This window comes from Diospyros lotus, chromosome 3, assembly GCF_014633365.1.
Source record: "Diospyros lotus cultivar Yz01 chromosome 3, ASM1463336v1, whole genome shotgun sequence".
In the NCBI taxonomy this organism is placed as follows: domain Eukaryota; kingdom Viridiplantae; phylum Streptophyta; class Magnoliopsida; order Ericales; family Ebenaceae; genus Diospyros; species Diospyros lotus.
In genome coordinates this window covers 6,563,624-6,623,824 of record NC_068340.1, presented here as the reverse complement: position 1 = coordinate 6,623,824, position 60,201 = coordinate 6,563,624, and the positions used below count along the sequence as shown (strand labels likewise).

The 60,201-nt window shown below is 36.2% G+C and overlaps 4 protein-coding genes across 4 annotated transcripts; 1 reads left to right on the top strand and 3 right to left on the bottom strand.

Annotated features, from left to right (window-relative positions):
- Window positions 1-22,851: 22,851 nt before the first annotated feature.
- Window positions 22,852-25,585, bottom strand: LOC127798501 (uncharacterized). The gene is made up of 2 exons (XM_052332108.1): window positions 25,138-25,585; window positions 22,852-24,231 (listed from the first exon to the last, which is right to left on the bottom strand). The coding sequence occupies exons 1-2, from the start codon at window positions 25,243-25,245 to the stop codon at window positions 23,131-23,133; spliced, it is 1,209 nt and encodes a 402-aa protein (XP_052188068.1). The 5' UTR covers window positions 25,246-25,585; the 3' UTR covers window positions 22,852-23,130.
- Window positions 25,586-41,077: 15,492 nt separating this feature from the next.
- On the top strand, window positions 41,078-45,090 carry LOC127797831 (BTB/POZ domain-containing protein At1g67900-like). Its single transcript, XM_052330990.1, has 4 exons — window positions 41,078-41,923; window positions 42,017-42,086; window positions 42,317-43,585; window positions 43,937-45,090. The coding sequence occupies exons 1-4, from the start codon at window positions 41,865-41,867 to the stop codon at window positions 44,432-44,434; spliced, it is 1,896 nt and encodes a 631-aa protein (XP_052186950.1). The 5' UTR covers window positions 41,078-41,864; the 3' UTR covers window positions 44,435-45,090.
- A 504-nt stretch (window positions 45,091-45,594) lies between these two features.
- On the bottom strand, window positions 45,595-46,109 carry LOC127797833 (uncharacterized). The gene has a single exon (XM_052330992.1). It carries the CDS (start codon window positions 46,068-46,070, stop codon window positions 45,750-45,752), a length of 321 nt encoding a protein of 106 aa, XP_052186952.1. The 5' UTR covers window positions 46,071-46,109; the 3' UTR covers window positions 45,595-45,749.
- Window positions 46,110-49,188: 3,079 nt separating this feature from the next.
- LOC127797832 (ethylene-responsive transcription factor ESR2-like) lies at window positions 49,189-50,642 on the bottom strand. The gene has a single exon (XM_052330991.1). It carries the CDS (start codon window positions 50,520-50,522, stop codon window positions 49,374-49,376), a length of 1,149 nt encoding a protein of 382 aa, XP_052186951.1. The 5' UTR covers window positions 50,523-50,642; the 3' UTR covers window positions 49,189-49,373.
- Between the last annotated feature and the right edge of the window lie 9,559 nt (window positions 50,643-60,201).

The following is a 60,201-nucleotide window of genomic DNA, read 5'->3' as shown; positions in this document are numbered from 1 at the left end:
TGTACTGGTAAGTATTCTGGGATAGCCGCCTTGGTTTTCGTGCCGGTCATTTGGTTAGGGAAGTTGCACTAGGATGACTAGATGGTCCATGTGAAATTGTGTGGTGGTTCATGGATGCTTAGAGTGGGAACGTAATCTCCGACGTAAATGTGGTGAGCCAGATTCCTGCGTTGATGTGACCCTCCTAGACCGGGAGTTAGTAACGATTGTTCCCGAGATATTGGAGAGATGCGTTGACTTGCCCCTCTTAAGCTAGAACCGCGTCGTGTTAGTGTGTTGGAATGGTGGGATGGCCTTTAGAGAGTTAGTAACGATTGCTCCCGAGATGTTGGAGAGATGCGTTGACTTGACCCTCTTAAACTAGAACCACGTCGTGTCGGTGTGTCGGAATGGTGGCATGGCTTTTAGAAAGATTGCTCTTTTTCCGTGGTAGGGTTAAGCGCTTTGGGATTCTCTTAGGCTAGAGCTTACCGGATTGTGTTGGTTTATTTCATGTCTTGCATTCATTTATGAAAATGTGTTTTGAACTCTCACTTAGATGATTCATTATCTAATATGGACTTTATCCTTGGAATATTCAAACGTTCCAGGTGAAGGCAACAGCGTGAAAGGGAAAGGAATTGTCGAGGAGTGACGGCGATTAGTGGTTAACTTATAATGTTGCTTTCAATTATGTTTTTTATTTTGAGGACATCATGTAAGCGTTGGTTTGACTTTATGTTATAAATAAAGTGGGTTCGGTTATGATTTATTGAGATTTTGATTTGGCTTCCGCATTTGAGATGATGTACCTGTCTTAGTTTATTAATGTTTCTAAGTTAATATACTGAGAATGTGTAATGGGATCTTCGGGGATCGGTTTATGTGTCGGGTTTCTATTTGGAAAAAAAATATATCACCAGAATCTTATGTTACCTAACACCCGGGGAAGGTAGGGTGTTACAACTATGTTATGAAGCAGCGACAACTTATGAAAGTAGAAAAAGATTTGCTGATGTATAGTTCATTGATTGGAGCCACATTTCACATGACCTCTCGAAGAGAATGGTTCCATCATTATGTACATGTCTTTGAAGGATCTATGTACAACTGTGATGATTATGCCTTAAAAGATTGTCGGTATTGGAACCATCAAGTTGAAGTTCCATGATGGTACAGTTCGCATCATTCGAGAAGTGCAACATGTGGAAGGCTTGAGGAAGAACTTGTTGTCTTTAGGACAATTGGATGAACTCGACTGCAAAATTGTGGTTGAGAAAGGGATCATGAAAGTGATTCGAGGAGTGATTGTACTAATAAAGGTAGAAAATGTGACTGCAAGGTTATATATGTTGAAGGGAGAAACTTTGTTGGAAGGAAAAACACATTAGTTGCTTCAAGTAATCCAAGTGAAAGCTACAACAGTGTGGCATCAGAAACTTGGACATATGTCTGAACAAGGAATGAAAATTCTTGTGGAACATAATCTATTTCCGGGTCTTATAAAGGTATCTTTACCCTTTTGTGAGCATTGTGTTACAACTTACAAGTAAGCAACACAGGTTGAAGTTCAACACATCGAATTCTAAAAGCAAAGAAATTCTCGAATTAGTTCACTTTGATGTATGGCAAACACCAATTCAGTCCCTAGGAGGAGTAAAGTATTTTGTGTCATCCATAGATGATTATTCTAGGAGATGTTGGGTGTATCCTATCAAGAGGAAGACAAATCTGTTTCTAGTCTTCAAAGTATACAAAGAGTGGGTATAACTTGAATCTAGAAAGAAGATCAAGTGTTTAAGGTCAGATAAGGAAGACATTAAAAGACAGTTCACTACAACATATACTCCTTAACAAAATGGAATAGTAGAGCGGATGAGCAGAACTTTGTTAGAAATAACATGAGCAATGTTGGAAGCTGCAGGTTTAGAAAAGTTTTTTTGGGTATAAGTAGTTAATACAGCTTGTTATGTGATAAATCAAGTCCCGTCAACTATAATTGAGTTGAAGACATCGATGGAGATGTAGACTGGGAAGAAAGTTGATTATTCAAATCTCCATATATTTGGAAGTCTAATGTACGTGATGTACAATGCCCAAGAAACTACAAAGTTGGATCCAAAATCCAAAAAATGCTTTTTTGGGGGTATGCTAACAGAGTGGAGGGGTATCACTTGTGGGATCCCACTGTCTACAAGGTTATAGTCAGTAGGGATGCTATCTTTGTAAAAGATAAACCACAGAGAAAAAAGACGATGATAGCATGGTGAAAGAAAATCTAGAGACTATAGTGGTATAGGTAGAAAATGAGTTTGAACAAAAGGATTCTTCTAAAGTAGCACCAGAGCATGATGAACAAGAACCAGTTGTATCCGAGCCACTGAAAATTCGTCGATCAGGTCGCTTGACAAAACGGCCAGGTTGGCACTTGGATTATATTATGGAGAGCAATGTTGCATACTATCTTCTAACAAAGGATGTGGAGCCATCAATTCTTCAAGAAGCAATGAACAGTTTAAATGCATCTCAGTGGATGACAGTGATGCAAGAAGAAATTGAAGCTTTTCATAAGAACAAGACTTGAGAACTTGTGTCGTTACCATAAAGAAGAAATCCTATTGGTAACAAATGAGTGTATAAGATCAAGCATAATAGCGATGATCAAGTGGAGCGGTATCATGGAAGATTGGCAGTAAAAGAATATGCTCAGAGAGAAGAGATTGATTTTAATGAGATATTTTTTTCCTGTTGTTTGAATTACTACAATTCGAGTAGTCCTGGCAATGTGTGCTGCATTTGATCTACATCTAGAACAACTAGATGTGAAGAGTACTTTTTTTTTTTATGGAGATCTTGAAGAAGAAATATATATGTTCAAACTAGAGGGTTTTGAAGAAAAAGAAAAACAGAATTTGGTTTGTAGGTTGAACAAATCTCTATACGGTCTCAAATAGGCGCCGAGATATTGATATAAGAGATTTGATTTCTATATCACGAGTCTTGAATACAACAAACTTAATGCAGACTCTTGTGCATATATTAAGAGGTTTGGTGAAAATGATTACACTATTTTGTTATTGTATGTAGACATGTTGGTAGCAGGCCCAAACAAAGATCATAGTAAAGAATTGAAAGCATAATTGACTAGGGAGTTTGTAATGAAGGACTTGGGACCGAGAAACAAGATTTTAGAGATGCAAATTCACCGAGATAGAAATAATTGGAAGATATGACTTTCACAGAAAAATTATTTAAAGAAGGTCTTGCGGTGCTTCAACATGCAAGACTATAAGCTAATTTCTACCCCACTTCTTGTTAATTTCAAGTTATCCTCTAGTAAGAGTTATAGTAGTGAAGCAAAGAGGATGAAGATGTTAAGAGTATCGTATGCATCAGCAATGAGAATTTTAATCTTTGCTATGATTTGTACAAGACTAGACATTGCACATGCAGTGGGAGTGGTTAGTCGGTATATGCCGAATCCTGGTAAAGAGCATTGAAATGTTGTGAAAAGGGTCCTAAGATACATTAAGGGGACCATAGATGTTGCATTGTGTTATGGGGGATAAGACTTTATTGTCCGATAATATGTTGACTCAGATTATGCAAGTGATCTTAATAAAAACAAATCCACCACAGGACATGTGTTTGCACTTGCTAGTGGAGTTGTAAGTTGGGTTTCAAAACTATAGTCAATTGTGGCCTTGTCAACAATAAAAGCAGAATATGTAGCAGCTACACAAGCTAATAAAGAAACAGTATGGTTGAAGATGGTATTGGAGGAACTTACACACGGACAATAGAAGATTTTTCTATTCTGTGACAGTCAGAGTGCCTTGCATCTTGCAAGGAATCCAACCTTTCATTCAAAGAAGTACATTCGAGTTCAGTACCATTTCGTTCGTGAGAAAGTGGAAGAAGGAACCGTGGATATTGAAAAAATTCATACAAAAGATAACCTAACAAATTTCATGACAAAAGCAGTCAATACTGACAAGTTTATTTGATGTCGATCCTTTAGTTGCCTAGCAAAAACATAACCAACAAGGAATGGCTAGGAAAAAAGAATGGTGTGAAAATTGATTAATCCTCAATCAAATCTTTAAGTGGGAGATTGTTGAGTCAAAAGTTGCTGGAAAGCAGCCACAACATTAAAGGAAGAAAGACGGCTAGCCACAAAATAAACAAAGAAAATAAAGGAAAAAAGAAAGAATAAGCTAGAACCTAGAATAAGAGGGTGCTGAAATGCGGTGCCACCCCTGACAATTAATGCATTTTAAATGCATTCCCAAGCTCAATTGTTTCAATCCCAAGTATTCCATTTTGATAGAGAAAATAGAGAGTTAGAAATATCAAGAGTGTTTTCTCCTATTTTCAAGAGAGATTATTGTTGTTATCTCCTAGTAATTTAGATAAAATATTGTAATTCTTATTATTTTTTATAGTGAATTCTTCTATTCTTACTTGTGATTTTTACCCTGATTTGTTTGGGGGTTTTCAACGTAAAATCTGTGTCTAATTTTCTTCGTTATTATTATTTTTTTAAATTATTAGTTGCAATCCTGCTCTAATCTGGTGTTATTTTTACAACAATATCTATAATAGTATTCTTATTTAACCACACTTATATTTTGTAAAAATTAACATTTAACTACCCATTATTGGTGGTCATGTAGCATAACTCTCCTTTTTCTCTTTTCTTCCTTTTTCTTTTTTATACAAGATATCTATAATCTTTTATTTGTCTAATATGAGTTTTACTTTTACATTATTAACTACATAATATAATCTTCACTTTTTCTCTTTTTGACTTTAGAGTAATTTCGTCGTCATTGTCGTCGTAGTCACTGCCATTGTCGTCACCAGTTGCTTCTAGATCTAGTTTGCGTTTGGGTGCTATCATTAACTATGTCTGTTTTGCCACCTACGTCGTCGCCTGCTTCATCATCACGATTTGCATATTCCCTTGTTGTCAGGGGGTCTTTCTTGTGCTCGATCTCTCTTCTTCACTACCCTCTCAAGTAGTAAGATCCAGGTTCATTTCTAAGCGCTAGCCAAACAGTAAAAATGGTTTTCTAACAAAATTTTAAATTACATCCAAACAATAGAAAACACATTTCAAGAAAGTTTTTTTTTTTTTTAAATTAGTTTTTTTTATAAAAGTGTTTTCCTTTCCTGCAAACAAGCAGAGCCTAAGTGTGTATTTTCTTTCTTAAGATTTAAGTTGCCCTCGTCCATAAATTGAATAGTTCCACACTGGAGTCTCTTGAAATAATCTTTAGGGTATAAAGAAGTTTATGTTTAAAAGTGTTTTGCATAAAACGTACTTAAACCTTTAAGTAACCTTCAATGATAATAAATAAGACCATCGAATTCTAAAAGATAGTTTCTCCAGTAAACAACCATAAGAATGATTTAGGAGTATGGGAAAAATTTTCTATTAAACCATATAAAAACTCAATTTATATAGAGTTGTTCACACTCTTTTTGAAAAGTTGTGACTTTCTTAATTATCCACAATCATAACTACCTCCACACATACATTTTCATGAAAATGTAACCATTAGAACAGTCATCCATATAACTTATCCCTTTCTTGAAGAATTATACTCTTCCCTTAATAGTTATGACTATTGATTATATGGTCACTAAGTAACTAAGTAGTTGCTCTTTGAAATAGATTTATAATTTTTAAGAAAAATCATGTTACTTGTGGGCTACACCTTGAGTTATATATACTCGTACAAATGACTAAAATATTCCTTACGCCTCATCATCTTGGGTGAGAGGTATTTTTGTCATTTTAATAGCATTGTGTAACCTAAGGGTGTTCACGGTGCGGTTTGGCCGGTCTGAATTATTTTCAGCACGTCAAATCGCTAGTGCAGTTTTTCAAGCAAACCAGACTGCGGTCTGGTTTGGTGCGGTTTACCGCGGTTTGAAATATTACTTAAAATCACTAAAAAAGATAATTAAAAATGATAAATAAAGACACAAATATTGGTAAATAAAGACAATTAAATGTAAATAAATAGGAGCAAAAAATAAAGACAAAATAGTGTAAAAAATAAATAGGATGGGCCGCCAATTATTAGATTTTTATAATAATAATTTTTTTATAATTTTTTTTTATTATTTTCTTGGACAGTTCGATTTAAAATCGAACCGCAAACCACACGGTTTGGATAGAATCCAAACCGTTTTCGACCGATAAAAAAAAAAAAAACCAAACGGTTCGGTTCGATTTGACCGATTTTCGCGATGCACCGATTTTTTTGAACACCTATAGTGTAACCCAAGTCGTAATCCAGAGAGTACCTATAATATTTTCCTTTTTAAAAATAACTACCAAAAGAAATTAGGGTGTGTTTGATAGTATGAAAAATATATGAAAAATATCATATCAAAGGAATTGAATTCCATTTTTGATATTTGACACACTATATTTTTTATGAAATTAAATTTTATGGTATAATCATTAAAGCATGTTTTTACTTTTTTTTTCATAAAAAATTTCATCTGGGGGAGATGGTTTTTATTTTTTATGTAAGTTGAAAAATAATTTCTTTTCCAACTAAATACTATCGAACACACCCTTAATATTTAGTTATTCAACCAAATTTAACCACCCTTCATGAAATAGTCACTTTGATAGTTAATAGTTAATAAATGACCATTCACATCTTTTAATTAAGAAATAAAATTTCTCCAGAAATAATTCTTTAATTTGAAGAATATTCTAAGAATTTTTTAGTCCTATAGAAGTTTGTGTTTATCTTGAGCTTGTTCAAGAAATTAAGGGCCACATCTTAAAAGAGTAGTTGGAAGTGGTTTGCGCCATCGTGTCACAATTATATGCTGCTACTTTATACAAGAAAAAGTTATCAATAATGTAATCGGTGGATTCTAATTGAAAAAAAGTACAAAAAAAAAAAAAAAAATCTTACAAAGTGATATTAGAAAAACAAATATATATATATATATATATATCCAGGGCTACCCCGAGGGTAGGCAATCAAAGCAATCCCCTCACCAAGGTCGGTCCTGGCCTTATTGGCATGGGCCAGGGGTTTTATAGGCATGAGTTCATCTTACATTTTAATAAATTAGTTTGGGACTATTTTATGTTTAATTAATTTTAAATTAAAAAAAAAAAGAAGATAATAAATTGATTTAATGGAGGCGGCAGGCCTGAACGAAGAAATTTGTAAATTTTAAACTATTATTGTGAAAATTTTAAATATTTTTATATAATAAAATAAATTTATTTCTATTCATTTAATTTTATTTTTAAATATAAAATTTCATTTAGGGTCCTAACATCTCAGGCCGGCCTGCACATATATATATATATATAGAAGCACTTTGAGAAATGTAGATGCATGGCTTCCTCGAGTGAAGACTGGAGAGTGCACTTGGCAAAGTATAAAAAACACTGTGTGTTTGGCACACAAATTGAACAGACTAGCACAAAGCAGTATGAGAAGGCAAAGCGCTGCAGAGTGGTCCCAGAGTAATGAGGTAGGTGAAAGGAAAGCTTCCACCTTGTGGAGAATTCATAGAAGATGTGTAATCACCTTGAAAAGTATAGTTTGTTTGGCGCAAAGGGTAAAAGGTATGTAGTTCAGATTCTGTAAGCTCCAAAAACCAAAGATCAAAATGAAAAACATACATAAAATAGCTTTGCGGTTATTGAGAACATGTAAAGTTGCATGCTTTGCTGGGAAAACCAAGACTGATGACTTTGGCTCCAGCATAGAAGATTGGGTCATTGTAACACTAAATCACTTGACCTTATGCAATATTTAGAGGGTTTTGATTAGAAATATATGTCTACGTACTGCATGTGCTTGTGAATGCTGCCAACTTAGAAAAATGCACAGACTTCCCTTTCCATCAAATCAAGCTTGTAGAGCAAGTAAGAAGTTAAGACAATGGGAAATAATACACTTGCAATGGGTATAATAATTTTGTGAAGATGTGGGACTGGATCATCATCGTTTGGCTGTAAGTTACACTTCTTATAGCAAATTGGGATTTCAGAAAGATGGAATAAAACTGCAATTAGTAGGGATGCTCAAGTGGATGTGCAGATACCTTTGGCATAGAGATGATGATAGGGTTGAAAGGTGAACGAACAGTTGTAGTCATGAAACAACCTACCAATTCAGCATCACACGATGATGATCAAGCAGGTAATTCAGAGTCAGACCCTTGTCCTAGCTAATTCAAGTGCAACGAACTCTATTGAAGGTTCCTTATCTTGTGTACGTCGAACAAGTGAATAACCACCTAGTTCAATGTCCTCGAGACAAGACCATACAGACAACTTGCTACGAGGCTAGCAAATTCAAGGAGCGGAATTTGGCAAATACAAATGATAGAGAAGAATGGAACTTGGGAATTGAAAGAAAAACAAAAAGCACAAGTAAGTGATTGGCGTGAAGTGGATCTATAGATAAATATATATGAATCCTGATGGCTCAATCCGTAAACACAGAAATCTGGAATTGATTATGGAGATGCTTATGAAATCACTAGATTCAACTCCATTAGATTCTAATTTCCTTGGTATGAGAAAGAAGATGGAAACATTATTTTATCTTGCTGTAAGGTTTCAAGATTCATGGGCGTGAGGGAAAAGTTTTGAAAAAAACACTCTATGAACTCAAGCAAACACCTAAATGTCATATCTTTACCGGGCGTTTGGCATAACAGAAGTTTTTAGATTCTTAAAATTCATAATTCCTGAAAATGCTATTGAGAATTCAGGATTTATGCAATTCTATATTTGGTTAATTTTAAACATTTTTAAAAATGTTAGGTATTCTTTTTGAGAATCTTACCGTTTTATGTTTGATTTAAATGTAACATTCTTAAGAATCTATTTTATTTTTTCAAAATTACTCTTATTTGATTTTTTGTTAAAAAATGATAAATTCCTTCTAGTATATAAAATATTGAGACTCATTTTTTTTTACACATTATGTGTATATGTGTGTGTATGTTTATATATATATATATAATATTTATGTTTGTAAGAAATAAGTTATGGTAAAGATAGTTGTGAAAGGATTATGGAGTTATAAGAGTGTAAGGAAGTGTTTTAGTCTTTTTATTTGTTAAAAACTTTCCCAAGTTTATGGGAACCCAAGATTCCCAAACCCCCCATTAAAAATCTCTTTGTGGGAAAATTGATTAAAAATAAATAATGGGAATACTATTTTTTTAGGATTCATTTTTAAAAAAGTTATACCAAATATAAGAATGTAAATTCCCAACCTAATATTCTTAGGAATTTAAAATTTTTTCCTGTACCAAATGCCTGAGTTGAGCTAGGGTATGAAAGGCAAATGAGAAGATTAAGAAAAGAATTTGGAAGGAGGGATCAGATGGGAGGGAAAGAAACAACAAGAAGATGAAGAATATTTGAAAGAAAGTGAGAGAAGATAACAGAGAGAGAGAGATATAGAAATATTAAATTCATTACTCACCATGCCTCCTTACAGTTGTGACTTAATATAGCCTTATAGCCACGCCATGGATCCATGTGAAGTACACCCCATTGACATGCAACAAAATTTCTCCCATTGAAATGTTTTTTGTCCTTAAAAAACTTATTATTGTAGATCCATTGTTCTTTTATCCAATTTCGATTGGCTCTCTTGCTTTGTTGTCTTCCTCTAAACCTTCTATGAGCAACAACTATCTTCTGCATTTGTAACTTGGACTGTATTTGTCCTTGCATTTAAAGCATAATTCGAGTCTTCTCTTGGACTCCATAATAAGAGATTTGATAGCATTAGGATGCTTTTTTCCCTGAGTCCGATCTGATGTCGCCGTTTGAGGATACCCATCTCCTGACCGCTCCGAGAATACCCTTCCATTACATTTTCGTGCTTTTTAAAAATAACCTAAAATGCAATCTCTTGCATTCTCACCTTCTTCGTTGCCTGTTGCATTGTTACCAACTACATCATTTTCAAAATTGGTCTTAATTTGTCATTCAACCCACTTACAAAACTAGAGACAAAATATGTTTCATTCAAGGTTGAATAAGAGATGACCATTAATGATTTAAGCTCCTCAAGCTTGGTTTGATACTCTTGTACCAATTCGACCTATCTTTGCTTGTTAAATTCCTCTATTACGTCAGTCATGGTTCTTTCTCTAAATTAAGCGGACACAAAAATCTGCTACAAAATACTCTTCCCAAATTAGAACAATCATTCTATCACTCTAGCCTTGGAACCACGAGTCCACTACATCATTCAAGTAAGTGGCATCCAAATTCACCCTTTAGCCGTCTTCCACCCGGTAATGGTGAAAGAATCGCTCACAAGATCGGACCCGCCAATGTGGTTTGCTTCTTTCAAATGCCAAAATCTCCATCTTCAGCATCGGCATATGGTTTAGGTTTGTAAGAGGTCCTCGCTGGAAATTTTTTAGTCATTCCTCCATGCCCACTAGGTTGGTGACTGGTGGTTTGTCCCTCGCTCCCATCAATATTAGGGCTGTGTTTAGCCTCAAAGGGAAGTCCATTGGAAGGCCAGCGTTTGACAACTATGAGAACAAGTTCAACACGGTGCTTAGTTGTTGCCTAATTCTAGTGACCTCTTCCCTAAGGTCCCGGATGTCCACTCGGAGGTTGGTGACTTCCTCTCGTGTGGCCTCACATTCTGTTCTTATCCGACCCAACTCCTCTTGGGTCTATCATAGGCTGAGGTCCATCAGGTTCATCTTGTCATCTAGTTTCTCTTGGTGTTGTCGGATTCGCTAGTCCAACATTTCCAATCGTGTCTCAAATTGTTTCATCCTCGTTCCCTCTGCCATGGCCGCTTACTTATGTTGCCAAGTTAGGTTTGCCTCACAGTGGGGGTCAAAAAAGCCTTCCGATCAAAATTGTAGCACATAACCGCACACTGGTTGGAGGCTTCACCTATCTAGGTTGAAATTGCCTACCGATCAAAGTGGTAAGCACCATGAAGTGTTGGTCGGAATCGTCTTCTGCTTTGAATACTTCAGTCTTGTTCACCTCCTCATTCTAAGTTTGAATCACCTTCTGATCAAAGTGAGTAGCACATCGTCGAGCACCAGTCGAATTCGCCTTCTGGTTTGAGTTGAAACTTGGGACCTATGGTTCTGATACCAATTGTCACACCCTTAGGGTATGAAAAAGGAATTGGGAAGATTAGGAAAAGAATTTGGAGGGAGAGATCAGATGGGTTGGAGAGAAATAGCAAAGGGATGAAGAATATTCGAGAGAAATGGGGAGAGGATAACAGAGATAGATACACAAATATTCAATTAATTACTCATCATACCTTTTTCCTACAACCGTGACTTAATATATAGCCTCATAGTCATGCCATGCACCTATGTGTAGTATACTTGAGATTCTAACTGTCTCTAGTTCCAAAACAAATAACCCTAACAAAAAATGAAACAGAAAATAAAAACCAAAATTACAATAGTTGCCCATTGCATGTGACTCTAAAGTATGTCAAAAAGTTTTCCATTGGTGACATTTCGGTGATGCTGATATATGGATGATTTACTTTTCATTGATAATAAGTCTCAAGCAACAAATGCCACAAAAATTTGAGATGACTGATCTCAAAGAAATGCAATTCTTCTTGGGGATTGAAGTATCAGTCAAAGCAGAGAATATTCATCTCTCAACAGGAAAATGTTTAAAGAGTTGCTAAGGAAATTTAAAATGCAACATTGTAAACCAATGACCACGCCTTTGGCTACTAATGTAAGAACATATTTCTGTTGAAAGCAACCATATTTGTAAGCAACCAAACCTAGCAACTAGTTTACTCTCAAGATTCAGGAAAAGTCCTAGGCAAACTCTATAGGAACAGTTAGAGGTCGCTAAAAGATCCAAAGGGTACTACAAGTTTGGGAGGTAGGTTCGTGCATGTTTAAAATTTGGACAATTGGACAGCGAATTGGCTAATGCAGACAGTGACTGGACAAGGCGTGCTGATTATCCCAAGACCGATTCAAGTTATGTTTTCTTAGAACTCAAAAGAACAGGATGTAGTTGCCCAAATAGAGCAGAAACTGATTATGTTGCAGTAGTTGGAGCTGCAAATTAAGCCATGTGGTTGAGGAAGGTTTTGCAGGATTTGGACAAGAACAGTAAGTTTGCCATTGCTATTTCTAAAATTCCAGTGCACCATGAGTCAATATATGTACGTAACATATCATGAGTAAAATTACTTGGTAGTTATTGGATCTGGATCAGATTTAGGTTAGATGACAGTCCTACATTCATGACTTAGCCAAAGCAACACATTAAAGTCAAGTTTCATTTTGTTATGGAGGTAGAAAATAATCAATAAATTTTCCCGGTTCATTGCAGCTCTAAAGATCAGCAAACACACATCTGACAAAGGTATGTCTCTTACCTTAATATGAAATCTCATGGAAGAGTGTTGAAGAGCAGAAAATTTGTTCTGAAGTTAAAGTTTGTTCTGTGATCCAGCATGTAATTTGTTTCTACAAATGTATCTTTTGGCTTTAATAGAAAGTGGTGTTTATCCTTAGCTTCACTATAAAAAAAAAAAAAAATTGACTTTTAGCGGCGATTTTTTTTGGCATTTAACTGTAATTTTAATCGCCGCAAAGTGATTTAGTGGCGGTTTTCATAACTGTCACCACGTAGTATTTAGTGACGATTTTTAGCAACCGCTGGTATAACCGCCGTTAAATGATTTTTTAGGGGCGGTTTTCAAACCGCAACTAAAATTAATTGAATTTAATATTAAATTATTTAATATAATTTAATATTAAATTTAATTATCAAAAATAATTTAATGACGATTTTGGTAATTTTTTGCGACGGTTTTGGAACTGCCACTGTTTCTAGCAAATAATTTTTTAATATTAAAAATAATATTTTGCATGCGTGGTGGTGCTACCCGACCCTAGCGCGCGAGCCTAGCCCCAGCCCCTGTGCGTGGCCATTATCGCGAACCCTCACCATGCCCGCATGGTGGAATTTATTCCAACAATTTCCAGCTTGCCTTCCTCGAGTTTCACGTGCACGTGAAGCCACCTGATTTGCGAAGCCATCTGATTTGCAAAGCTACCTTATAATATACTCGCATATATTAATTATAAAGTAATCGAACCACTATTTTTCAGAATTCCCTTTAGACTCACAAACTCAAGTTTTTGAAATTACACTTGGCCCCAAATTAAATAAAATAAAAAATAATTTTATTTTTAATTGAATTGAATTAAATTAAATTAATTAATTGAACTCTCAAAACACCTAAAAAAAGAGTTAACATATTAAATTAATTAATTGAACATAAAATGTTTTAAACTAATTAATTTAAATTAAATAAATTAATTGATTAATTATTTAAAATAAATAAACTAATTAATAAATTTAAAATAAATAAATTATATAATTTAATTGAATTAAATTATATAAATTAATTGATATAAATAAATTAATTGATTAAAAAAAATAAAATTTTAGATTATTTTGTAAAATTTAATTTAATTTAATTTTTAAATTATTAATTTTTTTTTGAAATTTAATTTTTAAAAATTTTTCATTAATGAATTTGGTGGCAGTTTTGACAAAATCACTGCTAAATTTAATTTTTTATTATTGAATTTTGTGGCGGTTATTTAAAATCGTCGCAAAATTTAATTTTTAAATTTTTTTATTAATAAATTTTGCGACGATTTTGACAAAACCGAAGCTAAATTTAATTTTTAAATTTTTTTTATTAATGAATTTGGCTGCAATTTTGAGAAAATTACAGCTAAATTTAATTTTTAATTTTTTTATTAGTGAATTTTGCTACGATTTTTTAAAACTGTCGCTAAATTTAAATTAATTAATTTTGGGGCGATTTTTCAAAATAGCCGCAAAATGTTGGATAAACCACTGTAAAACCATATTTTGCGGCGGTTGAAATACTATTGCAAAATACCATATTTTGCGACGATTTTAAAAATCACCACAAAAAATTAATTTTTTTGTAGTGCTTATTTAAGAAATGAAGGATCGTGTTTTACATTAGGTGGAAGTTGTTTTTGACTTTCATTGACAACCATTTAGTGTCGCTATATATAAGAGCAAGATACCATTAATCTAGCTCTCAGATCACAACTTAAGTGATTGGGTTATGATAAGTTGAGATTTGTATTAATAAGTCGTGAGTTTGATTTCTTGTCCTACGCAGTGAGGTAAAGTCTCCATCTATGATTTATATTTTTTGTCGAAATTGAGGGCACGAATGGCGAGAGACCACTCAAGGACGATAATCCCAAAATACCATTAATATAAGATAGAGCATTTTGGCTCCTAGAGCATGGTACAAGTGGTAAATCTCTCAAGTATTTTTGAGAGTGGTGGGGTTTGACGCTTGGTGGAGACAAAAATATCCTATTTGGTGGAGACTGATCGCGTGTCCGCTTAGGAGCATATAAGCTTGTGATCGCATGCGATTTACCTGAAGACGAAACTAAGGGGGAAGATCGGTCTCCTCCAAGACTAGTCAGGTAAAGTGCGAACATATGGGTCATAAAAAAAAAAAAAAAAAAGCATCCTGCATGAGAAAAACTTATTCTTCTATAAAATTAAAGCTGTTATGATTTATTAACTCCACAAGGTTAGCTGGCTTTCTGCGCACTGAAATATCATGATAAGGTTTGCCAACATCGGAGATATCCTTCTTTCAAACTAATGCTGAATAAAGAAAAATCTTTTAGTCCCATTAAGTTCTTGTTTAATCCTATCAGACTTAGCAACTCAATAACTGAAAACATTCCAGGCCCCAAATGAGCACACAGTACTTTATTCATAGAAGCAAGCTTGATACAAAGTTCAGTGGACAGCATCTTAAGCATTATTTATAGAGGCAGTACATTAAGTATAACTGACAAGCAACCCATCATGCTCAGGATGGTTCTCCGGTTTAAACCCCCTTGACTGCCCAGTAGGAGGAATAGCCATTGCCCGGATACTGACCGTACACCGGGAACTGGGGCCTGTTGCCACCCCAACCGGTGCCATATGAATACTCTGAATACTCCACCGCCTGCACCTTGCCCGGTACACCAGGAACATTGTAAGGGCTAAAGCCAGTATGAGTTGGCATATTGCTGGACACGACAGTACCCGGTTTATAGCCATGGTCGTGCTGGTAAATTTCCGGTGTATAGCCATGGCCGTGCTGGTAAGTTTCCGGTTTATAGCCATGGCCGTGCTGGTAAGTTTCCGGTTTATAGCCATTGTCGTGCTGGTAAGTTTGGCCGCCATCAACCATCATTTGATGGCTTGTGTGAGGAGGAGAGGGCTTATTATAGCCCATCGGCCAGCCCTGGGCCTGGCCTTGATGGTAGCCTGTTTCGGGATACCAGCCACCCTGGGAAACATAGGCTTGCTGCTGGTAGCCAGCACTGGGGTAGGAGTCGCTTGTGATAACCATTTATCCTTTGCTGATTTCTCTCAAGTTTGCACTGGCTTGTGTTTCTACACCAATTTACATGCCCATTTATATGCTTATTCTGCAGTGACTCTGAATAGATGGGGGCTGCATCTAATGCCTGTTATTGCCATCAACTCACAGAATTTATGTGGTAATGAAGGGTTTCCAACTTTATTCCCCACTCGTGGGGATTCTGCGATGCCAAACAATAATTTCAAAAACTTGGGATAATTCTCCTCTCTCCTATCTGCGTCTGTAGCATTAGGCTTAAAAAGGAGCTGAATCAGACCCTCTCGGAAACCCCCCAAATGGTAAAGTCAATGAAACCTGATGGTGATTTCTGAAGATGTTCATCGACTGTATAATTCAGAAACAGTTTTTTCCTTTTTTTGTTGTTTTCCTTCTGGGTAAAAACGTAGCTATTTATGTTAGTGGTAACTGATACGTTAGTCTTGAAGTCTAAATGGGAAACCAAAAAAAAAAACACCCAACTTTATTTCTTTCTTATGGATTCGTCTGAAACCAAGCAGCTTGATTTGAGGCCAAATTGAATTGTTAGCAGAAGCGTACTCATTCTGATTATTAGCACAGCTGGGTAGTGCTGTGGATCGCACCAGATTCTCGGTCCCAAAACTTAGAAAACACATCAGGAACATGATAAATAGGCATATGATTCCAGCTTGACTGGAAAAGGACAAGAGACTTTCTCTCTTCCCTTCACCAGAAATATTGAGAAGAAAATGACTTTAAGGACAACCCCACATTTGAAATAATTAACATGTCATGACTTATCATCTAGTGAACGTTTCAATGGTATAATTTAGATAACTTTGGCTGATATATCCATGGCAGACGATGAGTTAATAACATTTAAAGCTTACAATCAGCTGCAATCAGCCCATATCTTGCCAATGGAGGCATCAAAGGCCGGTGACTGATGGGAGAGAGAAAGTAACTAAAGGTTCATCTGCTCTCCTTATTTGATTGAATCTGTGAGGATTGAACACAATGACACAACAACACCATAATATATAGAGCATAAAAATAAGTTAAATAAAAATAAAACTTCAACGAGCGAGACAATCAATTTTTAACGTGAAAAACCCCTTCCAATGTGAAAGGGTAAAACCATGGGACCCAATGGTCCACTCCAAAAAACTCCACTATGAATAACAAGTTTCTACAAGTGATTGTTCAATAGCAACAGTAGGTACACAACCTCAAATCAACTAGTTATCATGAACAATTTCAAAGCATATCACCGAAATTATGCTACTGTTACAGAGTACAAAACTGGAGTTATAGAATTCAAATAAACTATCCAACCGTCTAGATTATAGTTCCAGATGTCCTTTGTCTTTTGACCAAAATTAGCCCAATTGGACCACGGATGACCCTCCAATCTACAAATGATCAAAAACTGTTTGCTAGTTTTCAACCCAAAAAATTTTAGATAGTAAACCCTCTGTTCGAAAACCAATAACCAGAGCTTAAAACCTCAAATCATTAATCTGACTGTTCAGAACAAAGAACCAAATGTCTTCTACAAACTGGCTAAAAATTAGCAAAATTGGACCACAGATGATTCCTCAATTAATCACTTGATCAAACCTACATACTCCACACACCTCTTCTCCAACTCTCATCTTTTCTCTCGTTAAAAAAAAGAAAACACATTGCTGCCCACACACACACCTTCTCCTTTTATATTGAAAGATTTGAAACCCTTAAGGGCCTTGGGCTTCTTGCTCATGGGCCAAATAAGTTTTGGGCCTACATAGGAAAGGACCCAAAAACCCAACAATTCTCCTTCTCCCAACTATGCGGAGGATTTTATCATTCCCACAACGAAACAACATAACTCAAATTTTCATTTTGGTAACGCTTTTGTCATCATATTAGAAGCATTATTATCAGTGTTAACATTCTCAAGTTCTAATAGCTTGGCATCTAGAACATCTCGTATCCAATGATACCTTACATCAATATGTTTTGATATAGCATGAAAAAGTTGGATTTTACCAAGATGAATGGCACTTTAACTATCACAAAACATGACATACCTCTTTTGTTGAAAACTAAGTTCTTGCATAAATCTCTTCATCCAAAGTAGCCCTTTTCATGCTTCAGTTATCGCAATGAATTCTGACTCAGTAGTAGAAAGCAAAACACACTTTTGCAATTTAGATTGCCAAGCCACTGCTTCACCTACGAAAATGATCAAATATCCTGAAGTAAACTTTCTTGTGTCAATGTCTCTAGCCATATTAGAATCTGTATAGCCAACTAGAATGGGTTTCTCATTTCCAAAACAAGGTTTCAAATGATTGGTTCCTCAGAGATATCTCATGATCCACTTCATCGCATTCCAATATTCCCTTCCTAGATTCGAAAGGAACCTACTGACAATGTCAACAACATATGCTATATCTGGTCTTGTTCATACCATTGCGTACATGAGGCTTCCAATTGCAGATGCATAAGAAACTCGTTGCATATCCTCATTTTCTTTTTCTGTTGATGGGCTTTTCTTTTTACTTAGCCTGAAGTGAGTAGCAAGAGAAGTACTTACCACTTTAGCTTTATCCATATTGAACCTTTGAAGTAACTTCTTAATATACTTCTCTTGTGATAGCCATAACTTTTTTTTTTCTATCATGTGTAATTCTCATGCCCAGGATTTTCTTTGCTGGTCCCAAGTCTTTCATTGCAAAAGCCTTACTTAATGCTTGCTTCAACTTATCAATCTTGGAAGCATTACAACCAATAATAAGCATGTCATCAATATAGAGCAATAAAATAACAAAATCATGGTCAGAAAATTTCTGCACAAAGACACAATGATCAAAGTTCATCCTTTTGTAGCCTTGCTTCTCCATAACGAATTCAAACTTCTTATACCATTGTCTTGGTGCTTGCTTTAAACCATACAAGCTCTTTTTCAACTTGCATACATAGTCTTCTTTCCATTTCACATTAAAACCCTCTGGTTACTCCATGTAAATGTTTTCTTCCAAATCACCATGTAAAAAGATTGTCTTAATATCTATCTGCTCAACCTCTAAGTTTAGAGTTGCAGCTAAACCCAACACAACTCTAATGGAAGACATTTTTACAATTGGAGAGAAAATCTTTTCAAAGTCAACTCCATTTTTTTGATTGTACCCTTTAACAACCAATCTGACTTTATATTGTAGAAGCGAAGTATTTTCTTTTTGTTTCAACCGATAAACCCACCAATTTTTCAAAGCCCTCTTATCTTTAGGTAGTTTAACTAGCTCATAAGTGGAGTTGTCATGTAATGACTTCATTTCTTCATTCATTGCATCAATTCTCTGTTGCTTATGTTCTCCTTCAACTGTCTCTATTTAAGACTTGGGTTCTCCCCTTTTAGTCAAGGTCACATACTCATCAGAAGGATACTGAGTAGAAGATCTTCTTTCTCTAGTAGACCCGTGAAGTGGAGCAACTGGAGGAGCCACAACCTCTTGAGGTTGATTACCATCATTATCTTCATTTGCACCAATATCAAAATTTCCTTCATTGTGCTGGTCATTTTGGCCCCAATGACTATTATGTGCATTATTCTTAACTTCAAGCTGAGTATTATCCTCAATAGGACTAGACATATCTATTAAAAGATCCAAATCAATGGAACTATCATTGTCTTGAGAGGTTGCATTCTCAATATCTTCAATTGTTTGATCATCAAAGAATACCACATCCCTATTTCTAAGGAGTTTCTTCTCCATATGATCATATAATCTATACCTATAATCATCTTGGCTATAGTCAAGAAAAATACATTGTCCAATTTTAGCATCCAACTTTAATTTCTCATTCTTGGGAATATGCACAAAAACCTTACAATCAAAAACACACAAATGATCATAAGATACATCCTTATCAAACCAGAATCTATCTGGAACATCACCCTGTAGAGGAACACTAGGCAATATATTAATTACACGTGCAATTGTGGATAAAGCTTCACCCCAAAAGGATTTTGGTAGTTTTGCTTTTGCAAGTAGACATCTAACCCTTTCAACTAATGTCCTATTCATTCTTTCAACCAAGCCATTTAATTGAGGTGTCTTCAGTGGAGTTTTCTTGTGTGTGATACCTTGTTGTCGACAGTATTCTTCAAATAGCCCTTTATATTCACCGTCATTATCAGTTAGAATATACTTGAGTTTCTTCCCTGTTTGTCTTTCAACCAAGGCATGAGACTGCTTAAACACAACAAGTACTTGGTTTTTTATTTTCAAAGTATAGACTCACACCTTTCTTGAATAATCATTAATGAATGTTACAAAATAAAGTGTACCACTAAGTCACCTTACCTTTAAAGGATCACAAACATTGGAATGCATGCACTAACTCAAGAATATCGACTTTTCTCAATGGAGGATCCTTATGAAATGAAACTCTATTTTGCTTTCCTGTTAGACAATGAACACATCTCTTCAACTTTCCACTTGTAGTTCCAAGAAGTAACTTCTTTCTTGTCAAACAGTTGAGCTTTTTTTCACTCATATGACTAAGCCTTCTATGTCATAATTCAATTGAACTTTCATTTTCTGCCACATTCACTATATATCCCATTAGATATAGATGCATGCATCATATACAAATTGGAGTACTTGTTTCCTCAAGCTACAACAAGGGAGCCTTTAATGAGCTTCCATTTTCCCTTGCTAAAGGTATTACAATACCTTTCATCATCAAACTTACAAGTTAAAATCAAGTTTAAATGCATATCTAGAGTATGCCTAGCATTCCTAAGCATCAATCTTGTTCCATTACTTGTTTCCAAGCAAACATCGCTAATGCCAATTGTTTGAGCCAACCATTCATTACTTATTTTCAGTGTCCTAAAGTCACCAGAAGTATAAGATGTGAAGAATTCATTTTGTGATGTCACATGAAGTGAAGCATCACTGTCTATCACCCAATTAGTCTCATAACTAGTAAGAGTGATCACATCATCATCATGAACAACAAGAAGATCATTAGTGGTCATAGCATTAACATGGTTATTGTTGTCATGATCTTTTTAATCTTGTTTCTCACTATTGGCCTTATTCTCTCTTCTCCATTGGTAACAATGCTTATTAATATGACCTTTGTTACCACAATGATGACACTCAACATTCTTGTATCTAGATCTGGACTTGCTTCGACTTTTATCTCTATCATTCTTACCTTTGTGTTTGTCTCTCTCCATTTTTTCAGTGAACAAAACTTCAGATTGTGTTAACTAGTCTTGAGATCTTCTTCTCATTTCCTCGTCACCCTTGACTAATTCCATGGACACAACACCATTGGGGGCAGAATTAGTGAGTGAAACCCTAAAGGTCTCCCAAGAATCTGGTTGTGTAGCAAGCAACCAAAGTCCCAACACTTCATCATCAAACTTGACATTCGTAGCAAACAGTTGATCTATAATCCCTTGAAATTCTTTCAAATGATTAGCCACTGAATTTCCTTCTCTGTATTTCAACTGAATCATCTTTTTCAACAAAAAGAGCTCGTTGTTACCATTCTTTGAAGCATATAAGGTTTCTAGCTTAGTCCACAATGTTCTTGCATGATTTTCATTACAAATGTGATTATAAACATTGTCGTCGACAAATTGTCGAATGAAACAACATATTTGCTTATGCTCAAACTCCCAATCTTTATCTGATTTAGACTTTGGTTTTTCGATAGCAAAAATTGGCAGGTGTAACTTTTTCACAAACAAAAGATCTTTCATCTTACTCTTCCATATATGATAATTTAAACCATTAAGATAAATCATCTTACTTGTATTCACCTCCATAATTCCATCAAGTCAAACACACAACCTAACTCTAATACCACTTTGATGGGAGAGAAAAAGTAACCAAAGATTCATATGTTCTCCCTATTTGATTGAACCTATGAGGAGTGAACACAATGGCATAACAAACATGATAATATATGGAGCACAAAAATTAGTTAAGCAAGAACAAAACTTCAATGCACGAGACAAACAATTTTTAACGTAGAAAACCCCTTCCAATGTGAAAGGGTAAAAACCACGGGACTCAATAGTCCACTCCAAAAAATTTCACTATGAATAACAGGGTTTATAAGTGATTGTTTAGCAGCAATAATAGGTACACAACCTCAAATTAGCTAGCAATCATGAACAATTTTAAAGCATAACACAAATGAGAGATTAGAGAGATATCATTGAAATTATCCTGTTATTACAGAGTACAAAACTAGAGTTATATAACTCAAATAAACTATCCGACCGCCCATATTGAAGTTCTAGATGTCCTCTATCTTCTGACCAAAAATCAGCCCAATTGGACCACGGATGACTCTTTAATATGCAAATGATCAAAAACTGTTCGCTACTCTTCAATTCAGAAAATTCCTGAGAATAAACTCTTTGTTCAGAGACTAATAATTGGAGTTGCAAATCTCAAAACGTTAATCTAACAGTTCAAAACAAAGAACTAGTTGTCTTCTACAAACTGACCAAAAACCAACCAGCAAGATTGGACCACGGATGATGATCAATTGATCACTTGATCAAAATTGCACACTCCACACACCTTTTCTCCAATTCCCCTCTATTCTCTCATTTTTTTAAAAAAAAAACATGACCGCCCACACACACACCTTCTCATTTTATATTGAAAGATTTGAACCCCCAAAGACCTTGAACTTCTTACTCATGGACCAAATAAGTTTTGGGTTTCTTCACATAGAAAGGGACCCAAAAACCTAACAGTCACATGCCAGCTGCTGAACATTTTTAAAGTTTCAAGAAAAGTGTTTTATTATAATGCATCTGAAGCTGCATCATTGACTTCTTTCAGACTTTGAAACTTTCCAAGCAAAACATGAGGGCCATTTTCCAAGTCTCTTTGCAGGTTTCTGCTACCCCACACACCCTCTTGGGGGGGTCAGAATGCAAGGTATTTGAAAGTGACTGTTCTGCACAATTCATTGTTCCTATGGTAATCACTGCCCCTTCCATTCCAACGGACAGCTGAACACTCGAGTACTTTCTTTCTCCCCCCCCCCCCCCCCCAATCACAATATTTTTCTTCATTCCCTTCTTTCAATTCGTTTCCCTTTCTAACAAAGACGCCCTCTTTTCTTTCCATCTTTTACAGATAAAAGTAATCCTAGTTTAAATGGCAGCTTACGAGAGGCTCCTTGCAGAACATTTGCTGGTTTCAAGTTTCCCTCCCTCTCTCTCCCCTTTCTCTACACGTACAGACGCATATATATATATATATATTTATATATTAGGGCTAAAGAGATGCTAAGGAACAAGCCAAGAAATTAAGTAGCACAAATTTGCAAGAAGATATAGATAGATCAGTTCAAATCAAAAAATACCTAACATGAGAGTAAGCACAGGAAAGTCACAAATAAGCTCCCCGTTGAACAAATAGATATGTTTCACCTCATCAGACGAAAACCAACTCTAAGGAGTAAGCTATATACAAATTTCATCCTACAAAATCCAAGAATTCATCCTATTTTCAAACATTCCTGAAAAGAATTGACATAAATATTGACGGACATGGAGTAGAGCTGTAATGGCAACCCCTGCAATCATCAGCGAAGCTCTTCCTGAGGAGTAGCGCCCAGCGGCACCTTCAACCTTTACAGAGACATACATCGGCACTCACTGCACTCAGCCACTTTCTTCTCTCATGCAATTGCCAGGCAAGAGAAATTTGTACTTATCGGCGTTTTCCAAAAGATACGAAGGAAGATGAACAGCCGAATAGGAGTGGGGAATCGGTCCCATTTTCCCGATAATTTCCTTGAAAGTGTACTCCTCCGGTAGCATATCAAATAGATCAGCCCCTTTGCAGATCACTTTTTGAACTCTTTTAGGGTTCAAGTAACGAGAGAATCTCACTCTGTCAAAATGGCTGTAAGCTTTCATTTTGAATATGAACTCATTGATATGACGGAAACAGAAGCTACAATGCCAACCTGAATCAGCCAAAATGACATTGGACTGGCGGTAATGTGCATACCTCGTCTTACCAGACTGATACTGGTGGACTGAAGCCCTCCAGCTGTTATTATCCACCAAAAATTCGAAGGAGTACAGATAGTTCTTCAATCGGAGATGGAGGATTGGAGGTATGTCGTCACACCACCTCAGGAGATTGATGGTGTGCCTGCTTGGTATCTCATCAACATCTGACATTATCAACAAGTCATCATCTGTAATGCCAGCTAGTTTGAGGAGATGATCCAACGCTAGTCGCTGATATGCCTCCTCAATGAATGGGTTTTCCCCCCTCCTAAATCTCCCTGGAATTTTTCCATATGTCAACCGTGACTCAACAAATTTAAACTGATCTCTGCTTTTCTCAAAAGTCAAAGGCTTTGGAAATCCAGTGAAGGTTGAGTTTGACTCAAGAAGAACAAACCCCGTCACATAGGGGTACAGTTCTTTCCATCTTAATGTTAGAATCTCAAGCTCGTTACTGAACAACACCGCATCAAAAACACGCCGTGGGTACTCACGAATCCCCCACCCATGAAGTTTACAGAGTTTCTCCATTGACACATTCTCGTGATAATAGTGAGGGATTTCATTGAAGGGCTTAGGCGGGGATTCCCACAAGGGCCTCAAGAAGTATGAGATCTTTTGCCCATGCACATATGCAACAAAGATGCATGTCGGGACCATAACAAATAGAAAGATGTAAGTTTTCAAATCCATCCCCCGCAGAAAACATCGCAGTCTTGACATGCTCAACGTTCTGCCAGATTCCTGTACACATTCATAGAAACAACACATTTTCTCAGGCTCCCACAAAAGGATACAAACATGTAAGCATGCATTTTTGGCGTTGACCATAAAGAAAAACTGATAAATTGTCAAGATGCACATAGAACACTATCTCCAAGCTAATACGATGCACGGAACAATGAATTCCTCAAAATTAATAGGATGCACGGAACAACAATGAATTCCCCAAAATTAGCTCTTTCCACATAATGAAGTATACCATTAGGGAATGCAAAGACCTAAAAACATTGTCACCGGAGTATCAAAACAACACAATGCATAGTTTTTGCATTGGAAATGAATACGGCCGCGCCACCTGGCGATACCTTAATGGATTTCTTCAAGACGTAAATGGCTTCTCATTCTCTTATTATTTGCGGAAACCGTGGGCACAACACAACTCAAAGGATAAAGTGGCTAAAATTGCAAGGAAAATCCGTGCTGATTAGTTTTCTAAGTAAATCTCAATGCTTCAGAGAACGAAGAGATGGAAACACAGGGGATCGTAAAATTCCAATGATGAGCCAAGGGTAACCTAGAAAGGAAGACCTGGAAATTACGGTATGGCCTATTTAAGAAAATCAGAATATTATATCAGCAAGTTCAATGTTTTCTTAGGTCAACAGAGACCCAAAAGTTGGAAACTCAATGATCCGAGTTTCCTTCCCCCTTTCTAGCACTTTCTCCGCAAGGAAACAAGCCTAAATCAATCCAAATCCAAGTGACACAAACCAATCGAATCCCAACAATAATGTTGCAGGCAATAAACAACGAAAAAACCGAAAACCACATCATCATAGACCGAAAGATCGACAACGAGCACGAATTCCCGGAGCAAATTTATAACGAAAAGGAGAAGAGGACAGATGAAAAAAGAGGGAAAAATACCTCATCGCAGCCGTCGCCGCAGATATCGTCCGTCTTTTTAGAACAGTAATGAGATCCTCCTTCCGCCATCAAATACACTCTCTCGAGAAACCTCGACGTACTCCACATTCTCTCTTCCTCCCCAAATTTATCGCAGCCGCCGAAGAAACTCCGGATCAAACCGGAATCGCTGCCGAAGACGCAATCCCCCAACGGGAAAATCGGGCAGTCGCAACGAACCAAATCCAAAAACCCAAAAGGGCGAAGAAATCAAACAAACAATCAAAGAATGAAAAAATAGAAGTGAACGGGGTTTAGAGAGAGAGAGGGAGAGAGAGAGGGATAGAAAGAGGGACGCTGAGTTGTGCCTCTCTGGCTAATGGGTGGCAGTTGTAAACACCACAATGAAAGAGCATAAAGAAGGAAGCCGTTTCTCTTGTCTTCTACCCCACTTCTCTCTCTCTCTCTCTCCCTGGCTATATAAACCCGACCTCTAAAGAACCTATGTATCGCTTTGAAATCACAGGCTCGGACTTGCGAGTTTACGAAATTGGCCCCGTTTTGGGCACTGGCGTAGCGGTTGGGCATGGTTGTTTTGGAACTTTTCCTGGAGTATTGAGTGGTCATTAAGATTACGAGATTAGCCCCGCTTCTCGGCGAGGGGAGCCGGGGGTCGTTTGGACTTTTGGGGAGGGGATACGGCTTTGGCCCAGTCCCCACGCGCTTATTTGAATGGCTCCAGACAAGTGTCGTGCGGGTCTTGATTTGCTCCGACTTTATGCCATACCCCCTGATTAACATTCTTTTAATATTTAATATTTCTGCTTTTTTTTTTTTTCCCAAATTTTTATTTTTTAATTGTTAGGTTTGCTTGAATGGTAACGCGACATGCATACATATATATATATAATAATAATAATAATTTAATTTGCAATTGCGGTTTTGACTGTTAACGAACACGTGGCAGCCATGTGACAGGTGGGAGCCTTTCCATCCATTCTGGACTGTTTCTGCATGCCTAAGGAATTATGTAATTCTTTTTTAAATTAATATAACATAAATAAATAATTTAAAATTTTATAAATCGATATTCTCACCTGCCTTTAATTTAAGCAAAGCATTTCGTAAAATTAATAAGTGTTTGAGAGCTCAGATCTTTTAGTTTCCTTTTTGAGGGTGAAAAGGTTCGATATAAGAGAGGCTCAAAATGCATAAGCTGTTGAGTTCCTTTTGGTATCATTAAAAGCAATGTTAAGAGAATCGAATCTAATTTACGCATTTTATTCGGAATCTTCAGGAACTAACCAGTCTGGTTGCATATTTATTATCTTTTTTAAAACAAATTATTAGAGTAAAATATGGCTATTATATGTCCCTAAATATAATAATAGGACAAATCTATATTTGTTTTTTATGAGCTTTATATGAAAAGACTATCATCTCCCCTGAACTTCATATTCGATGTATTAAATGTTGAATTTATATTTATTGAGTACTTAATCTAGTTTAAAATAATACGTAAGTTACGTGTAACATGAGTTGAAAAGAAGAAAAATAAGGAAAAAAAATAATAGAAGAAAAATAAACCAAATCGATCCTTTCTGCCATCTTCCCCTTTATCTTCGAGTGTCGTCTTTTCTCTTTCTCTCGTATTTTGTCAAATTAAATAGAATAATCAAGTCTCACATTGGTCATCGCCATCTTGATCATCTGATACGCGCTTTAGAACTCTGACAGCAACTGATGCGAACCCGCGATGGAATGAAGCCAAAGGAACCCACAAAAGATTGAAACGAACCTCAGAAAAGCCAAAATCAGATATAAGGCAAATAATTCTCGACCCGTTGATTCACGAACTAAGAACCTAGATTATGTTAAAATTTAGACCCGTTGATATGCGAAAACAAGAATCAAGAATTGTGTTGTTGAACGCCACAAAGACTGCCCAAATCTTTGATAAGTTCAGAATTTGAACGCCACAAAGATTTGGGCAGTCTTTGTGGCGTTCAATAACACAATTCTTGGTTCTTGTTTTCGCATATCAACAGGTCTAGATTTTAACATAATCTAGGTTCTTGGTTCGTAAATCAACGGGTCGAGAATTATTTGCCTTATATTTGATTTTGGCTTTTCTGGGGTTCGTTTCAATCTTTTGTAGGTTCCTTTGGCTTCATTCCATCGCGGGTTCGCATAAGTTGTTGTCAGAGTTTCGAAGTGCGTATCAGTTGGTATCAGAGCTTTCGCTCTAAAATCGGGTATTATCTATCCTTTTTTTTCTTTTTTTTTTCATTCCTATATCATGAAAGATGCTTGAAGGTTTGGAAAGGAGGCAACTACAAAAATATCATGATTGGCAACATAGGCGTGATGTTTGGGTTGAATTTGAGGAAGAATTAAAGCTCATGCGAGTGTTGCTGAATCGTCTCGAAAAAGAGAAGATCAAAGAGAAACATGACATTGAGAGTTCAGAAAAAGGTGAAAATGATGGTGGTGATCAGAATGTTCATATCATTGAAGTTGAAGAAAAAGACGAGGGCGATATAACAAGGAATCTCATTATTGAAGAAAGTGAAGTTCAGAAGGCTCTCATGGAAAATCAACAAATAATTTTACATGAGTACGAGGAGCCCTACCTTGTATGTGGAGAAACTAACAAATCTGTTCCAGGTTTGGTTAATTCTTTGTTGCAAGATTTCGAGGATGTGACCTTTGAACTTGGTGAACCATTCCAAGTGCTTGGGAAGATTCATGACTATGCCGACAAGCTGATCGTTCCAGTTTACGATTCGAGGACAAATCGTCTTGAAGAGAGAGGGAATGATGAGAATCATGGAGGGCCAACTAACAATGATGCAATCAGATCAATCAATCCAATCAACCGTGTTGGAATTGGATGATTACTAATTCCTTTTTGACTAGGATTCTTATTTAACAAGATAGTTACTTATTTCCTATATAGTTTAGGATTGAGTTAGTTTTATTATTCCAACTTATAGTTGGATTTGGATTAGCTTAGTTTTATTAATCCAACTTGTAGTTGGATTGGGTTACTATTGTTATTCCTACTTCTATTTGGAGTGGGCTAACTAAAACACATTAGATTTAGGATTTAGTTTATGACTAGGATTTAGATTTTTATTAGTTTTCAAGTAGAGTTAGGATTTAATTATTTTGGCCTATTTAAAGGCTTTACCATTGTGAAAAAGGGGGAGAGAAGATTATGAATTGAATTTGAGAGATTTCTCTTTTCTATATTGTTCTTCAATGAACATAGTTTCAAACTTATCAAAGGAGTGATTTTTTTGTGGCGTTCAAATCCTGAACTTATCAAAGATCTGGGCAATTTTTGTGGCGTTCAACAACACAATTCTTGGTTCTTATTTTTACATATCTACGGGTCTAGATTTTAACATAATCTAGATTCTTGGTTCGTGAATCAACGGGTCGAGAATTCTTTGCCTTATATCCGATTTTGACTTTTCTGGGGTTCGTTTCAATCTTTTGTGGGTTCCTTTGACTTCATTCCATCGTGGGTTCACATCAATTGGTATCAGAATTTCAGAGTTCGTATCATCATCAATCCTAACCCTTTCTTTTTCTTCAATCGACAATCTACGAGTTGTGATTGACCTACTATTTTTTGTCCTTTTTGCTTTGATAGTGACCTACAACCTATTTATTAGTAAGTTTATAATTTGATGAACACTGGGCATAGTATTTTACTGCTATATTTTCACATACTTAAGAATATGTCTATTACATGCTTACTATTGATTAAATAATTAGATAATCAATAAATATAAATTATAAAGATTAAATATTCAATTGATTAAATTTGAAATTCGAGAGGTAATGAACTTTTCATATATAGTTTAGGTTAAAAAAATATGAGTTTAACCTATAATAAGATGTGTTTTTAATAATAATAAATTGTCATTAAAGACAATTAAAGAGAGCAAATATACCTTTTGATTGAATGTAGGTAAATAACTTCAGGGTTAAACGTGTTTAACTTGGGGAAGTCTAAGGATGGATAACTCTTCTAAGAAGTTCGCGTAGGCCTATCAGGATAAGTTGTTCCGGACCTTCCTATCGCTCGATGCAGGGTGTTACAAAAATGTGTGTCAACATTTGGCGCCGTTTGTGGGAAACCCCCTAATGGTCCTTACAACCCCCAATAAGGAGGAAGGGTCGATAAAACCTTACCACACCTGCGCGGGGGGAGGGGATTGTGTGGATGCATCTGGTTCGTCCTACATCGATTGCCCAAAGGGCAACCACTAAGGGGCTCATAAGTGCAGTGAGGCTCTTGGCCGTTGAAGGGAGAGAGCTAAGAGTTGACTTACAGCTGTGGGCCCCATGATAATGACACGATGTGTGTAATACTCCAAGAGTCTAGAGAAATGTAGTATATATTAAAAATAAGTAAGGAATAAAACAACAACTAGATATCTTTTAGACTAAATGTAAATAAAGAACTCTAGGGTTAAGCGTGATTGACCTGGAAAAGCCCAATGATGGGTGACTCCCTTGAAAAGTTTATATAAACCCATCAAAATAAGTTATCTTGAACCTTCTTATCACTTCATCTAGGATGGTATAAAAATATGTGTCAACATAGATAGATTTGTCTTATTTGTTTGTGTTGTTAATTTGTGCCTTTGGTAGTTGTTTTTATTATTAGAGAGGTATATTTAATAACATTTATTAATTTTTACTTTTAATAATTATATTTGACTTTAATTGTTTATTTGTAAAATACAAATCCGTTATATTGAATCATTCGCTAAAATTTTTAAATTGAGAAGTGAGTATCTAATTTAATAGGTCAAATTTTTTACAAAGGATTTTTGTGACACCTAAGAGGTCTAGGGCCATTAAAGATAGTACTCTCGATATTTAATATATATATATATATAGCAATTAATCTTGACTTCTAACATCTAGTTACATTATCTCCCTCATTTTTCTCTTTCTAATCCCTCATTCTCATTTAAGGGTGTGCAAATCGAATCGATCGAAATTTAATAACTAAAAAAATCAAATTGAATCAATAGAATAAATCAAAAAATTAAATAAATAAAAAATCAACAAACTCAAACAAAGATTGAAGAAAGCAAACTAATTGAATAAACCACATAAACACAAAAAATAGAAAAATCGAGCAAACTGAAAGACCGAACAAATTGAAATTGACAAAATCGAAAACCACCCAAAAAATCAAAAAACCCTAATTGAAACTCATTTTTGCATATTGCTAGTCGAAATAAATAGGATGGGAAAAAGTAGGTCAATTGCAAGTCACCGATCAAAGAAGGGAAAATGTGAGTTGGTCTTGGTTGTGACTTGCTAGTCGCTGATTAGAACAAAGAGGAAGATGGGGATCATGATGACTGATAAGAGATGAGAACAATGGAGTCGACGAGTGAAAGTGAAAGCAAAGGCAAAGGCAAAGGCAGCAAAAGGAAGGTTGAAGGCAAAAGAGTTTCAGTTCTCTATTCAACTCGTAGGTTGCAATTGAAGGAAAAAAAAAAGATGGAGACGATAGTGGTTGACGGGAGATAGGGATGATGATTGTAGGTCAAAGGCCAAAGGTTAAGATAAAGGGAAGGACGAAGATGAAATGAAGGTTGAAGACGAAGAGTTTGCTTACTTTTATTCTTTTTGTGTGTTTTCTTTTTTTTTTATTTTCAATGTGCCCATTTAGGCCAACAAATGATGATGTTTTGTAAGTTTGGTTGAATCGATTATTTTCAATACAAAAATCATATTGAACCAAACTAATTGAAACTTCAAAAATTAAAATTGAAACAAACCAAATTTTATCAAAATCGAAGGGAGGTAATTTGATTCGAATATTTCAATTAAATTAAGTCAAATTTTACGACACCCCTCCTTCTCCCTCACACAAGTTTGAGCATTCACATTCAAATTTCTAGATTTAAAACCCCATTGAAAGTTAATCGATAGATCCTACTTTAATGACAATTAAAGAGATGGCGTACTATAGGGTTTATAGTTAGGGGTTCCCCATTGAAATTGGGAGATTGTGGCGGCCTAGTGAGGGAGGGAGGGAGGGAGGGCAGCAGCAAGCACATGGTTTAATGATAGCCAGCTGAGGAAGTTCCCTTCTTCCCCCAATCATATACATTAATAATTAATTTGGCTTCGGCCCCCCCAAATATTTATTCCTTCTTCAACTCCCCTCCCTTTTTATTCTCTCCAGTCTCATCTCTACTACATCCAATCCAATCATTTTAATGCCAAAGAATAGAATAGAATCATCGCCAGAGGTTTCCCGTTAATTGGTCTGCTTCCTCCTTAATCCAGCTCACATATCGTCCAAAGATTCTACTTGCTCATCCCCACCTAACAACTCACTTTCATTTAAATTTTCAAACTGAGTCCGTGTTTGCCTCGTCCACTTATGCCAACATCATTTCCATAAAGATATTTGGAAAATTTAGAAGACTACCAAACTGAGACTTAGACTGAGACGGAGACTCAGACAGAGGGCAGGAGAAGTCTCCAAACAGGTAAAATTTCCAAAGTTCTGCATTCCTTTCGTTTGTGATCAATCAATCGGTGGGGATCACAGGAAGCTTCTTCATGCTTACTGTTTCCACCCCTCACCCCTCAAATTATTAGAAGCTAATAATCAATCTATTTCCTCTGGCTGGCTGCAGCCTATAGCTATAGGTGCGGTGCTTCCTCACGGAGTCAAAGTCCAAACGACATAACATGGCCGTGACAGGAACACGTCTAGGCCAGGCCCAGGCCCAGGCCCAGGCCTAGCCTTCAACACAACACATGGAATGGAATTTTAATTCTAATCAGGATAATTAATTTTTAAATTTATTCACGTGGTAATTATTTTTAAATATTAAAGAAATAATTACTTAACAATTTATTAAATTTTAACTGAATTAATTAAAGTGGTTCTCCTCGGTGTCAGTGGTTTCCTTCCAAGTTCCAATCATGTGGAAAGCAGCATCTCGCGACAATTATGGAGATGGGAGGCGCAAGAAGACGACACGCACGCACCCCATTTTGGACCCATTCTTTGTCGGGATGATGAGGATTGGGTTTTCCATTTAATTTAATTCCTTGTAAATTTATTTACTAAATATTTAAAATATTTTATAGGTGTTCCATCCATATTTTTTAAATTTATTTTAATTTTAAATGAGCGATTAAGGTTCATTTTAGTAAATAAAATTTATCTCTATCATTCAAAATATGAATTTTCATGCTAATAAATATATCATATTTTAAAATATTTAATAAATTAATAAAATTAATTGAAAATTAAAAATAATATATAATAAATACACATTACGTAAAAATAAAATACACTTATTATAATTTAATTATTAAGAGAAGTTTTTAAATAATTCATGAGAGTGTTCTTAGAAATATTTGATTTCCATAATTTATGTAATTTTATATTTGATTAGTATTAAGTATTTTTCGAAATGTTAGATATTCTTTTTTAAAAATATTATATTTTTATATTTGGTTTAAATGTAATATTCTTGGGAATCTATATTATTTTTTCAAATTACTCTTATTTAATTTTTTATTTAAAAATAATAAATTATTTTTAGTATATAAAATATTGAGCTATGGAATTATAAGAGGGTAAGTAATGTTTTTATTTTTTTATTTATTAAAAACTTTCTCTAATCCATAAAAATTCAAGATTCTCAACTCTCATAAAAATTTTGTTACGAGAAAATTAATTAAAAATAAATTTTAAAAATACCATTTTTTCAAGATTATTTTTAAAAAAATTATATCAAACATAAAAATATAAATTTTTAACCTAATATTTTTAAAAATCTAAAATTTCTCTTATACCCAACACCAGTAACTTCAAACCTTTCAAAAACTATTTTGAGTTTGAGATGCCTCAGCTAAATTGTTTTTGACAAGATACCCACTCAACTAGTGCTAGTAGCCGAGGTGGCAACAAATGTATGATTCATTCTCAATGAAAATTCTTCTCTTGTCTGGATTGGGCATTTACGAATATATTACTTTTTAAGTGGAGTAATCAACCTCAAAATCTATAGAGATATTTAAATGTGTGTCATTATCATTGTTAAGAGAGTTAGGTTAAAATTGTACCCGTCATGCATATCAATTCATAAATTAAGAAAAAAGATTTGACCTCATACACAAGTTAAATGGATGGACAACGATATATTAGGATTTGCACCAATAAATTGTAAGTTCGACTTTTTATTCTGGATAGTGAAACAAAGTCTTTATATGCGATTTATCTCTTATGTCGAAATTAAGAACACGAGCCCGAGAGACCACTCAAACATAATAATCTCTAGAAAAAAGATTTTGATGTCGGACCCTAATAATCTTACATGATGAGATATAAGTGTATACATATATATTGCCTATAAATTTGATCCATGGTTGTATTTGTGTGAGCTAAATGTTTTTTTCTCACAAGATTAAAGCCATATTGTAAGTGGGTCTTCGTCTCCTCCTTGCCAATTCCAGTCATTTTCCGGGCCAATTCGGGCACGTAGCTTTCAATGTCATGACTCATGAGAGAACACATTCGCAAGTCAGTTGGCTATGTACGCGTCCACACAACACAACGCGTTCGATTGACGGGGGCACGTGACACGTGTTAGTGTTAGTGTTAATGCACAAAACAAGAATGGTAACTGTCTAAGAAATTTCTAACCCTAATATAACATATATATTTTATGAAGTGAGTCACCACCTTGAGTTGAGTGGTTAATTTATCAGATAAAAGTTTTAATCAGAGGGAATCAAAAGAGAGTACTGTAAAGCAATAACATTGCACGTGTTTTTCTTTCCTTTCTAGTTTCATCCTTTCTTCTGCTTTCCTACACGTTTACAGTGTTACAGTGGTTTGATGGGTACGAGAGACAATGACTTTGGTGCCCGACTTTTAAGCCGTTAAGCAATGAAGCCTTAAAGAACATGTTGATAGCCCAAAAAGTTAAGTGGGTGGGTAGGTGGGCTACCTGAGTTTGGGCTCTGGCCCACGTAAGCCCAAATCTGGTTTGGGTTCAGAAATCCGAGACATCTCAACAACCCTTCGGTGGATTCATTATGTCGAAGTTTTCCCTAGCTAATTACCAACTGGGCATCATGCCCCTTGCTTTGTTTGCAATCTAAAAAAAGCTAAAGACGTTTGAGAGAGAGAGAGAGAGAGAGAGAGGACCACATATATAAACCAACAGCAGCAGCAAGGCCTGAACTGTGATCCCATGAACTATATAGCCTTTCTGCTATATATTTAAATCTTTCAGCCACGGATGACAGTTTGATCTTTCCAGATCATCGGCCGTCCGAGTTATAAATGAAGCAGTGATATTGATGCCGCTATATATAGCAACTGATATACATATATATATGATATATAATTTGATCTTTTTCCCATGCACCGCTAGCCTTGTAAATTAATTAATTAAGCAGCAGCTGCCAGAGAATTCCAGTACTAATCTGTGCGATGCCTTTAATTTGTTGTTGTTGTTGTTCCTTGAATAATGAACGTATAAATTAATATCAGAAAGAAATGTAGGGTTGTCTTAGTTGGGATGGACAATCAAATGAATTGCACACGCTTGGGTGATGAGAGGCATGGCCCAGCTAAATCTAATCAGTTTCTGCTTTTTTCAGGGATACTTCTCTCCAGCCACCAAGCAAGCCATTGTCAACGATCGATCGATCATACAACCCCATAGCCCCCCCCCCCCCCCCCCCCCCCAAAATGCCTAGCTATGTGAAAAGAAAGACCACTATCTATCTATCTATCTATCTATCTATTTATGTGATCGTTCATATTCCCCCGTGCCAACAGTTTTGTTGGCTAGCTAGGTGCTTGGACCTCCATCATTACTTGCTACTTTTCAAGATGTAGTATATGCTTTGGTATTATAAGGGTAAATTTCATTTTGATTTTATGTGGTTCAGTTTTGGTATTTTAGCTTCTCATGGTTTGTTTTGTTTTCTAAAACAACTCTTTTAATTAGGTCAAATGCAAGGTCTCTGAAAAATATATAAAGCGTAGGTATCCAAAATATTACAAAGGAAATCGAAGGGAGTTTTTGTGAAATGATCCAAACTATTTAGGTGGAATATACCCAATTTATTTATGTACGAAACAATACTATTATAAAATTTTTGCAAGGAAAATATCACAGAAAATGATATAAAAATGGGACTTTTATACTTATTATATACCCACAAAATGAGCTCTTTATAACAACCATTCTCGTTTTTTAAATAAAATAATTACAATTTATATTTTATTTTTAATGAACTGTTGTAAGAGAGTTATATATATATATTATTAATTCTGTATATTCTTTTATAAAAATTCTTCTTAATTACTATCTAGTATAGAAAGCCTAATCCAAATGAGATCCAAAGATTAGAATTAGGGACAATCCTAGGAGGAGGATGGACTACATATATATATATATTCTAAAACCATGATTGCCCAATTCATTGGAAGTGTGCGGTACATATTATATATTGCTATATATATACATTAAGAAAGCAGGATGTTCATATGAATGGGAATAGTTCATCACTTTCCACAACTTTGAGGTTGGTTTAAGTACTGCCACTCTTATGTTAGCTTTAAGGCTTCAAAATTCCGAGAAAGAAGATGCATTTGATTTTGGACAGCTGCAGGCTAGGCCCCTAGCTAGCTATCTTTTGACCTACAAATGTTCTGTATACTTACTAGTATTATGCAGCCTTGATCTTAGATTCTCTGCCAACTTCCATGGCTCCATTCCCCTCCACAAAATTATATGAAGAAAGCATTAATTCAGAAATCAACGGTGTCATGATTGAAGATGAGGTTCCAAGTCAAAAAGCATGGGAGACATATTATATCGTTGTGAGTTGTGATGTTGAACCCAGCCCAGTTCGGCCTGCATGCAACTGCCCAAGTTTATCTTATGCCATTGCCTTTTATTTTTTTTAGCTTTGGAATTGATCTTTCAACTTTAGTAAAGATGATATGATCTTGAACTAATAATTAAAGGTAGCTAGGTAATTATCATCACAAACTGTGTTTCTCCTCATCAGCTGACCGTCAACAATTCAGAATAACAGTTTCTAGTGTTTTTCATGATAATCTGTATAATAAACATGATAGAGAGAGAGAGAGAAAAGACGTGATTTAATTATTACTTAAAGAAAGATGGAAAGTAATATTGGAGGAATTGGGGTGTACCCCAAACATATGCATGCCCCCTAATGATGGACCATCTGGACGTCGGTAGGTACAACAGTGCATGCTAATTAACACCGAAACATTTCAAATTGATATAATTAAATTAAAACTTGCTTTCTAGAATCTCACAGTAATTAATACTTAGAATTTCTTGCATGGGGTGTCTGCATGTATATATAAAGTTCAAGCAGGACAGAGATTGAAATTAAGTCAACTATTAACAGGGAGAGGAAAGGGGGGCACCGAGTAAGTGACAAAACCGTAATGATTGGAGGAATTAAAACCAATATGCCATTCTCCAAGAGCTAGCTTCTTTGCTCACAGTGAAACAACAATTAAAGCTTAAAGTTGAAAACCAAATTGGTGGTCGTTGTCTCACTCGTCGTCCCATTCTCCATGCCTGTCCATTTCTCATCCCTTCCGCGCCAATACTTGGCAAACCTATACATCATTCTGCCTAAACATGTCTTCAATAAAAATGGTTACAGCTTTTGAACGGATAAAAATGTAAATTCTTTCTCAATATGCTCGTCTTCTTTTATATCATTCGATCGAATTTAGATCCACGGAGAAAGGAGACGAGTGGAAGCCGACAATCCGACCCCAGAAAAAGAGAAAGGAAAGAAGGAGAATTAGAATTGGACCACGGGCGGCCGGATGCAGAGATCATGTCTGGCTGGAAGGATATCTTAGCTTAGGGTTGCCAGTTGCCCGGCGGATGGAATCAGTTAATGTTGGGGAGAGAGAGCCCCCACATTTGCTGAACTGTTTTTGTTCTGATTACCGAAGTGGGGCTGAATGAATAGTTGCCATCTCCCGGAAAAGATGAGAGGGACTAGTGTTGAGTAACATGACCAAATTCTGGCCACGTCCATTGGGAGCTGAAAAATGTGAATGAAACAACTCAGAAAGGAGTAGAATCACATCCATTTCAGGCTTCCGCTGTGGGTCTCTCTGTGTTCATGTGCTCCCTAATACTTACAAAAAAATCAGCACTTGCTAGCTAGGAGAGATTGCGAACAATTAAATTAAAGGTGGCATATATAGAATATACATTATTGTTCAACAAATATTCATGATGTGTATTTTATAAGTTTTTTTTTTAAACAAAAGAATTACTTATAATAAAATCATATAGGACTACCCATTTCAATTCATCAGGTGTCCATTTGTGAATTTATATATGTATATATTGTTGGATACTAGCAAAATTTATGTAGGAATGGAGCTCTGCTGCCTGATCAGTCATCACCTTCACCACCTTGACCCAAGAATGACGAAGAGAATTGGTCAGTCAGTGTTGTGAAATTAATTTCTAGCCATAAGCATTTAAATCAATGGGCCTATCTAGCTACAACGTCATTGCGATTTGTTTGTAAGGATAAGGGATTTTAATTTACTGTCAGCCCTTATATATATATATTATTTTGGTTTTGGGGGGGGGGGGGGGGGGGGGGGGGGTAGAGAGAGAGAGAGAGAGAGAGAGCACTCTGTATATATATATATATATCTGCCCGGATCTTGTTATGTATTGATTGATCATTGTTGAGACTTACCCGGCAGTCAACCTTCAAATTCCAGTTTTGTCTTGTTATCAAAACCAGTCAAAGTTGGCTCCTCCATTTAGTACTACTGCAGGATTTAATTTCGAAACTCATCATCAGTAACCAGCCAGCTTACACACAATTAAATTACCCCATACATATGATGTGACAAAACTAGCTGGCCATGTCGACGTCAACCTAATTATAATAACATCCAATTAAGTTAAAACTATGGCCTTGTATATGCACCCTTGCTTTATTTCGTGAAAAATTTGTTTTCTCCTAGTTGTTTAAATACAAAATTTGTTAAGTTTGTTAATTTGTCAACGTACTTGTGAAAACATAATTAATATTACACCCAGGAAGCTAACTATTAGATAAATAAATGTAGGTAAGCTTAGAGTGAAAGTGAAGAGAGAAGTAGAGAGGACCCACATGTCGAACGGCTACCCAGTTGGGTGGCAAGCAACGGGGGTCGTACATCGCGAATGCCCCCCCCCCCCTTCTCTCTCTCTCTCTCTCTCGTCCCCCCACACACAGTCGCTTGGATTCGATTGCAACCCCCCCAACCAAAACCCCACCTTTTCCCCCTCTCATCTCTATCCTTGTCCTATTATTTATTTTTGACGAGAAGGATTTGAATATATAAAAGAGAAGAATGTACATAAACAAGTCCAGTTAGGATATATCTTAAGCTAAAACGGGATGACAATATCACAAAGTAAAATAAATCGGCGTTAAGATGAGATCGATGAGGAAGTGAGGAAGTTCCCACTTGTAAAGGAGAGTGTGACCTTGTAAGTTATCCTTTAAGCTCATGGGTAAGAGTCAATTCTACACCAAATGAAATATACTTAGAACGAAGTTAATTAGGAAGAAGAGCAAGAGTAATTTAGGGTTTAGAAAGAACAGCGAGAGGAGTTTTGGAATAATTTACTAGTATAATTTGTCTAAATATTATAAACAAGAGCATCAAGAATAACATAATAATAGCGATATAATGACAACTTTGAAGACCACCTCTGAAGGCGGCCACTTTGTGCCTTCTAACTAATGGCCCTTGAGTTGAGGAGAGGTTAATTGTTTTTATTATAGGAGAGTATGTGGTAAATTGATTAGTTTAAATTGAGTCCTAATTATATTAATTATATGATAAAATACTTAAACTCACCTAATATACCAAATTAAATATTCAAATTGAGTTTTAATTCTTTACTTTAAATTGAGTTTGAATTAAATTTTATCAAACATTTTATTTACTCTATTTGACCATAAAGCAAAATGGAACTAGAGACATATTCGATCAGCTGAAAGAGGATGGAGATCAAAGATGAAAAGGACCCTCGTCTCGATGCAAGCACAGAAAGAAAGTAGACAAATAAATTTTTATTGTGGGTTCACTCTTAAAAAAAGTAAAAAAAAAAAAATATCAGTATAAAGTTTGAACATGACTTAGAAACCTTAAGTGAACAGCCTTTGCTTTGAAATATAAATTAATGGATCTGTCTGAAGTTGGCTGCATCACAATCAAGAGTCCATTTTGCTCTTGATATTTTGCTTGAAGGGCTTAAACATTTTGATGCTCATATATATAGGACCATCTCAATCTAATTATTAATGCCATTCAATTTCAACTGTACTCTCAGTTTTGTGAAAGGGGACATCCATGATGGAACCACCAACAACGTTTACTGCACCAGATATTCTTCCTGATCTCCCCTAGCACGCTTCATTATCATCCAATTTCCATGCCTAAATCCTAATCTACCCCAATTAAGGCTCTTTGATTATTCTAAATTCTAATCCACGCAGCACACAGTCAATTTTAGGCATTTTTCACTATCAACATCATATCATCATCATTCCTTATAAAATTAACAAACAGTCTCTTTACCCCCCATGCATATTATTTCTTTAATTATTGAATTTTGAATAGTATTCTTATTTGTTTAATGTCTTTTTTCTTAATAATAAAAACTCAGAATTCATTTTTTAACTTCAATTTACAATCAAACATGCCCTAATATTTTATGTTTCAAAAACTAATAACATTTAGACATTATTAAAAACTTTTTTGTCATGTTTTCCAATTCATAGTATAAAATTAAAAAACTAAAAAATTAAATTATTTTTACCACTAGTAGAGTTGTAAATAGGGCTCAATTAACTTTATTTATACCATTTCAATTCTAAATAAAATTAATAACAATTCATTAAAAACCATTTACATATGTAACCAGTAGATCAAGCTTCTAAGAATTCATTAGTTGAATATTGGATGGAGTTGGTTATTGTGTCTTAAGAACAAAGTCAGAAGGTTGTTGTCCATATACATATATATATATATAGCTATATTTGGGAAATAATTAAAAGGAGCATGATGATTGATACCATGTAAGTAAGAATTCAGGAAAGGCAAGGGATAGATGAATCATGATCATGAACACCACCATTACCATTCAAATGCATATGCAAGTATTAGTAGCAGTAGCAGTAGGAGGAGGAGGAGGAGGAGGGCATATATGGCCACACACTCATCAATCCTGCCTTCATCACTCGTACGTTTGTTCATCGAAAATCAACCACCAAGCTGGCTGTCAGTCACGCAGCTCAATCACCGTTGATCCCCGTCACGCTCATTTCCATCATCATACACCTAATCTCCAGGATTATATAAGAATCCAAACCAACCCCCCTAAAATAAATAGAAAAAAGGAAAAGAAAACCAATTGACAGAGACCCTCAACTGCTGCCAAGATAAAGCCCTCCTTCTTAATTTTAGCATCTTATTTAACAAGCTTCTGTTCAATACCCCGACGTCACACTATCATCATTTACACTTCAATGGTACTATCATTTTTCCGTGGACCCTCCCCAATGAATGCATCAAAACATATCAAAAAATTAAAAAAAAAAACACACACACATTTGGTTCAGATAATAAAAATTCAGAAAAAAAGGTCGTAATTACATCATTTCAATTAACTTTCTTTAGCATAGAAAGTATACTAAAATACTGGGTATACGTTAATTTTTTTAAAGGTGGGTTGTACTAGGTGGATCAGTAGAGCGGCGTACTATGTTGGGTATAAAATAGTGTTTGACTAAAATAATCCGGGGGCGAACATTTTCTAGAGAGAGAGCGAGCAAATGAAATTGGAGAAGCAATGATGAGAACGAAGGACAAAGGTGGGCGCAGGATAAGCACGTGGGCATCGCCTTTCTCCTATTGCTTGCACGCTGGCATCGAGTCTCATTAGCTGCCCCCCCAACCCAACTAAAAAGCTTCTCTCTCTCACACACACATCGGTGGACGCACAAACAAAACGTCACAGTTTTGGTACAGTCAAGTAATCCTAAGATTGCAGCAGGTTGTAATCCAAAAATTGAATCTTTATATCATCTCTCTCTTGCCAATTTGAGTAACGCCTTGCTTCTTGACATACGCGTGTTTTTGGAGGTCGTCTACTTTGTTTCTTTTTTCTCTCTGCTTTGCCTTAGCTTTGCTTTCCCCCGCTTTTCTAAGTTTTTAATGTTTTTGTTTTGATTGATTTGCGTGGGTATATTGATGATCTTGATGGGATTCGTGCCTTCTACTCATTTGTTTCAATGTCTAGATCAATTGGGGTCTCTCAGAATCTGACATTGGACTTTGGGATCGCCTTGTTTCTTCTGGATGTCTCTCAATCTGTTCCACTCCGCTTGATATATAGATTTCCCCTAAAGCAAACACACCGCAAAAGCTAGAGGCTAGAGCTCTTTGTTTCTTCCTGCTTCTTGTTCTTGTTCTTGTTCTTGGCCTTCCCTCTCCTCTCTCTCTCTCTCTCTCTCTCTCTGTTTGGTTACACAGAAAGGAAAATTAAATACCAGGATATAGTTGCGGCGTAGCTTTGTCTACCATGGCAAGGCACGTCCTGTAGTCGGAGAATTCCACAGGGAGACAAAGGAAAGGCGTAAACATGAAGTTCATGAAACTTGGTTCCCGTCCGGACACTTTCTACACCACTGAAGCTGTAAGGTAACGAAGATGGGTTTCATCTGAGTTTATTACGCATTCCATAACCATGACATACATATTTAGAAGAGGCTTTTTCTCTTGCTAATAATGCAGGTCAGTCTCCTCAGAAGTCTCTAGTGATCTCATAGTTCAGGTCAAGGGAAGTAGATATTTGCTTCACAAGGTACAACTTTGCTACCTAAGTTCCCTTTTCCAATTTTTGACTATAACTCAAGTGTTTTTTTTTTTTTTTTCTCGAGACCCCCGGTGAATAAGCAACTCTCTCGAACTCGAGCAATTGAGTTCATGAGCGCTACTATCTACTACTAGCCTACCAATTCCGGTGGCAAGTCTTGTTTGTTTGTGTTGCTTAAGTTGATGAAATCTAAGGTTTGAATCATGTCGGTGTGGCAGTTTCCCCTGCTGTCCAAGTGCTTGAGGCTTCAGAGGCTATGTTCCCAAAGCTCAGAGTGCCAGCACCTCCAAACAGTGCAGCTCCCAGATTTCCCAGGTGGGATTGAAGCATTTGAGCTGTGTGCAAAGTTCTGCTATGGCATCACAATCACAATCAGTGCCTACAACATTGTGTCAGCCAGATGTGCAGCTGAGTACCTGCAGATGACTGAGGATGTTGAGAAGGGGAACCTAATCTACAAGCTCGAAGTTTTCTTCACCTCATGCATACTCCAAGGCTGGAAGGACTCGATTGTCACACTGCAAACCACCAGGTCCTTCCCATCCTGGTCCGAGGAGCTTGGCATCACAAGCCGATGCATTGAAGCAATAGCTTCTAAGGTTCTGTGCAACCCCTCGAAGGTGAATCTCTCGCGCAGCTATTCCCGAAGGGGAAGAGACGATATCTCCTCCTGTAATGGAGGAGAGAGCCATAGACATAAGCCTATTTACAAGGGGTGGTGGGCTGAAGATATTGCAGAATTGGGGATAGACCTTTACTGGAGAACCATGATTGCAATTAAATCTGGTGGAAAGACACCATCCAATCTTATTGGAGAGGCATTGCGGATTTATGCCTCTCGATGGCTACCCAATATTTCTAAAGGCACAAACGTTAACAGAGAAGAAGAGTCAGATTCAGATTCTGATTCGGTTGGGGATACGAGTTCAAAATATAGGCTGCTGTTGGAATCAATTATAAGCCTGCTCCCAGCAGAGAAAGGTGCCGTTTCTTGTAGCTTCTTGCTCAAGCTCTTGAAGGCAGCCAACATACTCAATGCCTCATCTTCTTCCAGGATGGAATTGGCTAGGAGAGTTGGAATCCAATTGGAGGAAGCCAAAGTCGGTGATTTGTTGATACCTTCTCCGTCACACAAGAATGACAGAGTCTATGATGTGGACATAGTGCTGAACATATTGGAGCAGTTCATGTTACAGGGGCAGAGTCCCCCAACTAGCCCGCCAAGGGCCAAGGATGGTTTTCAGCCACGAAGGAGATCTCGCTCGGCAGAGAATGTCGATATCGAGCTTCAGGAGAGGAAGAGGTCTTCCTCGGCATCTCACAGTGCAAAACTCAAGGTGGCAAAGCTTGTGGATGGGTATCTTCAAGAGATAGCCAGAGATGCAAATTTGCCTCTGTCCAAGTTCATTGCGTTGGCAGAGGCTATTCCTGAGTTTGCAAGAATCGATCATGATGATCTATACAGAGCAATTGATATCTATCTCAAGGTAAAATAGCATATATTAGGAGCATGGTACTTGGATATTAATCTTGGAAGCTGAAAATTGAAACTTGACCAATCTCCATTTTTAGTAGATAACCAACCGTCTTGACCTTTTAGTCTTTCCATGCCCAAGTTTTGGTAGTGAATTAGTAATTGAGAAGATTAGACCAATCACTCCCTCTTGTTGGCATAACGGACTTCCCTAACATCTATTTATTATCGGAATTTACAATGTTCTCATTCAACTGGTTGATTAGGTGAGGTATATCATTGTGCATGCCTTGATTTTCTTGGCATTCTTCAACTCTAGAGCGTGCTTATATATTGACACCAGTTCCTGTGACTAATCATCCAGGTTCACCCAGGTCTCAACAAGAGTGAAAGAAAGCATTTGTGCAGAATATTGGACTGCAAAAAGCTATCGATGGAAGCCTGCATGCATGCAGCTCAGAATGAGTTGCTACCACTGCGGGTGGTTGTGCAAGTCCTCTTCTTCGAGCAAGCCCGAGTTGCAATGGCTGGCGGCCAGGTGACCGAGCTGCCCAGCAACATCAAGGCTCTCCTAGCGGTGCATGGTGACCCAAGGAGACCAAACGCGTCGTTGAGCTCCAACGTCACTGGCCAAGCAGAGGACCAGTGGAGCATCTCCGGCCTGAAGTCGCCCAACTCAAAACTCTCAACTCTGAAGACGAAGCTGGCTGAAGACGATGATTTGGATGAGAATTACCCGAATGGAATGCCAAAATCTGCCAAAGTGAATAAGGCTGTTGTTTCCTCTCATCCAACTCGGCCAAAGAGGATGCTCAGTAAGTTGTGGTCCATCAATAGAAGTGCAGCAAGTGAAAAGAACTGATAAAAGAGTTTTTGTTTCTTTTCTGGTTGGGATGGTAAAATATGGAAGGGTAATTACACTCTTTACCTTTTGTTCTTTATTTCTTTCTGGCAAAATACGTTGTAATTTCTAGGGAAACAATCACTGTGCATTGTTGTTGTAGTCTATTATGCTAATAAGTAACAAGTTTTCCAGAGAAAGTTGAGAGAAAAATATCTCAAGGAAGCTTCACTTTGTGGAAACTGAATCAAGATATTTGCTCTATCACAATATTGTTTTGATGATCTTAATAAATGAAATTATGGTTTGAAGAGAAACAAAGATCAGATGACTTGGAAGAGCTCAGGATGAGAGCAGCGGCCTGCAGCTTACTTTCCACAGAATTCTAAGAACAAATTTCAGCTGTGGGTTCCCAAATCACAATGATAACCTACGAACCCTGGCAATCTGCGTCATCGTCCTCTGATCATCAGATCCAGCACAAGAGCTTCAACATTATTCCAACCATATCAAAATAGGACTGTCATCTGTAAATGAGATCGAGCTTTCAGTGTTTGGGTTTGACTGGTTTACATTTAAGGTGTTTGGTGTCGGATCATTTATGATCTGAATTTTGTAAAAACTATTCAAGTTTACTTCATTCATATGTTATGCCATTCAGGTTTGGTATGAATTTATCGCTCAATTTGAGCTTGTTAACATACTTGTTTGTAAACAATAAACCAATTTATTCATTAAAAATAAACGAATTCATTTGTGAGAAGAAAAAGACAATAATGAATAATAAAAAGAGTTTAATTATTCCTAGGTACATAATTAAAAATAAGCAAATATAATACAAAGTTGGAATCTTTGTGGAGAGGAGGAAAGATGAAATTGTAAATATATATATATATATATTCCTTTTAAATAATAATAAAAAGCTCTTACCTAAACTATAAACTAATTAATTGGCACATATGCAATGCAAGCTACTCCAACTTGTTTGTAACCCATGTTAAGAATGTTTTGTGCAGATTCCACGCCCAAGCCAAACTAGGTTAACTAACTTAGCTTAATATTGCAAGTTCTTTGGTTTCTTAATTGATATAAAATAATAATAATTAAGAATAATAATAATAATAATAATAATGAAAGAGCATCAACTAGAACCAGAAAAAATAAAAAAAATTAAGAACAGGTTGAAGAAATAGATCAGTCAGAGATGTGGAATTTAGGACCATGCAGTTACAAATATATGTGTATATATATAAAGGATTGTAGGCAATATCCAACAAACGCTCGCTTCCATGACATCAGAATCCTTGAGCATCGTCTACGCCATTACAATCAATATTCAACAAGTTCCAGCAGAACTTGTACAACCAGGCTTGTTGGAGTACTGTAAGTCCCCGTAGGAGGACGGCTCCGTGCTCTTGCTCCGCCGTAGCGTGGGTGTCCGGTGAAGCCTGCACCGGAAAGAACCAGCATGGGTCGTCGGCGAGCAGAGGCAGCTGCTAATTCCATTGTTCTTTGCAATGCTTCCCTGTCTGGCCAGCGACGGCGAGCTCATAATCTTACTTTCTGATGGACGTACGGGACGGGACGGGACGCCCACTATCTGTAACGTCTCTCTTGTTACCTCTGGAAGGAAGAGGAATGGCCCAGAGTCCACCATGTCTTGTCCCGAGACTCCGCCCTCCTCCCCCGGTATAAATAAAGAAGAAATTAAAGTTGGTGCCATATATATGCTTTAGAATACTTTTTTGATCATTACAAAAATTAATATTCTTGTTACGTTATTTTAATATTGAAAATAAAATAATTTTAGTTGGTCCTTGGATGTGAAATTTATTCTTTTTTTATGAATATTCTCTGTTAACAAATGTCTTGCCCTACAAATAATTGTGGTGGTGATCAGCTTTTATGTATATATATATATATATATATATATTCTGATATGATAAGTTTAAGCTTTGTAAGCTCATATATCCAAAGGCTTAAAACAAAATATATATATATATCAGCACATGATTTGATAATCAATAATAATATTTCTGGGCTATATTATTATATATATATTTCAAAGTTATGATAAGATGCAACTTTTGATAATGCTTCAGCCACTCAAATACCTAACATGAACAGAAGTCCCCATTAGCCTTTCTTTTTCATGCGCTCTTGGTTCAAGGGTCCATCTTGTTATTATTGCAGCAGACATCCATCATCCATGATCCAACTCTTAAGAAAAAGAAGAAGAATAAGAAGAAGAATAAGAATTTGATTGATTCCACTTGAAATTATCCATTCAGTTAACTGCCATTGATAAATTAGCTCTTCCCTCGCTACTTTCATATATTCGTTTTCCTGGCAATAGTACATACATTCATGCTCCCTTAGATCCTGATGGAATTCTTTTTATTAATTTAGAACCAAAGATTTGTTTATTGGGTGGGCTTAGTTTCATCCAAATAAGAAAACTAATATAACTTTTTATTTTTGTATTCAACTGATGAAAACCGTGTCATTCTAGTAACTCTATTTTTTGAATGAAAAATTTATTTTGTGAGATTATATAATTCACTAAAGTTGATGAAACATAAAAGAGATAAGTTGGAAAATAATAATAATTTGATCTAATAAAGTGGGAAAAAAAGAGATGTTATTTGAGGTTCACTCTATTGTGGGATCCCAAGACATGATTCATCGACTAAACCAAATAGTGTTTTAAATGCTAAAAGAAAAAGGAAATGGTCCATATAGTTAGCTCAATTGAGCCCCAACCCCACCATATCGATTTCAGAATCTTAGATATCATAATTCTTGATAATGACATCAACTCCAATCAAGTGACCCTTATCAAGATTTTTATTTTATGATAACGAAAAATAACAAGCAATAAATGTATAAGAGTTTTAGGGTTTTATGTTCAGCTTGCTAGGCTTGGTGACTTGAGAGGGACCTATAAACCTAGAGCCCAAACCTAAAAGTTTATGGGCCTATTGGTCCCAAGATATAGCAAGAACACTAATGGGCCGATGTAACTGAACTGGGCCTCTAGCCTCAGTCAAGGACCCCGTCTTGCAATTAAAATTCAAATCTTGCCACATGAAATGCAATTTCACTATTGCAATCTATAGCACAGAAACTGGCGTTAGTTGGCAGCTTAAGCCCATCTGGTCAGTGGTCATTAATAGAACAACAGAATGGTTTCTAATTCCCCAAACTTGTTATTATACTAAAAGAAATTACGTCAACACATAATGCCACTTCCTTTCAAATGTTTCATTTTTTTTTTTCTTTTTTGTGGCTGGTGTCAAAGTAAATGGGATGGATATTCATGGTTAAAACTAAAAACCTATCAACTTGTTCTTCCATTAATTACTTGAAATAATAATGCCAAAATTTTTGAATGCACTCGTCGTCGGAGCGGTGGTGTTGATGTTAATCTGTGCGTGTGAAATTAGCTTGAGAGCAGTAGCCAGCATTATGATCGGAAGGTCAGTACAAGCCATACGCATAATGGTTACTTTAATTTTGATCGCGGCCGGCCGTGCGACGCAGTTCATTGCTGCAACCATGTCTCGTCTTAGCAGCACCATTAACATTGCAAATTAATATTAATTGCATGTTTGGACCCAAGCTCTGAGCAGCAGCTTGCTGAAAGAATTTGAAATGGCTGAATCTAGCAGCTGATATCAAGAACACAGAAGAAGATAAAGAACATAGGAGAATAGAGAAAGCGAAAGAGTTGAGATCCTTCATTGAGAATTTAGAACTGTAAAAATTGATCTAAAGGAAAGAAGCCAACCTCTGTATTTATACCACCTCTTTTGAGAACTAAGTTCCTATTACAACTTCTACAACGACTTAACTGAAACTGTAAAGCCAAACTAACTACCACAGGTTCTTTGCAACTGATTTAGTTTTGCAGCGACAGTAGTGATTTTTACAAGAGTTAGCAAAATTCATGTCATTCTGATATACTTAAATGCGGATTACTAGTGATTGAAACTCATCAAATATACGTACCAGAAAGTGTTGAATTTAGAGACTCTCCATTCATGATCACCTTACTCGCGTACTTGTGGTTATGATATTGCTCCCTCTCTATTACCAACCATATAGCATTATTGGTCCTTTCCCTATTTCTATATTCTAATATTAATTAATTAACTAGCTAGCTAGGGTTTTTGAATGCTAGCTGTAGTTAATACTCTCAGATCATGCAATGTAGATACATGTATGGGCTCACCATAAATTCTATTCCTCTCTATACACAAGAAATACATGCATACATACATACATACATACATATGTCAACAGAATTTGAAAATATATAAACCAAAATATATAGCTTTATTAGTTCTCCATTGTCGATAGGAAGTCATATATATAGTTTGGGATATGGGGGTCATTTCAAAATCCTGGCCTGGGACTAGGGAATCTACAAGGAGTAAAAGAATAATATGAAGCCCACATCAAGTAGCAGTACACGAAAGGATGGCCATAACCACACAAACTCGCCCTTTCCATAACAGGTATATGAGTACATGAAAAGCCCAAAAACAACTATATAAAATACTAGCATGCAACAAAATCAGCTTTTTTTGATGTTCCAAGGTCAACTCAAAAAGCCCACTACCATACAAAATCTCAGAGCATGTCCCTGGCCGGCACTTTGGGAAGGGAGCAAGCACCAAGGAAGATCGAACGAAGAGTTAAAAAGACTCTCTTTACAAAACATCCAGAGAGAGAGAGAGGAGGAAGAGAGAGATTCATGCAGAGAACAGATAAGACGTTAAAAATAATTTATATAGAAGGATTAGGGGATAACACCTTTGCATTAACACTACAAATATGATGAGGCGTTAGTGATAACAATCATTGAAACGTAAACAACAGTTCCATTGTCAACGAAGAGAGAGAGAGCTGCAACTAATTTTCAGCCTCCCATATGTAACTGGCAACAGAAGCTTGTTCAAGCATTTTGAAGCTTGGCTGCGTAGATTCCCATAAGATCTGGGTACTGAACAAAATCGCCGAACATGGGATCAATGTTGACCTGAAGGCTTGACGGAAACTCGTTGTAGATTGCCGTTGCCGGCGAGTCAAAACCGCCGTTGCCGTTGAAGCTGTCAATGTAGAGGCCGAAATGGTCGTCCAGAATTTCCTTCTTAATCTCAGGACGATCAAAAGAAGAAGCATCGGACGTATGAGCCGCGGAAGATGATGATCCAGTCGTGGAATTGTGGGTTTTAGTTGACGACGCAGATTTTGTCGAGGGTTTCGGGAAAAACCCATGTAAGGCTTCTTCCAACAACCCTGAATTAGACTGCTCATAAGGAAAGAAATCCATGCCAGTATCAGGTTCATCCGTTTTCCAAGCTGAATTTCCTGCAAGACTCTGTTGATCTTCTATATTGGGCATAGTCAAGGACGATCCTCCAAAGGTTGCAGATACATTAGAACAAGCGGTGTTGAACTGGTTCGCCATAGTAGAGCCAGAAAGACAGGGACTTTGTTCGAATGAAAGAATGGATTGGGGCAAGGAAGGCGACGAATTGGAAGAAGAGCTTAGACAATCACGGAAGAGAAGCATGTTCAGAGAAGAGTTCCTCTGTACGGAATTAGACCCCGAGAAGTGATGATCGCCGCCGACATGAGGGTTTGAAAAGGATGACAAATTGGGGGATTGGAGAAACCCTCGGGAAGTGTAATCCCTAAGAGCCGAAAATTGAGACGCTTTCTTGTAGTTGAACGGAGGGATATTGAATGAACCGTGGCCGGAAGCGTGAGGCGGCGGCGAAGTAGGGTAGACGAAGTTGGTTCGGGCCTTGACGCCTCGCATGGCCCGGGCGGCGCAGTCGTAGGCGCATGCCGCCTCCTCCGCCGTGTCGAAGGTGCCGAGCCACTTCCTCTCCTTGGACAGAGGGTCTCTGATCTCGGCGGCGTAACGGCCCCACGGACGCCGACGGACGCCTCGATACCTCATCGGATTACCTGGGGCGCTAGCGTCTTTGAGGGACCTCTTGTTGGCGGCGGTGCACGGCTTGTTTGGGGGAAGTTGGATGGGGTCGGTTTCCGGCGCGTGGGTCAGCCCGTTTAGCCTCCTCAGGGCTTCTTCCATCCGGGTAAGAGTTTATGAACTAGAAGAAGATGAAGAAGAAGGAGAAGAAATCACAGCTAAATCACGAAAAACAAAATGGAGAGATGAGGAATGTGGTGGGTTTATTCACTCAAGGCTCAGCTTCTGCACAGGTTATGCACCTGAGCTTGGGGGGTGAGCCTATATTTATAGTCGGAATTTTCAGTAATGAAGAGAGAGAGAGAGAGATGGGCTGTAGCCTGCAACTTGTGAAAAAGAAAAAAAATATATTTCCCTTCAAACTATTATTTTTTAGGGCAGAATGAAATTTTTATCTATTTATAAATTATTATAATATGTTATACTTATCTTTTTTTTAATTAGATTTAAAGAATTGTATGATTATATTTTTATATCAAACCTCAATTTATATAACATTCTTCAAAGCTAAGTAAAACGGTTCCCTTTTGCAGACTTTTTAGTCCTTAAAAGATTAAGAAAAAGAACAGTTAGTTATTATCCTTTCAATTTTTTTTGTTGATCTTTCTTTCAAACCCCTATTATTTCCATCATTTTTTACTTTAAAATTATTTAATTTGAAATTTCGAAAATGTAACTAATGATATTAGCATTTATTTTTCTCATCATTTCTTTTGATACTAGCATTTTCTCATCATCATTTCCATTATTTCTTCTCCTCTCTCTCTCTCTCTCTAGTCTTTCGCAAGTTCCAAGTTCCAACAACAGGAGCCTTAATCATGCAATATTATGTGCATGCATGCATGGGAAGATGTTGTGAGATCCTTTTGTTGCATTCCCCCTTCCCTCCTTCCTTCGAGATTGCTACGTCTTAATTTCACCCTTTTTATTGTTTTTCAGAAATATTCGTAAATACACCTAATTTACAGACTTTACTACCCTCAACAAATTCCAACCCGAAGCCACTTGAGTGGGAATGTACTATCAAATAATATAGATCAATTTTACAGCAGTTCCGGGGATGCGTCGGGATCTCCGATATCGCCACTGCTCTTGAGAATGCTCTGTAGGTTAGAGAGAGGAAGTAAAGTTAAATCTAGATTACATCAATGAAGCTGAATGGTAAGAGTTATTTGATAATTCTATGTGATAACCATTTTAAAATATGTCCATCAACGTATATCATATATTTCCTTTCAGGGGAAAGAAAAAATTGAAAAAAAAAAAAAAAAAAGCGTTCGAAAGAAAGATAAGGAAACAAGGAAGCTTTAAGTTAATGACTTATTATTGCCAGCCATCTAACTTTTTGAGAAATAGTTGGGAGTTTGACAGCTAATAGAGCTACTAATTGGGTGGAAGTAATTGCCATTCTATTCCCAAGGGCAATAAGTTTGGGAGTAGGGGATTTGTCGTTTTTGGTCCACTGAGTTTTTTTTTTTTTTTTTTTTTCTGTTGATGTGTAAATAAATAAATAAATATATATATAAAGGGAGTTTTGATTGATGCAGATTGAGGGCTTAATTAATGAATTTGCAGCAGAGCAAAACTCCATATTTTTTGTTGAAAAAGAAACTGGAATAAAAAAATGCGAAATTTCTGTTTTTGGGTCTGCATCCAAACGTCTCCATCCGACATGTAATTAAAGAATGGGGATTTTCGGGCAAGGTGGAGAAAAAGTAGAACCAATTGCTGTTTAACTTGCTTGATATTGAGATTTTATGGGAAGTTGAAGAGCTAGCAGCTGGTTCTGAGTCCTTGTGATTATTATCATTCTGAATGATTACACTGGCGGCGCTCAGAACTTGTTCCTCCCGGTTTGGTGTATCTACTTGTTTTCTAGGTCAATTTATTTTATTTTATTTTTATTTTTTCATTGTATTGTAGATCTTGATATACGTACAGGATTGGAGGAGAGAGAGCCGGGGGGGTGTACGTTTTTGGAGTAGTAATTAATTAATTTTATTATTATGGTTTGGAAACCAAGGGTTTATGTTCACATGGCTTTGTCTGATATAGGGGTTTCTATAGGGTCTCTAAGGGATGGTTTTTAGGTTCTGTTGGTAGATGGAGACTAAAGTTGTTGTGCCTGGTACCCTTCCGTCAGAAAAAGGATCAAGCTTTGTCTTCTAAACCCTAATCTCTCTCTCTCGAGCCTCTTCGTTCCTTGAAACTGAGTTTCCTTTCGTTACAACTAATAACAAAATATCACACAGTTACCGCATTAATACGATCTTATCTTACATTACATCACTTGCTCAACCACTCGTATTATTACTCTTTAATTATCTCCCGTTTGTAACTCTCATAGTGTACACGCATTAATTTACACACATTTCGTGGCTTACTTGACCCTCATTTCAACTAGTTTTTCTAGCGCCTTCTTGCCCAATATTAGACATATATATGGGTGTTCTTATTCCTCGCTTTAAGTAGCTTATTCTTTTGAAATATATATATATATGTATTGAAGGCTAGCTGATGATATGTAGTTTGATTACTTAAAGCGAGCAGGCTTGTGCAAACCAATTTGTCACAAGCATAGGAAGGCATCTCTGATTCAAATCCTACCAATTCCGAGAAAATGACTCACCAAGCTTTTTGTCATTTTGAAGACGTCGCTGTCCTGTCATTTGATTGGAATTCCTGTACAAGGTTTCGTGAGCTTTAAAGTGTTTCAATTTCATACTATTATAATTTATATATGATCAATGACTATATATAATTAATTTTATATCATTAAAAATATATGATACGTGTGTTGTTTCATCATATTTAATTCCTTCCCTCTCTCGCAAACATGTTTTTTTGAACAAAATCTTACTCTGAGAATTGAAACAGACAACGTTCAAATATTCCTGTGACAGAAGAGCTGAAGACTTAACAATATGTTTTTTTATATATTGTAAAAAATTCGTAGGATTAAATCTAATACTATTGTTTTCTTCATCTTCCAATTCCAGTTTCTCTACAGCAGAGCAGATCATTCTAATCTTGTTCCATCCAATTAATATTATTGGTGTCGAGAATGAACCTTGGAAAATATCTTCACTTTACCCCATCCTATAATACTGTTGGTGATGACATGCAGGATCATTAATTATCAACAGAAAGGTCCAACAAAATAATTGTTGGTCCAGCTTTATATACGTGTAGCATGCAGCCAACTCCTACAAAATTAAAGCACACGTGTTTATACACACACACACACACACAAATGTCATGCCATTTGTATGTAGGAAGGTTAAATTATATTTCTTCTACGATCAAGGTTCTGTTAACTCAATCAGCATAATTTTCCAATGTCAAAGGCTCAAAGCAACTGTCATAATAGGGTGCGTTAATTAGATCGGACCCCAAGCTAATAATGCGATGGAGGATGGAGCAACTTGGAGGTGTTTGACAAAAATTTCAACGTGTTGGAGGTTGACATTTTGACTTTTTTGGCGTCGATCCCCCGGTTGTTTTCAAAGTTGAATCAGTTTTACATTTTCTAATTAAACTTTAAGCTTTCAAATCTCTACATTATATGCGTGGCTATAAGTCTTAGATCACTTCTACGTATATGTAGCTAGAGTTTCCGCGTATGGAGAAACTTCTTTCCGTCTCAGGTCCAAAGCTTTATATATTTTCCTCATTTATTTTAATAAACTTGCCACAATAATACGTGGTGATGGAAAGCAAGAATCTGTATCTTGAGATTGACTACTTGAGATTACACCTAGAAGAAAGTGAGACAGAACTAGGTCCCAACAATGTCTCTAACACTTAAATTAATAATCGAACTCACCAAAATGAATGAAACGGGATTGGTATCGAGATGGTTGGGGTCTGAGATCTCCTCTAAGATTTCCAAGGACCCTCTTTGGTTAGGGCTTTCTCTCTCTCAACCTTGCTGAGTTCACAGTTGTTAATGGTCTAGTGTTTAGATGCAAGGGATGCCAAATATATAGCTAGGTTTGTCCCATTATCTAAGACCTACACCTAGCCTCTTATTGCCCCATATGTTTCACACTTGGTTTCCAAGGGAAAGTTTGGTTTCAAGCTGACGGTTCTTATACCATGTTTTTCATTCTTCCTCTTTATTTCTTCTCTTATTCTTTTTTCTCTTTGGTTCTTGCCAAGCAAATGCTTGGCTTCAAGCTCAGGCCTAGCCTACCCTAGCAAAGATATGGCATAACAAAATTATCAAAATGTCCCTCCAGATCATACAATATATATATATATATATATAATAGCACCACACATCTCAAAATCAAACCAATATAATGATGACATGTGACACTTTTCATCAACCTAGATCCATATCTAAAGGAGTAACTCAAATTCAACTTTTAGATCCCAATACAAGAAATCTCAAGTAAGGTTATCTCTATTCAAATTCAAACAAAAGATTTCACTATTTAATAAGAGACTAACTCTAAGAATCTCAAAAGAAATCTAAAGCCCCAAACATCTGAATATATAAAGGAAGAACATTTATAGGTAAAATCATTTCATTACAAGTTTCTCATTCTTGTTTTTGAATTTGATTACTAAGTTAAACATTAAAGACCATAACGAGTGATCTAACCCTGTCTCTTTTTCTTACAGGTGTAAGTATAGTCTCTGAAGCAATTAATCCCAAAATATAAATTTAGATGTTCAGATTTCGAGACAACACATAATGTTCAGTCTTACTTTTCATAACCAATATGGAATTTTCAAATTCATATGACATAGACACACATTGATTGATTGAGATAGATATTAAATGTTATCATGTAGACTTAAAAGATATATATATATATATTTTAGTAATTTATAATGGTTATCATCTTATTATCTTTGTATTGAGTCTAAATATATAATAAGATGAATTAAATCTCACTTAAATAATAGATGTTTGATTGTGTGTATTCGATCACTCTATGGTGGTCCGGGAGAATTTCCCATAAAAATTATTTGAATATGCTCATTGCAACAATTTGTCCATTTAATTAATTTATCAAATGGACACTTTATGTTTCTTAGGTTGTTTTCTTAAAGAGATATTTATTATTTAATCATGTTGAGAATGAACACCACGCCATCACGTGTGACTAACCTCTAGCATACACACACGTGTAGACGCCTCTAAGGCTGCAATTGAAAGTGGGATAATCAAAATTGCTTCACAAATTACTACCTACATAATTAAAAACATAGAAACCAAGCCTAAATAAGGTTCACGAGATCACAGGTTAGGAATATTATCCCTGTTATATAGCTGACATATATTTATAAACACAATTAAAATTTTAATACAACACATAAAATAATCCTTGAAACATATATAGAATTAGTTCTCCGAAACTTAGCAGTCAAATAAAACGCAAGATATGTATATATATGTATGTATAAATATTCGAAGTTGATTTTTGTATGTACTGGGAAGCAATGAAATGAAAATATGTGTCGTGTTTAGGTATGAATTCCAAGTTGATTTGCAGAGTGATGAGGAGCAGCAATAAAAGTAAAGGCTGTAAGGAAAGCAGTAGGTGTTCCTTATTGCATTGGTACATGTAGAATGACGGTACCATAAAGTTTTCAAAAAGACATTCTTGAAATGTAAATACAGTCCCTACTTTACATAGAAAGCTTCTGGGTTCTGGCATATGATTTAATACCAGGATTGGACAGATAAGACAAGCCCTTGCGAGACCCAGTTCATGTCATAAGGGATATGGCCATGGCCCCTCTCCCCCCATTGATGAATGAGTGTTCAAAAAGATATGAAAAAGTCTGAGCCAAAAGATAGAGTAATTAGTAAACCCCGTTTCTGTATCATACTCGAGTTTGGCTTCAATTTTTTCATATAATTAAAAAAATACACCATAAAGGACACTGTTTCTGTTTGAACTTTGAAAATGTGAGTGTATGATTGATATCAAGGAGATGATGGTATCAGAAGACTATCTCATGCATAGCTTTCATGTCAACTTTATCTGATGAAGTCATGAATGCGTGGTGATATAAATTGGTGACGCGAGACAATTAAATAGAAAATAAAATAAGCGAAATCAATAAGACTAGTATTTCTTGTCAAGCGAAAGAAAGGCGACCGCTTTATATATATGAAGATACACATGCAGAGAGAGAGAGAGAGAGAGAGGGAGAGTAAATGACGGTGGAAAGGGGGAGGACGGGAAAGATAAGAGGAGTAGATAGATATGAACGACAAGAGAAGATCCTGTCAGATGAAATAGAAATCAATAGATATCCAGCTTTTTCTGCAGTAGACGTGGAACACCTTAATGCTTAAAGAAAATGGTAGTGATACACCTATTTTGTAGATCTTAAATTATATAAGAAAATATTATGATAAATAAATTTTTCATGAGACGTATAAAGATACATGAGATACATATAAAGCGTAAGATATTTTAATCATAATACCCCTTATATAGTCTAAAATATATAAAATAAATATACATCTAATATGATTCTAATGCTTAATGCCTTGTAGATATACCAACATATATTGTGACAAAAAGAGTGTTTTTATATATTATATTATATTATATTGATAAATAATTCATGTTATAAACATGTAAATAAAAAAATAAAAAATAAATTTTAATATAATAATAAAATTAGTTTTTATTTTATTATAACCGAGAGTCTTAGTTTAATCTTTTTCTTATTTTATATTATAAATAAAATAACAATAGAATTGATAGACAAATATTATGTTGATGTGATATTTGAAATTAAATGCAGTGTGGAATGTCTGAGTTAAATTAACTCTCATCAAGTCCCTTCAAACAGTCATATAAATTTTTTATTCTAATATATATGTAAAAGATATTTAGGTGTCAGGAAGGGTTATTAATAACATAAATCTTTAAAATATAAGATTTTACTTATAGAAACTCCCTCTCTCTCTGTCTCCCTCTCCCCGTAACAGTGTAACATTTAACGGTTCTTACTGGGTTCCAGCAAAAAGAGACAGTTCTGAAACCTTGCAGCAGAGTAATGGCACGGGTTGTACCGTCCAGACTCCATACAGACACAGGGTCTCTCAGAAAAAGTTTGAAGCTGTAACTACAAAGCTCTCTCTCTCTCTCTCTCTCTCTCTCTCTATATATATATATATATGAAATCGTATGTGTTATCTAAATGTAAGTTTTGTCTTGAGTGATCACTAACTTGTACTTTAATTTACGGGGAAGTCTTTCTCATTCTTTTAGGTAAAAAAATTAATTTTTAATTGTATAAAGTAAATCACTATTATGGTGATAATGCAGGTTAATAAAGTTAAAGGGACAGACTTATTTTTTAATAATATCTGTAACTTAAATTAAATATTTTTTAACGAGGAAACACTGCTATATATGATCGGTGACATGAGAAAATTAATCCATTGGAGTGTAGAGTTCGTACGATTAGCATAACACATACACATATATATGTATATATGGATCAGCTGTTGATGGCAAAGCGTATCAGGATTCATATGCCCAAATAGGAGCAACCTATGACACTGCCTCCCCTCCCTGCCCCCATCATTCCGAGTAAGACTACAACCCAAACCTCTACTCTCACTTCCAAAGCTAGCTGTTTGGCTGTGGGCTTTTCTTGTTCCTTTCAATTTCCTAATCCACACTCAATTATACTTCTTCTAGTCAGAGGTCACTCACCCGAACTAGAACTAGTTAATATGAAACATATGAATTAATTTTAATGTCTCTGTGTTGCCTAGCTCATGACTCATATGTATATACCGACATATATATGAGATGCTGTCTCCTGCAATTGGTGTTGTAATCAATTTGGTTTTAAGTTTGTGTTCCTAGTAGTAGTAGCACATGACTCAGTTGATAAGCTTTCACAGAAAGCGCTAGCCGTACCAGTCGAGGGTTTTCCATCAAGTAGTTCTTGGCCAAATTAAATAAAAAGATAGGGCATTGCTCCTCTCCAGCTGACAGGGGAACTTAATATTATTTAAAATTATTTTGTTGCATCATCAGATCACTGTGAGAAAGACGCACTTCCACTTTGAATTTAATTGCCTCTTGGTTACTTGTATCTGTATTAATTAATGCTTATACGTACTGCAGATGCCACCACCTCTATGCTTTTCCATTATGATATATGCACTTTACCATAAATACACACTAAAAGAAATCGCGTCAATTTCTGAACCATATGCAAATCTCCTACAAATTAATTGCACGTCCACCTTTTTCTTCATTTCTCCGCTCATACTATGATTTAGGTTAATATCAGTCCATTGCTCCTCAACAGTCTCACGTTAATTATTTTAATCATTTATATCCTAAACATGTTTCTATTACCACATCCGTTTTACGTTGCCTAACTCTGCATGTGGAGACTTTATCATTATTTATATTTGGGTAAATTATAGGGGATGCTCCTAAGATTTACTGGTGTCTAGATATGAACTTGGGACTTCAAGTAGCAAATATTACTTATGGGATTGGCTCATAATTAAATAAAGTGGACTGTTTGTATGAATATAATATAATATATATGTCACACATGCGCGCCCTATCTCGCCCCGTTCATGCGCACGTGGGATCTTCAATTTCTGCTCTAGTTCTACCTTCCAAACATGGATCCAAATGAGATGGGGCACTCGGGATATGTGCCAGTGTAGTGCATTCTGGAAATTTCTTACACACAGTGCATTGGCCCATAAAATATTGTTGTTATTATTATTATTATTATTATTAGTTTATACAAGATGAAGATTTATTAACAAGAACATAATCAGAAAAAGGAACTACAGAAGTTATTATAAGTAATGTGCCTAATGTCACTACACTAGATTATGATATTATGTGGGGGCGTAGAGGTTCTTAAGACTTTTTTTTTTCTTTTCTTTTTTTTTTTTTTTTTCTGTAAATGAAAGTTGGTTGGCTTCGGGCATCTGTTGTTGGATTAGCCTTGCCATCGTTTATCATCGTTCAGCGTTGTTTACAGTCGGTTTCTGGCCGACTCGTCCGGTACAGTGAATCCATGGGCTGTGGGTTAGGTGTGTGGATGCGGGTCCCGTCCCCTATTTGTTAACTTCTTGCATTCCAACCATCTTTTTGTTTATGCTCGTTCCAACATTCTCCTTGACTTTTGTTTTTACTGCTGTGGTTCTGGTTCTGGGTTTCTATTGAATCGATGCCTTATCTCTTTCATCGTTTCTTTTCATTGGTTTTTTTGGTGTCTCAAATCTGACGCAGCGGGAGGTAGAGACGTTAGTGAGTATCAACGATGGCATGAGATGAGAGTAATGGTTTCAGTAGGTGACGGAGGAGGAAGGAACTCAGCAGAGGCAATGGAGGAGTATCAAGATCGATAGCAGGTCTCAGATTGAGTGGAGGCTGGAGGCAATCGGCAACGTCGGAGTGGGGAGAACAGCGAGCTTGGGACGAAAGGTTGAAGATGGCAACGGTGAGCTGGGAGGGATTATGCTTTTGGGGTTTGATTTGACGTTTTGGTTTTTTGGGCCTTTCGTTGTTGGGCCTAGATTTTTTGGTAGGATGCTCATTGTTGGGTCTTGTTTGCTTTCTTGCTAGGTAGGTCTTTATAATGCTGCTGGAAGGGTCTTGTTAGGATGTTTATGTGTCTTTCTCGTCTGTGTCTGTAATTTAGCCATTGTGAGGGTCATATTGTCAGCCTGAGAGTGTATTGGTGCTTTATCGGTTCATGATTTATGTAATAATCTAATTTTAGCCAGAAGCTTAAAAATAAAAAATATTTAAATATA

Coding starts and splice junctions, on each gene's coding strand:
- LOC127797833 (XM_052330992.1), bottom strand. CDS start 46,070: ATGGTGGACTCTGGGCCATTCCTCTTCCTTCCAGAGGTAACAAGAGAG.
- LOC127797832 (XM_052330991.1), bottom strand. CDS start 50,522: ATGGAAGAAGCCCTGAGGAGGCTAAACGGGCTGACCCACGCGCCGGAA.
- LOC127798501 (XM_052332108.1), bottom strand. CDS start 25,245: ATGTGGAGTACGTCGAGGTTTCTCGAGAGAGTGTATTTGATGGCGGAA. Junction 24,232..25,137: donor GCGGCGACGGCTGCGATGAG/GTATTTTTCCCT, acceptor GAATGTGTACAG/GAATCTGGCAGAACGTTGAG.
- LOC127797831 (XM_052330990.1), top strand. CDS start 41,865: ATGAAGTTCATGAAACTTGGTTCCCGTCCGGACACTTTCTACACCACT. Junction 41,924..42,016: donor TACACCACTGAAGCTGTAAG/GTAACGAAGATG, acceptor CTAATAATGCAG/GTCAGTCTCCTCAGAAGTCT. Junction 42,087..42,316: donor GTAGATATTTGCTTCACAAG/GTACAACTTTGC, acceptor TCGGTGTGGCAG/TTTCCCCTGCTGTCCAAGTG.